Raw genomic sequence first — 70,536 nt, forward strand, 5'->3', positions numbered from 1 at the left:
GTTCCTGGGGGATCTAATACTGGTTGGTCAGGGTGCAAGGTGACTGCCTTATCTACTGTAACATTTCTCAAGTCCCCAAATTTGAGGATTTTGACACTGACATGAGATGTAATGATCAGTACATCTATGTGGACATGTCTCTGAAAGAAAGAGCATGTTTATATCAATACAATGCCTGATTTACCTTAGCTCAGACTTATGATTCATCAGAATCCCCAGCCTCTTCAAATCCAATCTTCTAACTACTATATAACTCATGTTTTCACCCTCATAACTCAAAATTCAGACAAAACTCACCCTGACCCACCATTGATTTTATCTGTTCCTATAAACCCCATAAATACTTCATTTAAGTGGCAAATGATTTATTGAAGTGCAACTTGCAGGAAGTATTTGGGACACATGGATATCTGGGAACAAGAAGGACCTAGGTCAACTATATATCCTGTTCAATAGAGATGAAATTGAAAAAGATACACATCATTTTGTAAATTTGCTTTTTAGATTTTCAGAGTATTTTTTATATTCAAGCATGAAACATAGTAAGGTGGGTGAAAAAATTCTATGTTCCACAGTCCCACAACAGCTGGTTTAAGAACTCTAGGCTTCTTTCTCTACATTCATAGTTGGTTTAGGTTTCTTTAATCCCATAATAAATAAAGGAGCAGGCCTGAATATAAGACAACTTGAATATAAGACATATCTTGTTTCTCAGAGGTACTTTTGTAAGGGAAGTAATATTTTTGGGGCAGGGCAGGGGGCACACCGGGCATTGCTCAGGAGTTACTCTTGGTTCTGCACTCAGAAATCACTTCTGGTGGGCTAAGAGTATCATAGGGAATGCCAGAGATTGAACCCAGGTTGACTTTGTGCAAGGAAGCTCCTTACTAGCTGAACTATCTCTCTGGCCCCAGTCATTTGTTCTTAAGTTATTTCAAATGCTTTTTAATTTATTTTTTTTTCTGATGGTGGTGGTGGGCTGAAATAACATTGTACACCCAAAACTATAATAAATCATACTTTATCATATAGTGATAATATTAAAAACAAAAATGGTAAAAAAGAGGATTTGGTATATTTACTAGAGTATGTATACCTGTGGAGAGTGTTTACTGATGTGTGACTCTCAGTATAGGTATGTTTTTATGTGGTATGTAGATAAATATGTATATGGATTTAAGACATCCTTATGAGAATGTCTCTTTGCTCTGAGATCAGAAACTCCAGAACATTTCCTAAGGAACACACAGTCTTGGGGCCTGTGCTTGTGTGTCTGCGTGTGTGCGTGTGTGTGCATGTGTGTGTGTGTGTGTGCATGTGTGTGTGTGTGTGTGTGTGTGTGTGTGTGTGTGTGCTATTAAGTGCGGGATGAAAGTGTGCTATATTCTGACCTCTCTAGGTGAGTTTTTACAGAACAATATACTCCCATGTCTGTAATCTAGCAGATGGAATGGCACAGTTTCTGCAGGCTGGCTTTTCTACAACTCTGGCTTCACTTGGAGATGCGTGTCCTGGGCTTAGAAATAGGGTCACTCTGGGCCTGGGGGATCTTCCTGAGTAGCTTTGCCCTCTCCACCCTTGGAAGTTCCTTCCTCAGAATTGTCCTCCTCATCAGCCTCTATCGGTCCTTCAGGCATTGGCCACTCCCGTGTCTCCCATTCTAGCTTCTCAATGCGATAAGCGATCTTGAGTGCACTGGACTCCAACTCAGCTAGAAGACGAGCAAACTTGGTCTGTAGATCATCTAGTTGCTGGTCGAGGCCTTGTAGCCGGTTCTCTGTGGCCTCCTGGAGGGCGATCTCAGCTGCCTCAGCATTTACATCCAGTTTGTTCATTTTGAGTAGAATCTCACGACCCTTTTCCTCCATGACAGCCTGGGCCTGTGGATACTCACTCAGCACTTCCCGCAGGTCCTCCTTACTCAGGCAAAAGAGATCCGAATAACCTAGACTCTTGATATTGGCTGTGCGGCGGTTCCCTGACATATTGCCTGTGAGCAATGGGCAAAAAAGGGGAAAGATTAGAAGGGATGGGGGTGGGGCATTTGCACAGCTGAATCATGACCCATACCTTCCATATTCATGCTTCTAAGTCTCTTTACGCCTCATTAACTTCTTTTATTTAGTAACATACTGGAACAAGGCTCCGGGCTGGATGGGTATCAGTAGACTGCTTCCAAAAATTCAAGAGGTAGGGGCTGGAGCGATAGCATGGCAGGTAAGGCATTTGCCTTGCACGTGGCCGACCCGGGTTGGATCCACAGCATCCCATATGGTTCCCCGAGCACTCACCAGGAGTAATTACTGAGTGCAGAGCCAGGAGTATCCCCTGTGCATTGCCGGGTGTGACCCAAAAAGCAATAAATAAATAAATAAATAAATATCAAGAGGTAGACATTTAATTTGATGGTTATTTAACCATTATTTAAGAACTCCACGCCAGGCTGTTTTCACTCAGGGCGCCCCAGAGGGGGGCGGGCGAGAGCCCTCCCTGACCCAAGGGACCCAGTCAACCTCCACTACCCAACCACCACCACGCTCCAGGCTGCTTTTCACACGCTTGCAGGAATGAAGTTCCACGGAACCCAAGTAATGTGGAACCTTGTGACCTTGGACTCTGAACTCAACGGGAACCGGGGCAGAGATCCTTTGCCTGCTTCCCCCAGTTTCCGGTGACCCAGGGTTCACACCCATTAGCTACACCCTGTCTGCACCAGATAATCTCCTCACCCTCCCGAATTCACAGCTGCTCCTCACAGATGGGAGTATAAAATGAGGCCCCCATAGCCATGCCACCAGACTCCGTGTCAGGCTGTTTTTACTCGGGGCACCCCAGAGGTGGACAGGCGAGAGCCCTCCCTGCCCCAAGGGACCCAGCTGACCTCCACCACCCAACTGCCGCCACGCTTCAGGCTGCTTTCTGGACTGTGTGACACATCAAGAGACACTTTCTACCCATTTTCCATAACTACCACACCATGTTTGATGGAGTTCAGACAGTCGGCAACAAATCACAGAAAGAAACACAGAAATCACAGAGAGCCTGGCAAGCTACCAAGAGTATCCTGCCTGCACAGGCAGAACCTGGCAAGCACCCCGCGGCATATTCGATATTCCAAAACCAGTATCTATAACAGGTCCCATTTCCATGACCCTGAAAGAGCCTCCAATCATTGGGAAGGAAGAGTAAGGAGAGGCTGCTAAAATATCAGGGCTGGGATGATTAGAGATGTTACTGGCGCCCACTTGAGTACATTTCCGAACAACGGGATGACAGTGATACAGTGACAGTGATTTAAGAACAGAATCTGCATCGCATTGTGCAACTTGCTCTGCCCCTCTCCCTGGAGGCCGGAGGTGTGTGTCTGATGGGGCTCATGGAGACTTGGCCCTCCTGGGAAGTGGGCTCTTTTGACTTGACCTTATGACCTGCACCCTCTCTCCCTCCCCTGCAGGATGTGTGGCTTATAGGTACTTAGCTGAATAACCATTAGAAGATTTTGCAGTATAGGCAAATAATATGGTGTTATGGGAAGGCAGGTAAATAACACTAGTAATCTGTGAGGCAGATAAATCAAAGAAGCTAGAGGAAGTGATCGTTGGACTGAATATGAGGTACTAGGGGAGGTGGGAGAGGGCTGTTAGGCAGAGGGAGGAGTATGAGCAGGGGAACGAAGGTGAGGAGGCTTACGTGGGTATAGAAAATAGTAAGCAGCATAGAGAGACTGAAGAGCAGAGTGAGGAGAGTGTCTAGAGGAGAAGACCAAGCTCCAGTCTTTAAGCCATCACAAGGAAAGACAACATTTCAGGTTGTGCTGAGTGTGGTGAAAATGATGGAAATCTTTTTTTTCTCTTTTTTTGGGTCACACCCGGCAGTGCACAGAGGTTACTCCTGACTCTGAACTCAGGAATTACTCCTGGTTGTGCTCAGGGGACCATATGGGATGCTGGGAATCAAACCCGGGTTTGTGCAAGGCAAATGCCCTACCTGCTGTGCTATTGCTCCAGCCCCAATGATGGAAATCTTTTAAGCAAGGGAGCTACATGGAAACATTTGAATTTTTAGGAGGACACTTGTTGGGGAGATGGGTGGGAAAATATGTTAGACCAACTGATGCAAATTATCTGAGACAGAAAGACTATAGAAAGGGGAGCAAATCACTGTTGATCACTTGCTGTGTGCCAGGCACTGTGCTGGGTTCCTCACCTGTGGAGTTTACTAAATCCTCAAAAAGAACTCTTTTGGGTTATAATATCATCTTTGTTTGGGAAATTGGGGTCTAGAAATGCAAGTGACTAGGGTTGGAGAGATAGTACAAAGATTAAAGCACTTGCTTTGCATGAAGCTGATCTGGGTTTGAATCCCGGCAACACATAGGAGTCCCTGAGTACAGAGCCAGAGAAAGCCCTGAGTGCTACCAGGTGTGGTTAACACCCCCCACCCTCCAATAAATAAAGAAATAAATTAAAATATATTTAAAAAAAAAACCTAAGCAAGTGATGTGTCCAAAGTCAACTACATACTGACCAATTGGACATAGTGAAGCTTGAGGGATCCTCAAGGGACATACGTGAGGCCTTTAGAATAACTGGACAGTGGGGCTTCCAGAGCAGGAGCACAACCAAGTCAGTTGGCATACTTATACTTTCATTTCCTGTGGCCTCAGTATTTTTACCTTTACTTAGGCATACAAATTGCAACATTCTCACCCAGGGCAGATAGGAGGAATAAATTAGTTCGTGTATAGTACCTGCCTAGTTTGGAGTTGATTTTTTGTAAACAGGAATTCCTTCTAACTTCTTTTCTAGCTTCAGTTTTGGTGCTATACACCAAAGTAGGTGCTCAGGACTTACTCTTGACTCTGTTCAAGAATCTCTACTGGCAGTGCTCAGGGAACCATATGGGGTACCAGGGATTTGAATTGGGGTCAGCTGTGTTTAATGCAGGAACCTTAACTTCTGTATTATCTCTCTGACCCTCTACCTTCTTTTCTATCTGGCTGTAAGCTATTGCTTTTAGTGAGTATGTGTACTTGTTACCTGTCTACCTTGCTCAAATCTCTCTGTGCTCCAATTTCCTTTTAAAATGTGGATACCAGGGCTGGAGTTATAGTTCATCGGGTAGGACATTTGTCTTGCATGCAGCTGACCCGGGTTTGATTGCCAGCATCCCACATGGTCGCCTGAGCACCGCCAGGAGTGATTCCTGAGTACAAATCCAGGAATAACCCCTGAGCATTGCCAGGTGTGACCCCCCAAAAAATAAATAAAATGTGGTACCAGTATTACCTTAAGAATTGCTGTGAGACCTTAATAAGCAGGTACTTACAGAGCACTCTGAGAAGGGCATGTAGTAAGCATTCAATAAATGCTGACACTATCATTGTTATTATTTTGTTTTTACTGTATTTTATTATTATTACTATTGTATTATTGTTATTAAAACAGTAAAAACAAGGCTCACAATTTGTTGTGAGACGTTACTGGTGCTAGCTCAAGCAAATCGATGAACAACGGGAGGACAGTGCTACAGTGCACTGTAACACTTCACTGTAGTACTGTCCTCCCGTTGCTCATTGATTTTTTCTCCAGCGGGCCCAGTAAGGTCTCCTTCGTGAGACTTGTTGTTACTGTGTTTGGTTATTATTATTACAAAGTATCTTTGACGCTTTTCTCTGCTCAATTGGTCCCGGGAGTTAATATCACAGAGTAGTTCTACTCTCTCTTCCAAAGACCTTTCCACAGTCTCACTGAACTTGACTTAAGTTTTTGGGGTGGGATAAGTTCTGGGCCATACCCAGTAGTTCTCAGTGACTCTGTTCAGCAGTGATCTCTGGTGGTGCTAGGGGTATTCCAACTTAGTTTGGGTGTATGCAAGACAAGCACCTTAACTTCTGTAGTAGCTCTCTAGTACTGGCTTAGTTCTGTTTTAGAGAACAGACCCTCCAGGTCCTGTTTCTCTTCTAAACCCTTCAAAGACTCATCCAAAAACCAGTTTTCATTAATTTGGAGGCCTTGAAGTACATTCAAGTTCTGATACTGAGTAATACTGTCCTTAGTTTCCTCCCCTAGGGTCCTGTCCCAAGAACAGAAAGATACTGGGATTCTCACCTTTGATGTTGATGATGCTGATCTCACCGAAGTAAAGCCCTGCACCAAGCACAGCATACTGTGTCACACCATCATCTGCCACCACAGCCAGTTGACCCTCGCGGATAATGTACATCTCTCGGCCAATGTCCCCCTTGCGGCAGACATATTCGCCTGGTGAATAGGTCTGGGGCTGTAACTTTAGCACCAACTCCTCTAGCAGGCTGGCCTCACAGTTCTGGAAGATCTGCACCCGGCTCAGAGTAGGCATATGTACAGATACAGCCACTTCTGCTCGCAGTCGTTCAGGCAAATGCTGTAAAATGGCTACTTCATTGGTCATCTTCTTGTTGATCTGCAGATGCTGGTACCTAAGACAAGGGAAACCCCAGTTCCTTATCAGTCAGCTACATGCCTTCTTTCCTCAGGACTCAGCTCACCTTCACCCAAGGACCCAACCATAGTGAGATTTCATGGGGTTGTGGGATTATCTGACAGTTGGCTGATGAATATTTTCAATTCACTGTTGCTCATAGATACATTTTGACCTTTTTATTCCTCATCTAATGTGTGAGACTGCCCATCTTTTGTCTGTCAGGTTCTATCCCATTCACCAATCAGTGATGCCATATGTCATCTCACTGATGGCATCAGACCCATCTTTTCCAGAGACCCTGAGCTCTAGCTCCTCAACTTGGTGACATTCCTTTTGTGACAGTATGAATTACGATGAGAAGTCAACCATCTTGTTGTTGACCATCCCCTGGGTAAACTCTTCTCCCTTTACCTTTCAAGGACTTCTAAGCCTGACCAGGCAATGGAAGTTTCTATTCCCTGTTCTTCAGGTTGTCTTTGCTTCTTCATGATCTCACTCTTTAGTCTCTTACTGCTCCCTCTCACCTCCACCCCCTGCCCTACATCTGGATCAAATTAATGGAGTCCGTGTTTTTCCAAGTCACACCCATGGGCTCTCCATCCTCCCACCCACTTCCTGGTATGTGACTGGTATGTGAATATCACATGCTCATTGCTCTCCTGGTTTATCAGGCCATAAGAATACTTTCACCTCTATTAGATTCTATCTAGCACACCTTTCTCTGTCCCAGTCTAAACCCCCCCAAACACTTACCAATCAATAACTCTCCGCTCCAGCCGACGGTTGATGTGCTGCAGTTTCATGTACTTCTTCACAAGAGCATGGTCAGGGTAGAAAGCTGCATCAGCAGTGTTCATGTTGTAGATGACAGAGCTCATGCTACCCATGATGGTGGCGAACCCCATGACAGCTAGTAGGAAGTCGCCCACCATGAAGAGGTATTCCTCCTCACAGTCTGGCAGTGGTGTGTCGCCCACGGTGGTCAGGATCAAGGTGGAGAAGTAAAAGCTGTAAAGGTACTGGCGCCGTAGACGCTCAAAGCCAGGCCGCGAAGGGTCTGGGTACACCCATGCATCACGCCCAAAACCCAAGTACCGCGACAGGGCAAAGTAGAGGCAGCTGTTCCAATGGATGACAACAAAAATGTAAAGCATCAGTTTGGCTATACGAAATGCATTTGGGTATGTCGTGCGGGTCTCTGTGCGGTCAAAGGCCTCAAAAAGGCGGGGAGCACGCAGAAAGCGGTTCAGTCTTAGTGTGGGTGTATCTGTGCCTAGTCGCACATAGGCCACGTCAGTGGGCACCAGAGAAGCCAGGTCCAAGATGAAACTCCATGAGCGAACATAGCGACTCGAGATTTGACTCTTATTCACCACCAGAATGCCTTGTTCTAGGAATCCTGGAGAATCGGGGGTATAGTGGGAAGGAGGAAAGGTTGGAATCAACTATGGAATGGGGTCAGGTTATGGAGCCAAGCCAGGGTGCATGATTATTACAAAAATGAGTGAAGATAGGGGTGGGGCAGGGCTGGAGCAATAGTGCAGGCTTGATCATGGCCAACCCAGATTTGATACCTAATACTCCATATGGCCCCCTGAGCCCCACTAGGAGTTATTCCCGAACCCTGAGCTTCACCAGATATGTGAGCTCGCCACCCTTGCCCCTCTCCCCTCAACCCCCCACCCCACACCACGTACAAAGATGACAGGGAGATACTCATGGGTTGGGGACAGTTTAGCAATTTGTAAGCAATATGCACCAAGGTTTCTGGAATCAATAAAGGAACATAGGGGGGTTGTCAAACATCACTGGCCTGTTTCAAAGGGGCTCTCTTTCTAGGATGGGAATAAGAAACAAATGGTCACTGGCCCTATAGGAGCAGACTGACCTGTGTGGAAGCGCACCACAATGTCCAGTAGGTAGAGCAGATCACTTATGTAGTCCAGCACTAACCAGGCCACCAGATAACTATGTTGCAAGTCAGGAAAACAGGCTCTGTGTGACAGGAATAGAAGGGACTGATTTAAGTGCCCCCTCTGTGTAGGAGATAAGCTTTAAATCTTAGGCCTTAGGTCCTCACCTAGGCCCTCACTCAGGTGCCTGCCTCCCTCTTTGGCCCTGCCTCTCCTCCTCCCGCCCCTCCCCTGGGTCTTACTCTTTAGCCCTTTCTCCATTTAAGGACCTTCCCATAGCACTCCCCATCAAACCTGCACACGATGATGATGAGGTTATACATGACTGGGAAGACCATTGTGTTTAGCCACCAGTAGTAGTATTCCCCAGAAGGGTCCAGGACAGGCAGTGACTTCCTGCGGGCAAAAAGGGAAGTCCTGTTTCATTGATTCATCAGACATTAAATGTTGAAATTGTTATTGAAGGCTATAAGAGTAATTAAGCTCCATCTCATGCAGCCGAGAGATCTGACACAGCGTACCAGTATTACGTACCTGGCCTTGGATGGAGCCGGAGGATTGGATTCTGTCGTCTTCACTTTGCTGTCCTGGCTCATGGTTCTGTGGCCTGATGCCTGGATGAGAGATATTCAGTATATCTTCCTGTAGGTGGCTTCAGAAGTTGGGGGCTAGTGCCTACCTGAATCTTCAGCTTCAACTCCTCTGTCTTTGGCTTCTGAAGCTCTTAGCAACACAACCAGTGGTTGCAGCTGCTGACAGGGTGGAGGCTGTGTGACTGCAGTGCTCTGCTGTCTCCCAGGGCCTGGGCTTACACCTGCCCAGCTAAACATCTTTAATGAGGTCCCTGGGGGAGGTTGGGGTGCATATCTTTGAAGTATGATAGGTCTTATTTCCCTCTTGTTCCTCACAAAATCTGAATTATGTAGGGACCATCTCTAGAACAGGACACCTAAGTGCTAGTGTGTTAGAGTGGGCCCAGGTCTTTATTCTATTTGACTTTCTTTAAGTTGCTTTCTCTTCATTTAACAACTACTTACTGAATAGCTCATTTGTGCCAGGTGTTAAACTAGTCTCCAGGGACAAAGCATGCCTGTCATATCAGATGTGAACTGTTTCATTTCTGCAACTTTATCAACATCCACATCTATCTTACCTCCTATTCCTGTTGGATAAGTGATGGCAGCCATCCCCCCATGTTTTTGCCTGATATCCTTTCTGTCACCTTTCCTGTCTAATGTGTGTGTGTGTTTGTATGTTTAAGATCTTTAACTGCTTTCAATCCTTTCTGTGACATGCTTAAATATGCTCCATAGTAAAACAAACACAATTATAAAAATTCTCTCTGAACTGGATGTCTTTTTTCTAACTATAATATTTTGGAGTTATAATCAGAACATTTACTATATTCCAACCTGAATGGTGTTAATCAATGAGGGTAAAATATAGATGAAACTGTATTTTCATCCTCCCCTGCAGAAATTCACAGACTGGTAGGGAAAACAGTTAGGTATCTATCTAGACAACTACACATCATTCTTATGTCCACTCTATTAGGTGGATTACACAGGAAGGGTCATAGCTGAGCCTGTTTCTGTAAGATGAATAGGAGTTATTCAGAAGGGAGAAGGAAAATAGAGACAAAGTGCTTAGTGTGTGCAAAGGCATAGGAACATAAAAATCATGGATGGTGGGAGGAGTATCATTTGGTTTTGGTAGAGAATCTGAGGTACTAGTAATAGATGAGGCTGAACAGCAGAGTACAGCTCAGGAAAGAGTTTTGTCAATCATGTTATAAAACCTGGATTTTTCAAAAAAGGCAAAACAGAAGCAATGAAGTATTTCATACAGGGAAGGTTTGTACTTTTGAAGTTTCTTGGCTGAAACATCAAGCATCCATAGTCCTCAATATTTATTACTATTGAAATTATCTTTACCATTAGTTTCTGTGACACTATAAATAATTTCTTAATGTGTTTCCCTTTTATAAGCCACTCTGCCTATACCTTCTGTGTGTCTACGGCCATACCACCCTGAACGCGCCCGATCTGTGTTGATGAACAGTACTAAATCCTTCTCTCCATTTTTCTTTTAGAAAGAGGTTGTATTTGGCAGTGCTCAGGGCTTACTCCTGGCTCTGTGCTCAGGGATCATTCCTGGAAGGGCTCACGGGACTGTGTGGGGTGCTGGGAATTGAACCGCGGTCAGTTATGTACAAGGCAAGCACCTTACCAGCTTTACTATCTTGCCAGTCCCTCTTTTCATCTCTAACTTTCTCTAAAGAATGGTGGTCATACACAGAAATGAGTTCCAAGAATCTCTTTGAGTTGTGAATTATGCCGCTAATTATTCAGTGGATGCCTCATTTGAATATTCCACAGTCATCCATCATCAGCCCTATCGGTTTATAATGGAGCCAATTATTTCCCCTTATCTGCTTTATCTCTTTTAATTCCTATTCCTGACCTTCTAGTCCAAACACCTATCATTTATTATCATTGTATATATTAATATGGCACTGTGTGTGTGTGCCTGTGTGTGTGTTACTTTCTTTTTTGTAGTGCTAAGGACTGAAACCAGGGTTGCACATATGTGTTGAGGCATTATTAAAAACAATGAGCACAAGGGTTAGGTGGGTTCCCCTCCCTGCCCCAACAGAGCCCCGGCAGCCAAAACTCTCAGAATTCAATCACCGCCATGCTCATGGCCCATCTCCACAGGCTTGACGAACCTTTTTTTTTTTTTAAATGTTTATTAGTGAAACACCATGAGGTACAGTTGTAGACTTACAAATTTTTGTGCTTGGGTTTCAGTTATACAATGATTGAGTACCCATCCCTCCACTAGTGCCCATTTCCCACCTCTAATGTTCCCAGCATCCCATCCCTCCCAACCCCCCAAGTCCCCATCCCACCCCACCCCTGTGGAAGGGCATTCATTCCCTTTTGTTCTCTCTTTCCTTTTGGGTGCTGTGGTTTGCAAAAGAGGCATTGAGTGGCAATCATGTTCGGTCTATAGTCTATTTTCAGCATGCATCTCTTACCCGGGAGGATCCTCCCAACACCCTCTACTTGGTGCTCCCCTCTCTATCTGAGCTGCCTTCTCCCCCAGCATGTGCGACTCGCTTCCAAGCCATGGAGTGAACCTCCTGGTACTTATCTTGGCTATTCTTGGGTGTTATTCTCCCATTTTGTTACTTTATATTCCCCAGATGAACGCAATCTTTCTATGTCTGTCCCTCTCTTTCTGACTCATTTCACTTAGCAATTCTTGAGAAAAAGACATGGGGAGGGATTACCCTCTCCAACCTCAAACTCTACTACAAAGTGGTAATAATAGTGTTCTCGACGAGTCTTTTCCTCGAGTGAATCTGCTGAAAAATAGAGGTATGTGGGACTTATGACTGAAATCTCTAGGCTCACAGGGTTGAGAATGGGCGACCTCCCGTCATTTCCCTGTGCTTCAGGTAGTCTGGCAGTCATGACCATGAGCTGCCTCTGGTGCCATCTAAGCTCATTAACAGCCATGATTCAGAGACTCACAAATAAATCTCTCAGAGGAGAGCAACACAGAACGATATGCCATAGATATGCTTCTGAACTCCAAAGTCCCCATCAAAGTTTAAAAAATTAAGTTCGCCTCAGCTGTGTAACCCCCCTCTCGGAGAGCCCGGCAAGCTACCGAGAGTATTCGATATGCCAGACACAGTAACAACAAAAGTCTCCATTGGAGACGTTACTGGGCCCGCTCGAGCAAATCGACGATCAACGGGAGGGCCTTTACCTTTACCTTTACCAGCTGTGTAATTGTATTAAAAATTTTAGAATTCCTGGAGTGATATCTCATACTCTACACCACTGATGTACCAGGAGTAACACACCACATTTGATGGGGTGTAAAGTAGAAGAGAACCAATCTTGGGGAGAAAAAATATGTATATTATATGTAAGTATATAATATATGAGCACACAAAGCTCAAACTTTAACAATATTTTAGTAATCTCTTATACAAGGGCTTAATGGCTCCAGGGTAAAATACAACAAGCCTCGCATACTTTTTTTTTAAATTTACACCCGGCGATGCATAGGGCTTACTCCTGATTCTGCACTCAGGAATTACTCCTGGAGGTGCTCCGGGGGACCATATGGGATGCTGGAAATCGAACCCAGGTTGGCTGCAGGCAAGGCAAATGCCCTACTCGCTGTGCTATAGCTGCAGCCCTAAGTCTCACATACTTTAAGGAAACATTTTTGGACCTCCTTTAGTGGATTAGTCATAACAAGCAATACAAAATAATTTATTTTGGGTCAGGGTTTTGGGGTCTGGGGAGACATTCAAAATCTGGAGGTGGGAAGGTGTAATGGAGGTGAGACTGGTGTTGGAATATTAAATGTAATAAATTATTCTGAACAGCTTTATAAAAAAATGAACACGAATTATTTGACACTCTTTTCTTATGGTGCTTCCTCTTTCCCCTTTGTAGTGGTTTCAAATAACAGTGGAGTTAATGGTGCTTGTCTTCTGAGGCTACTTCAATGAGAGGTCATGCAGTTTCCTTCCAGTCCTCTCAACATATTTCTTTCACTGTGGTTGTTTTGGAACCAAACCTCCACATTTTCAATAAGGAAAGCTACAAAAAGCTGTTATATCTTCTGACACTGAAATGGACATGAAACTGACATAACACATCCATGTAACTGGCACTTATATGAAGACTCCTACTTCCACTGTCAAATAATCCTTATCTCATTTGGGTTGTCCCAGTCCAGGAAGCAGGCATGTGAGTTAAAAAGCTGGCAGATGATTTCCAGCCATCAGTCTTATTACTGCCAGGTATTTGAGCTTTCCATATGAGGTGCCAGATATTACGAGAGACATGCCATTTCTGCAGTCTCTGCCCCCGCGCCTGGGTGTTCCTTCCCGGAGTCCCTTGGAGGGGAGCGGGTTGAGCTTTCCTCCCCGCCCCGACCAGGGCTACGGCAGCCGAAGACCTCCAGGACCAGCCACCACCATGCTGAGACCACTCTCCGCACACATGAAGGTACTGGCAGAGGGACACAGCCACGCGGGTTCCGGGGCCGAGACCTCCACGCCTACTCGAATTGGAGTCGAGCATCTTCCACCCAGCTCCTCCAAATTCCAGTAGGCGGGGGTCACACCCACCACCTGGCCCCCTGGCGCCGTGTAATCCCATCAGCGGCCAAGACTCAGAGACTATAAAATCCAGATCCCGGACGAGAGCAGTGCAGTCTCTGCCCCCGCGCCTGGGTGTTCCTTCCCGGAGTCCCTTGGAGGAGATTCGCGGCCGCGCGACATCTTATTATCTCATTCCTACTTTGGACAAACTTGCAGGCTATCGAATGTAGCCTGCCCACAGGGCAGAGTCTGGCAAACTCCCCGTGGCCTACCAAATATGCCAAATACCAGTAACAATGATGGGTCTCATTCTCCTAAAGAGCCGTGAATATAATCTCAGGGCTAGGATGAAAGAGACGTTACTGGGGCCTGCTCGAGGCAATCGACGATTAACAGGATGATGAAATGAAATGAAAAAATGCCATTTCTGCAGTGTTAGACTTTGCAGAATTCGTGATCACAATAAAATAATCATTGCTTTAAACCTCCAAGTTTGGGATGGTTTGTTACCCATGTAGTAATCAGAACAAACACAGATATGGAAAAAGAAAACCAAAACCAAAACCAAACCCAAACACCTTATAGGAAATCCAGAGGTTATATTTACATTATATTTAACGTATATTCACAGAAATCTGAACCTATACAATAATAATAATTTTAAAAAAGCAGTGCCGTAGCCTATGTCACCTCGTCAAAAAAAAACGAGCAAAGTGTTCATTTCCTATTTAGACATCTTTTATGTCACCTCAAATAAAAATGTCACCTCAAATACAAGAAAAATCAGATGCGCAGACAGATCAAGATCGCAAGCAGGGGCCAATCAGTCAAATAGTCCTTCCCCGAGTTGCGCACTTTTACAAGGTTCGGTCCACCTGCTCACTCCTCCCCTCAGAGCAGCCCGAGCGCGTTAACTCCGCCCCGTCCACGCCTGCGGCTCCTCGGCGAGCGCCACTCCGAAGCCGCAACCCCGCCCTCTCCCTTCCGGGCGGGCCTTTCGGGCGCAGTTCGCTCTCAAGCTCCGCCCTCCATGTGGCGCTGCCCCTTTAAGTCGCGTCCCGCCTTCGGGCCCGCCTTCTGCCCTCTGGTTCGACCTTCCCTCCCCAGGCTCGGCCTCCTCCCCGCCGGCCCCCTCCTCCCTAGAGGTCTGCCCCTATGACACGCCGGAGTCGTCCTGAGGGGGCGGGGCTTGCGCGGCGGAGGGGCGGGGCCGGAGGAGAGGCGGGTCTCCCCGCTTGGAATGCCACCGGCGGCCCCGCCCCTGCGTTCTGCCGTTGCTAGGAAACGAGCATCGACGCTCAGGTTTTGGTCGGGCTCAGCCAATGAGCTGGCACGCCACTGCTCAGTCGTGCGTCGCTGGGCGGTTACGTGAGGGGCGCGGGGGCGCGGGTTGCGTGTGGCGCGGGGCGGGGCGCGGCTGGTGCGCCCGAGGAGCGATGGCGGCGGCCTGAACTCACCTAGCACCGCCGTGGCGCACGGGCCTGGTCAGGGTCGGGGTTCTCTGAGTGAACAGTACGTACGGGCCGGAGGGCCCAGAGAGGCTGTGAGCGGCTGACGGGCTGACGGGCTGGGGAGTGACGGCACCGGGGTGGCCGACGGCCGGGGTTGTGAGGGGGAAAGGTTGAGGGGGCTGGCATGTGGTGAGGGGCCGGCGGGGTGTCTAAGGTGGGCGAGCAAGGTGAAGCCGAGAGGGTCGTGCACGGGTCAGGCGCTGCTTGCATGCGGGCCTCGGGTGCTTCCGGAGGTGCTGAGTGGAAGGGACCCGGGGACCCGGTTTAGGAGTGCTGGGGCTCTGGAGCGCAGGGACGCGGGGCACCTCTGGGACCCGAGTGAGCAGGGAGAGGCCTGCGCTGGGAGAGAGAGGGGCAGAGTCTGGGGCGAAGGCGTACCGGCGGCTGTGGATTTGCTGAGGGAGTTGAGGGCAGGCAGCCGCGGGGAAGGAAGGGAGTCACTGAGGCTTGGGCAGGAGGCAGAGGTCGGTTCTGCAGCCGCCTCCTGTGGATAGTGCTGCGCTGTGTTCGCCCTTAGGACAGTTGGGGTGCAAGTGTTGCGAACTTGTCTCCTGTGCGCCTGAGGACCAGATGGTACTTTGGGGGACCAAAATAAGACAAAACACCGAAGGCGTCGCGGGCGACCTGAGAATCTTTTCTTGGGTTTAGTCTTGCACAGGATGACCCCGGGAACCCCATTTATCCTATGGCCTTCCTCAGGACTGCAGACTTGCAGAGGGTGCACCGGGGGTGGGGTGGAGGAGTGGGGGGGGTGGGGTGGTGGTGGTGGTGGTGGTTCTCCCCCAACTGTCGTGCTTTTCTTATCTGGGCAGCTGGAAACGTGCTGCCGTCCTGCATCCAGGCGGAGAGGTGGGGGTGGTAGGTGTCACCTTATTGGACCGACCACTTGCCCTTGGTCATTCTTGCTATCTTGGAAGTCACATCACGAGTTACTGTCAGCAGTTTATCTAGGCTCCCGGACTGAACTTTGCCCTAGTTTTCTTATGTCAAGTTAAAACCGACAACAATTGAGGTAAATTTGTGTACAATAAACTGCTCATAGTTAACAAGGGTGTTTGGTGAGTTTTGACATGCTTATGTCTCAAAGCAGGCACCATTTTCAAGAGACTGAATAATTTGACTGCCCTGAAAAGTTTCCTGTTATAGCAATTTGGCCCTCCTTCCATCACCTGCGACTGGGTTCCCATTATTTCTAATTTACTGGTCCGCATCTGCCTGCTATCCCACAGGAGGAAGCTGAGTTAACATTCTGTGATCTTGACCCGTCCCATCACGAGTTTTCCTCTCCACCTGCTGGTCTGCCTCGGATCTAGGTCTTCCTCATCCTCAGGAGCAGTTAGGCCTTCTTATTCAAACTACCCACTGAATTAGTGGTAATACAGTGTCCCTACCTGTTCTGAAATCTTAGCTTCAGAACTAAAGATTCTGTCTTATGGTATGTTTTCATTGCTTCTTTTTGTGGATCAAACAGGTTTTCATGCTGCTTGCAGTTGGCTTAGGTGGTCAGAACACTAAAGCCTGCACATACTAATAGTATGGTCTAGAAACTGATTCCTAGAATGGGCCAAGGATGGCACCAGCTGTGGAGTTTTTAATTCATCCAAGGTAAAAGAAAAAGACAACATATGTAACATGAGTTTTCCACGATGAAAGATTATTGTTGCTATTCTTTGGTATTAAACTATTCTCATTGAGATGGTAACAATAGATGGTGGGTTTATTGATTTGGTTTTGGGCCACATCCAACTGTGCTTAGGGTTTACTTCTGTCTCTGTGTACAGAGATCACTCTTGGTGGGCTCAGGAGATCATCTGGGGGGCCAGGGATCAAGCTGCATGCGAAGCAAACACCTTAGCAATTCTATCTCTGCAACCCCCTTGATTGTGGGTTTAATAAAACTGTTATTTGTTAAAATGAGTAACAACCATTTTTAAATGTTAAAAAATAATTTCTGTAATTGAAAAGAGCACAGTAATCAAGGTACTTGTCTTGCATGTGATGGGCCCCAATTTGAACCTTAGTACCACGTTGTCCCCCGAGCATCATAGAGTGTAGCTGGAAGCCTTTGAGCCACCCCCTGAATGGCTGATGATCCCTGATACTGCAGAGCCTGAGCAGTTTCACATCCTTAACCCTTGCATGAATGTGTGATCCAGGTTGGATGACAGAGTCTCTGCAAGCCCTCTCCCCCATTTCCTGAGCATATCTGGGGTTCCCTGCCCCACTCCGTGCTCTTCCCCCATTTTTTCTGACTGGTTCATGAAATTCAGAAATTTAATGTGCTTATTTTGAGCAGAAATTCCCAAAGTTATTTGATCTGCCACCTTTTTTTTTTTCAGCAAAGAAAATTATTCTGCCCCCATCCCTCCAAAAAAGTCTACCTTCTTGAAGCGAACAAACATCGACACATGGTTGTACCCTAGGATTCTACAGGCATCCCCTCATTACCCCCCACCCCCCACCTCCATCTTTTCCAATCCTTTGTCCCCCTCCTCTGATAAGGACAGTACTGCCCACTTTGGGAAACACAAGTGAGGAAATGTTCATATACTAAATCTAGGGCGGAGCGATAGCACAGCGGTATGGCATTTGCCTTGCACGCGGCCGGTCCGGCCAAGCTGGGTTCTATTCCTCTGCCCCTCTCGGAGAGCCTAGCAAGCTACCGATAGTATCTCATCCACATGGCCTGGCAAGCTATCCGTGACATATTCAATATGCCAGACACAGTAACAACAAGTCTCGCAATAGAGATGTTACTGGGCTCGCTTGAGCAAATCGAAGAACAACGGGAGGACAGTGACAGTGACTAAATCTGTATAACCTATGATACCTGAATAGCATTTGAACTTTACATATGAATCACATTTTTACTGGATTTACATAGGTACCTTTGTCACAGGCATGGGAGGAATTTTTATTTAGATGAGTTGTTCAAAAGTTAGAGGTCACATAGTGATAATGCTGTGAAGTTAAACCCAAAATTTGTTTTTCTATGCCTGAGTAACTTAGAGAAGATTTTAAACAGAGAATGAAGGTGATGTCTAAAAGATACAATGTATACGAAGGGTTGTGATAGCATGGAGAACATTATACTGGTAGCATGTGTATTTTATGATTTGTTGCGGAGGGCATACTGAAAATGCATTTTTTAATAATTTGTAGTGCTGCTTTCAAAATAAATGAGACTTGGGGCTGGAGTGATAGCACAGCAGGTAAGGGTGTTTGCCTTGCACGTGGCTGACCCAAGTTTGATTCCCAGCATCCCATATGGCCCCCCGAGCACTGCGAGGAGTTATTCCTGAGTGCATGAACCAGGAGTATCCCCTGTGCATCTCCAGGTGTGACCCAAAAAGCAATTAAGAAATAAGACTGATGACAAAGCAAGGAAAGTTCTGTTTAGTATTTTTGCAGTGACATAGAAGTAGGATCACTTTGTAGCAGTGATAGGATTAGTCAAGTTACCTATCTAGAAACAGATATCAAGGTTTCTTTAGAACTGTCCAAGTTCTTTAATCTGAAGAAAGCACTGGTTTTGATAAACTTAATTGTTGTACTGAACTCTGTTGAATGGTAGTGCATAAGAATTTTGGGTTTGGCATATAGCTGTGTGGTAAATCTCAAGATAAAACAAAAATGGTGAAACATACAGAGGTGCTTTTAGGGTGTGACAGTTAAGTGCTGGGAGAACAGATTCACTTATGTATTCATTCAATCATCTTTTGTTCATTTTATAGTCTGCTCTTACCATGCTCCTTTTATGAATTAATTAGATAATTAACACATGGTTTTATTAGATCTCCAGGATTTTTCAGTCTGGTTGAGAAAGAGATGCTAGTAAAGATCATTTCAACTTAATGAGAGAATGTGGGGCTGGAGCAATAGCACAGCGGTAGGGCGTTTGCCTTGCACGCAGGCAATATGGCCGCCCTGAGTTCGATTCCTCCGCCCCTCTCAGAGAGCCAGCAAGCTACCGAGAGTATCTCGCCTGCACAGCAGAGCCTGGCAAGCTACCTGTGATGTATTCGATATGCCAAACACAGTAACAACAAAATCTCCAGTGGAGACATTACTGGGCCCGCTCGAGCAATTCGATGAACAATGAGAGGACAGTGACAGTGAGAGAATGTGAAAAAAATAATAAGATGATTCCTTCTCTAGTATCTGTCTGTTCTTATGTTCTAATCATATGTAGTTGGGAATCTACTTTGTCTTCACAGTTCTCTTTAAATCAACATATCCGAAGTAGAACTTATGCACAGTCCTTCCCTTGTGCCATATACTGTATCAGTCCAGGAAAGGACTTCAGTGTTATCCTCCATTTTTTCCCCTTGAGTTTCACCCCCTACTTTGCTCAGTTAACTAAACTTTTTAACATTTTCCTGTTATCTCATCATCATCCCTGCTACATCTCCACTTTAAGTTTTACATTTACATCTTCCTCATCTTGCATCTGGACTTTTCTTTTATTCCCGGCCAGTTTCTGCTTTCAAACTGGCTTTTTTCCTAGTCCATTCCTAGAATGATTTTCCTGAAAATACAAATCTGATCACGAAATTCCTTTGCCTAAAAAACTTTTGGCTCTTTGTGTTCTGTCAGACTATATCCAGACTCCTTAATGTGGCATTGTTTGTCCTCAACTCACCTCTCCAGCCTGGTCTCCTGCTATTCTCTAACTCTTTGTTCTAGTTGTTCTAGCTTGAATAAATTGTTCATAGTTCCCTAACAGACATGTTACTTTTTTGAGCCTTGAAATCTTTGTGGTAGCAGATTCCTGTACTAGGAATGCCTTTTCTTCTCTGCCCAGTGAACTTTCTCATCCTTTCAGATCTAGTTCAAACTGGCCTATTCTTTGACATCTTTGTCATTGTCACTCCACAGGGGTAGAGATAACCATGTGTGACATGGGGACACACTATTGTAAAGGGAATTCATCTTGTGCTAGAGGTTTGCATTGTAAATTACAATGCCAGTGTTAAGTGAGGAGATTCCTTGTAAGAAGCAGAGGTAGGTAGTACTGGGGAAAGGAAAGGGGATAAATTGAGATTATAAACTGATATCCCATTTGTCTTATACACATAGGTCCGTGGGATAGAAAAGCCCAGAGGATGTGTGTAAACTGAGCTCTAGATTGGTAGACTCCTGTGAGGTTTCTCTTTATGCTAATCAGGTTTTAATCAGGTCTTCTGCTTTTGGGTATTTAGAATAACATCCCAACCATACCTCTTATGTTAGTGATCATTCTTCTAGCTAGGAAGAGCCATTGTAGGGAGAGAAGAGCCTCAGCACTTTACTGACCTATTCTTGGGAGGCCATTTTGATCCTCTTCCTGCCTGCTGTAGTAGTTACAGTTGTATTCCTTCCCCCGGCTCCCGCCTTGTTATTGCCTCTCCCAGGGCAAAGGTTCTTAAGTGAGACTGAGCCCTTCCTGTTAGAAATCTTTGTGGAGTGGACCTGTAATGAGGAGGCTGTATTTCCTGTCCTAAGGTGAGTGCTGGTCCTCAGCCATTTGTGGGTCTGAAAGATCAGTTCCTTTCCCTTTTTTTCCCCTGTGGCTAAGCCTGAAGGTAACTATGAGAAGAGTGGTCTTCTTTTACTTCTTCTCTCCCCCACTTCCCCTATTATTCTCTAGGCTAAAGAGCAGAATATTAAGGTAGTGATTCCATTCTCTTGTTTTGAAATTTGCAGGTTAACAGGGTGTGGGAGACTCAGACAGCATTAAACTAATTTTTTTTTAAATGTATGTGAACAGGTTTTAGTTTAGTTTTTTGATTCTGAAACATTGATTTCCAGTATGATTCTTCAGGGTTTTTGGAAAGAGTTGTACCAGGGTGGTGGTGGTGGTGAGGAAAAGCCCTGAAGGTCTGCTCAGTGCAGTTTTCTGAGTAGTGCAATTTGTTGGTCAACCACTGGAGTGGAAGTGGACCTCCAGGTGGAGTACAGGTAGAAAATCTGTTAATCTTTTTTTTTTTTTATTGTTTTGGGGCCAATCCCTGGCAGTGCCTAAGGCTTCTGTCGCTGTACTCAGGAGTCACCCCAGGTGGACTTAGAGGATCATATGGGATGCCAGGGATTAAACCTGGGTTGGCCGTGTACAAGGCAAATGCCTTATGTACTGTACTTTTGCTCTGGCCCTAGGTCTTAATTTTTGGAATTGAGTTCTAGAAGCTGAAGGTAGTTTAACTTTGCATGTTGTTACTTAATCACTGTCAGCTATACTCTGGACAATATTCACTTTCCTGAAGCTTTCCTAGATTTCTAGATTATAGTTTTTTTAAATTTATTTTTCCATTTTTCTTTTTAAATTTAATTTTATTTTTTTAAGTTGTTCACAGTATTTTTTCCATTTTTCACTCTTCATTGTTTCCTTTAAAGATACTTTCTCCTTTGCTTTTCTGTTTTCTCCACGATGCCACTTGGGTTCCTTTATAAATCTCGTGGCTTCCATGATTATTTCTATTTCCTTAGCTTTATTTACCACCTTTGTTTGACACCTATTTAGCTATAACAAAGTTTGATATTTATACTATACTCCTGGACTTATATTTCTTGTCCTAAATTTACTTTTGAGCTCAAGAATGGTATTTCTACTTGCTTTGTGGACATCACAGATATCCTTTTATGTTTCAGAGTCCCAAACTGTATTCATTCTCTTTCTAAAACACAAACCTTTCTTGTGGGTTTTTAGTTTCTTAATGGTGTTATCCTTTATGGACTCCTATATATCATATTAGGGTCTTCTTTTATCCATCCTTCATTTGCATTTGTTTTTGTTTCTACTTTGCCATTAAATATAAAAGTACATTGTATAAGTTTGCATCTTGGTCTTTCCGCTAGCTTTAGCAGTTTAATTTTTTCTGGACTTTGGTTTCTTCTTGTGTAAAAATGATGATAATAGTTATTGCAGATTCTTTAAGAGATTTGAATGAGTTACTGCAATTAGTGCTTCGAATAGTGTCTGGTACATAGTAAATCTAAAATATATTTTTGTTGTCATAATGGTTTTTAATTCAGTATTCAGTTCCACAAGCATTTTTGAATGCCAGGCACTATGTTGGCCCTGGAATTTCAAGGAAGAATAAATAATATGGTTCCTTTTGTTAAAGCTTGATGTAATTGGCAGAGATATCACAAGTATTAATAATTTTAGTATCACATGGCATAGACTCAGACGATTTTAATGTTTGTCACTTAAAATCTGCTCTTACCATCATAATTTCTGCCATTCTTAAAAAAAAGTAGATTATTGAAACATGTATCTTATAAAATTTCCACTGCTTTCTAGCTTACTCTATATTGCTAGCATATTCTTTTATTGTTTTTTTTTTTTTTCCTTTTTGAGTCACACCCAGCAGTGCTCAGGGGTTACTCCTGGCTTTGCACTCAGGAATTAACTTCTGGCAGTGCTCAGGGGACCATATGGGATGCTGGGGATTGAACCTGGTTCAGCTGTGTGCAAGGCAAATGCCCTACCTGTTGTGCTATTGCTCCGGCCCTGTTCTTTTTTTTTTTTTTTTTGCTTTTTGGGTCACACCTGGCAATGCACAAGGGTTACTCCTGGCTCTGCACTCAGGAGTTACTCCTGGCAGTGCTCAGGGGACCATATGGGATGCTGGGAATCGAACCTGGGTCTGCCGCGTGCAAGGCAAATGCCCTACCTGCTGTGCTATCGCTCCAGCCCCATCCGGCCCTATTCTTTTAGTGTTAACTCTTTGGGGGGTCACACCTGACTGCTCTGGTACTATTTGCAGCTTGTTGGTTGGGTTACTTCCAGTAATGTTCAGAACAGTATTGGTGATAAAAAATCCTGACATTCTGCTTGTAAATTGTTTGCTCCAGCCATTTTGAGTGAGACCTGAGGACCTTCTCTCCTGGAAATTCTGTAGCCCAGTTGGCTGGAGGTACAATATGAAGGCCTGGTTTGCATTACTGCTTGGACCCAGTGGTGCTGTGCTGGGGAGGGGTTCCTAACCATACCCGGTGGTGCCATGGGGGCCTCTGAGGCATGTTTCTTCACCTCTGTATTATTTCTCCATCTCCTACCGATGTATTTTTTTTTCTAGGGATGTATTTTTAAAGGCAAATCTAACCTCGCCTTTTTATTGCTTATAAATATCCTTTGTCTCTAGGGTGTCAATAGATAAAATCCACTCCTTAACGTGATATTCAGTGACATTGGTATCATCATCTGTATTTGCCCTTCAAATTAATAGTCTAATTTGTGACCAAGACACTGCGTTTGTAACTTTTCTTCATATTTGACATGTGTTTTTTACAGTGCCATATTTATGTTGGTCGAGCATAGCTGGAAGGAACCCTAAACCCTTCCTAACCTCCCTCTTCCCTGAATACCACTAGGATTCACTCCTATTTAAAAGAACCAAAAACATTGACACTGGAAATAAAGGAGGTTTGCACACAAGGAAAGACAAGATTAGATTTGCCTTTAATGGTCTGTCAGATAGCAGTATAAAGTGAAGTGGAACCTGGTAGTATTTACTTGAAGTTGAATTTAGGGTATGCACAAGTATAGCCAGCATGGTGTTGTACACTTGACTCTCTCTCCCGCACATCTTATTTATTTTTATTTATTTTAATTTAATTTAATTTTAATTTAATTTTAATTTAATTTTTTTTATTGGATCACTGTGAGAACAGTTATAAAGCTTTCAGGTTTAAGTCTCGGTCATACAATGATCAAATACCCATCCCTTCACCAGTGCACATGCTCCCCCACCAAGAACCCCAGTATAACTCCCTTCCCACCCCTCCCCCTGCCTATGTGGCAGATGATTTTCATTTTATTCTCTTTACTTTGATTATATTCAATTTTTTGACAGAAGACCAGCTATTATTATTTGGAATTTCCTCCAACTACCAGACTTGCCGAAAAGACATTCGTAGATTAATTTGTTTTCTATTGCTGATAATGAAGAGCATATGATGTTGCGGGGTCACTGTTGTGATTTTGGATTTCTGGTATTTTAGTAATTAAGTCCAGAGGCATTTCTGCCAGAAGCTGCTGGGTTCTGAGATTGGTTTGTGTGTCTCTGGGATCATGGCCTTTCGGGAATGGAGGAGTCCTTCGTGGGCGGCAACTTGGGGTCTGATCTGGGTGGGGGCAAGGGCCAGTTCCGCCCCCCCCCCCCCATCTTGAGAGGCCCCATGTGCTCTGTCACTGTAAGCCCGTACTTCTCTGTCCGATAGGCTCTGAAAGATGGCGGTCACCATGCTGCCGCTGAGGAGGAAAAGGGGAAGGGACAAACACCGTTCCTCTCCCGGGTGGCACGGGTCCATAGCTTAGTTCACAGTCCAGAGGCATTTCTGCCAGAAGCTGCTGGGTTTTGAGATTTTTTTTGTGTGTCTCTGGGATCAGGGCCATTTGGGAGCCACATCCTGTTTTTAATAGGAAGACCTCTGCTCTCCTCTTTTCTGGAACTGCCTTTGAGACTCCTATATAAGTTGCTTTCTTAAATGCCCTGTGACATTTTTGTAAATACCTATTTATTTATTAAAATTTTTACTTAAGTTTTCACTCACCCAGTACTTTGTACCCATCTTCTTATTTTCACTGTTTATTTCATACTGTGTCCAATACTTTTTTAGTGTCCATGTATATTATGTAATCCCTGAGCCTACTGAGTCTTTTTAAGATTTTATAAAATTGTCTCCTATTCTGCCGATTTTCTATAAGCATAGTTTCTATTTATCTTTAGCTGCGAGTTTGTAATGGTGAGAGAGAATATCTGGGTGAAAGGGGTCAATGGTTAATATGACCCAAGGGCAAAAAGGAATCCTTTAGTCCTTGTTGTGTGTGAAAGAGGAAGAACAACTGAACCACACCTTTCCTCAGTTTTTCACACTTGGCCAGAGACAATACTGATGAGGGGGTGGTAGTTGTAATGAAGAAGAAATTGTTAGCCACAGCGTATGCCAGCAGCTATTTTGGTACTTTTCCCTTCCCATTGAGGGTGTCATGTCATGTCCCATCCCCTCCCCTAGGTGAATATTGGATGTCTATGGGAGTTCTGTCCATGTGTCCCATGCTAAGATGAAAACTGCTCTTTCATTATGTTTGGATTACCACCTCTTAAGAGTATTCAGCCAGGATCTCTCTGCCTTTGGAGAAGCTCGTCTTCTCTCTTGAGTGCATACTCTCTCTCTCACTTTCTCTTTCCCCTTCCTCAAAATTTCTAAATAAAAACTGTTTTTACTTAAAAAAAATGTTCAGAACTGGGGATCCTGATTGAACAGTTTATAATTATTCTCTTATGTTCATACATTAGCAACTGAGTCTCTCGGTATTGCTCTGAATACTGGGAACAGAGTAACAGATTAGATAAATAAACTCTGCCCTTGCTTACATTTGGTGGTGAAAGTGAACAAATAAATAAGCAAATAATTTCACATAATGGAAAATGGTAAGAAAGTAGGATTAGGAAATTAAAGATTAAAAATGGGTAGATGTGCTATTTAGATGATATTTTAAAAAGGACTGAGTGGATGGAAGAAATAAAAGACAAGAAGAGTGTTGTAGGAAGAGGAAGTAGTACGTATTTAAGAAGGCTTATATGAAAGAAGTATGAGAAGGATGGTAAGAGGTTATAGTTGATTCGATTATACGGGGTTAAACTGAGTGATTTGGATTATTATTAGTGTGATAGGAAATAATTGAAGGGCATTTAATAGAAAAGCATTGATGTTTGCATATGTCCATGGGTTAAAAAATGGTACATTGGTTGCCTTGAATGACTCGCAGGGAAGACTGAAAGCATAAAGACAAATTGGAAGCTATTGTAGTAATAGACCTGTTTTAAGAATGGCAATGATAAAGTTTATTGATGAATTGAACATTGAAAGTAAAAAGATACAGCTGAAGTTTGGCTTGTGAATGTAAGTATCATGTATTAAAAGAGGCTGGGGGAGTAACAGGTTTGATGGTAGAAATGAGTTTTGTGTTAGATATAATTGAGTTTATATTGAGTGCTGAATTTTCAGTGGAGTGGTGGTTTTAAATTCTTCCTCTTGGAGAACACAGACTGTTAATCCTTTCTCTCTCTGTTAATCTCTTCTCTCTCTCCAAATTAGATCTGAAAGTCTGGACTGTGCAGTGGCCTCTGGGCTCATCACTCTAGCCTATTCTATCTTCTTGTTCCATGGCTAGCTACTGGCTACAGACCGGATGAAGCAGGTTGGAGACAGAAGTGGAGAAGGCCTCCAGCTGGTGGATTCTCCAAGTGTGGTGGTCTGGCTGCTGGCCTTGCCCAGCCTGCCTCATGGAGAGGATGAACTGGCTGAGCAGACTGGCCTCCAGGGGACAGGGGCCCCGTGCCCCTCAAGGGACCAGTCCGCAGGCCCCTGTCATGGCTGACCCTGAGACATGCCTCATGGTCTTTAAGAATCACTGGTCCCAGGTAAGAAGCTGTATGCCAAGGGACCTAAACTAGTGACTGTTCCAGGCTTTCTAAATAGTGTTCTCCTGTCATACATGTAAGATTCCTTTTGTGTTCCATCTCGTGTCCCCAGGTGGTACGGATCCTGGAGCGACAAGGCCCTCGGGCAGCGGATGATCTCAGTGCTGTTCGCAACCACACTTACCAGATGTTAACATTGCTGGCAGAGGACCGCGCTGTCTCCTCGGTGAACCCAGCCCCTGGGCCCCTGCTGGAATTTGCTCTACGTGAGGATCTGCTAACTCGAGTGTTAACGTGGCAGCTTCAGTGGGATGAGCTTGGGGATGGGGTCGAGGAACGGCGTGCTGAGCAACTGAAACTGTTTGAGATACTAGTGAGTGAAGCGCGCCAGCCACTGTTGCGGCATGGTCCAGTTCGTGAAGCTCTGCTGACCTTGCTGGATGCCTGTGGCCGCCCGGTGCCCAGTAGCCCAGCACTGGATGAAGGCCTGGTGCTACTTCTCAGCCAGCTGTGTGTGTGTCTGGCCCGGGAACCTTCATTACTCGAGTTCTTCCTGCAGCCGCCACCAGAACCTGGAGCTGCCCCTCGTCTTCTCCTTTTTTCTCGCCTTGTCCCCTTTGTCCATCGAGAGGGCACCCTGGGTCAGCAGGCCCGAGATGCTCTACTCCTGCTCATGGCACTGTCAGCTGGGAGCCCCACTGTGGGCCGCTACATCGCAGATCACTCTTACTTCTGCCCGGTTAGCACCTCCTGGGATGCGGGGTGGGTGGTTATGGGAGAGACATGGGTATGGTTTGGACACTCAGTAGTATCTACTGAGGATCCTAATATGGAGATGTGGAAGGTTGTGTACCAGGAAGCGGCCCCCTCATTTTGAAAGTAGTATGTGGAGTAGGGTAGGGTTGAAACATGGGATTAACTGGGCAACAATTGAAAGTCTTTATGGGAGTGTTCCTAAGCGATTTCCTGACACTTTGGGTAATGAAAGACCAGCTCTGGTAATAGTTCTTCCTCCTCTTGCCATAAAAATGCTAGGTTAAATGCTAGGTCATTTTTAATGTTTTTATTTATTTTTATTAATTTTAAAATTCCTCTATGCCTTTGGTAACCTATTGTTGGCGATGGCCCCTTAGGTGCTGGCCACAGGGCTGAGTGCCCTGTACTCCTCACTGCCTCGAAAGATTGAGGTTCCAGGGGATGATTGGCACTGTCTACGACGGGAGGACTGGCTGGGAGTGCCAGCCCTTGCACTCTTCATGAGTTCCCTTGAGTTCTGCAATGCAGTCATTCAGGTGGGATTGGGGTTTCCAGGTCTGGTCCTTGATCATTCTGGGAAGATGGGGGAGGAGAGGTTACATTTGGCCAAGTTTTCCTCTTCTGCCATTTTGGGCATAGGGTTTCTACTTGGACTATTATATTCCTTTCCCTCTAGTAGATTTCCTCACAATCCTCCTTTCTCTCTTATACCTCTTTAGGTGGCCCATCCGCTGGTGCAGAAGCAGCTGGTGGATTATATTCATAATGGATTCCTGGTGCCTGTCATGGGTCCTGCCCTGCACAAGGTGAGTGTCATGTGTGATGAGGTAGATCAGAACGCTAAGCTTGAGTGGTGGTAACCTCAAGGCCAGAACAGTGGAAGGCAATGGACTGGTTGGTGCTCCCTTCTATCTTTTCTATCTTTTCCTGGTTCCTCCTTAAAATTCAGGACAAATGGTTTGATATATGTTCAGGAGAACTCCTAAATTTTCATACTTCTCCTTTCTTTTATATAGACCTCTGTGGAGGAGATGATTGCCAGTACTGCATATCTGGAACTTTTTCTACGGAGCATCTCTGAGCCTGCCTTGCTCCGTACTTTCCTGCGATTCCTGTTGTTACATCGGCATGACACCCACACCATCCTTGACACCCTTGTTGCACGTATTGGCAGCAACTCCCGGGTATGGCCCCTACCTCTGTCCTGGCTTACCTGGGTGAGCCATCTTTTCTCTGACCTTTGTCTGAGAGGGTGTTCCTGCCCTCCTTTGTCTTCAGTAATCACTTCAAAATTAGGTGGTATTTATTTTATTTATTTTAGTTTTTATTTTAGTGAAACACCATGAGATACAGTTGTAGACTTACAAATGTTATTTATTTTTTAATTGAGGCACAGTAATTTATAAAATTACTCATGATTGAGTTTCAGGCATACAGTGTCCCAACACCAATCCCTCCACCAGTGTCCCCAATTTTTCCTCTCATTCTTCATCCTTCTTTTATGACAGGCACCTTGGTGTTTACTTGTTCGCATGAAAATTTAACCATTTTGGGTACAGATTTTCAGCTGTTCTACTTTTAAATAACATTACTCAGTATGTATTAATGAAGTGGTCCAATAATAGGTTCCTTGTGCAGTATATCACACAGTACCTTTTTTGGATGACTTTGGATGTTCATCATGACTTAAAGTTTTGCTGTTGTGCTGAACTTGTAATGTAGCATTGATTTAAGTTTTGTTTCAGCTGTCCATGTAACTCTGTGGCCTGCTATGGCTTATTTGAGATTGGCTCTGTACGTTTCGTGTTGCTTTGATACTTGCCAGAGATTACTGTTCTGCTTATCTTTATTCCCTTTGGATTTGCTGCATTTGAATTGCTAAAATTTGTGGAGCCCATCTACTTTTTTACCTACTTACATTCCTTCTAAGCATTTTATTAAACGACAACTCTTATACCATACTGTTTACTGGTAATCGTAAGCATAGAAGACACAGATGATTTTCTAGAGCTTCCTTAAAGGTAGCAAGCAGACACATGAATTAAATATTTGAAAAGTGTGGTCTTTGTTATACAAAATTAAACAGGGGGCTTAGAAAACAAGAGGATTCATAAAACTTGTCTGTGTAGGTAACACTGAACTGAGTCTTAAGGGTTATGGGAGAGCCTAAAGAACAACCAGGGGAACATTTGAGGCATGGGAGAAGCATGCAAAGGACATCGAAAGGGCAAAAACAATGTATTTGGGGAAATGAAAGACTAGTGTGACTGACATTGTGACATTTTTTTGATTCTTCTTCATTGTTTTAAGTCTTTAGAATTTATTTCCATTAGTCTCTCATTTTGTTCTCTGACATCAGGTGCCTTTTATATTTTGGTGGTATTTTTTTCTCCTTTCCATTCTTGATTCTTAGATGTATTGAATCTCTTCTGATTTCAGGATGCTGAGGTTAAACAGAGCTATTTTCCTTTCCATTGTTTCATCCTATTATTCTTGATTTTGTCACTTGACTTTGTAATATTGTAACCTTGTTTTTGTGTCTTAATGTGAATCTTGTAGCCAGTTTACTGCCTGATTCTATGTTTCATATTGTTGTGACAGATTACCAGAAGAGTAGTGGTTTAAAACAAAATGGTGTTTTTATTTTACAGTTCTGTAGGCATATGTATGACATAGATTTCACAATTAAATTCAAAATGTTAGCTACACTGTGCATTTCTTTCTAAAGTCCCTAGGAGAAGTTTCATTTCCTTGCTCACTTGGGTGGTTGACATAATTAAATTCATTATAGTTATAGAACTGAGATTCACATTATCTTGCCTATTAGCAGAGAACTATTGTCAGTTTCTAGAGACCAACCAAATTCCTTGGCTTGTGACCGTCATGTTCCATCTTCAAAACTATTGGTGATCTATTGAGCATCTTTGTCCTTCAAATCTTTTTTTTTGATCCATCTGGAAAAGAATCTACTTTTGAGAATTCACTTGAATAATCTAGGCTAATATCCCCATGTTCATTCTATAACCTTAATTGTATCTATAAATTCTCTTCTGCCATGTAAGGTGAAATATTTACAGGTTTGGAGATTGGGACCTGGACATCTTTGGCGGGTGATTTTTGTACCTACCACACAACCTTCCAGTGAGTCTTAATATCATCATTACAGTTAAAACGGTAATTTAGGGTAACCCCTCTGGACCTTAATTCTGTCCAGAATGTGAATTACTATCTCATCTTTTTTTTTTCACTATGGTTGGCTTTTAATTTTGTCATAGTTATTTAGCAAATGATATGCACCTAGACCCTGTTAGACCAAGTTTAAACTAAGGCCCAATAGTTGTATTCAGGGAATTTGGAAGTATCTGATGTGTTTGTCATAAGAGAATTATAGATATGGGGATTCAGAAGGGGAGTTTGCATATCTCTGTTCCCTTAGCCCCTCTGGAGACAACTGTTCTTTTCTAAAACAAAAGGTTTCTGGACCCACCTAGATTTCCTTTTCCTGTCAGCTGCCCTTGAGCTTTTATTTATTTTGCCTTCTAAGAGAGAGATATACTAGTATTGGAGAGGTGACTCAGACTTCCCACTTCCCAGCTGGGATTCTTTAAGGTCCCCTCTGGTTTCTTCTTGTTCACTTATTGTGCTGCTGCAGTTCCTGCTGACAGACATTCACTTAAGCTATGTTGCTCTTGCCTTTTGTTAGTCATTCACTAATTTCCCAGTATTTCCTAGGGCCTCTTTTCTCATGTACTCATTCCATTTAAGTATTGCTTAAGAGGAGACAGGGCTCTCTGGAGATAGGTATTTTACAGCCAGCAGTCTGCTGACATGCACATGGTCTAGAGGAGATACATAGACCTGACACAGGGTCCTTTCTGTGGTCCGCATGCATGGTGAAGTCTTGCTTGCAAAGATAATGTGATCATTTACTTAATACTCGAATGACTTGTATATTAGGTCCTATGTACAGTATCCCTCTAGGAGTAGTGGTTTGGGCCCCGAGCTGGGGGAGTTCCCATTTGTCTTTTGCAGCTAGTTCTCAGGTTCCAGTGGGTGCAGAGCTAAAGGATAGCTTGATCCTGAGCATAGAAAACTTAACAGTGACTCCCTCTATTTCTTCCTTCTCCTTTCCCCCAGCTCTGCATGGTTTCTTTGAGTCTCTTCAGGACCTTACTGAACCTCAGCTGTGAGGATGTTCTGCTGCAGCTGGTTCTCAGGTACCTATGGGGGCAGAGCCAAAGGACAGCTTGATCCTGACCATCAGGGCCCTCAGGGCCTTGTACATTGCTGGGGGTTCTTTGGTTGTATGAAGGTTGCTCATGTGTTCCCTCCTGGAACTTGTGACCTTATAGTTTCAAATACTTTCAGCTTCCTTCCTGATCTCTCACCCACCTTCCTGACCTACTGTTCCCTTTCTTCTGTCTTTTCCAGGTATCTTGTCCCATGTAATCATGTGATGCTAAGCCAGAAGCCAGCAGTGCGTGATGTGGACCTATATGGACGAGCAGCTGACAAATTTCTCTCCCTAATCCCACGCTGTTGTCGGCACCGTGCCCCCAGCCCACCCCATCCAGAGCATGCTTCTTGGGCACGAGGTGGGCCTAGCAGAGAGGAAGGGAGAAGGGAGGACACCACGGGTATGACCTGGGTTCTGGGGGAGTATAGCAGGAAGGTGGGGCTAGGGTGAGGGGAGGAAGGTGACCATAAAAGTAAATCTTTAACTCCACAAAGAAATTTAATTTCTGAACAGAGTTGTCTCTCCTTTTGACTTTTGTCCAAACATTCTTCACTTTCATTATTTCTTTGGTGTTGGGGTATTGTGTTTAGGTGGGGGAGGGGGGTGTGAGGGAGGTGACAAGGGAAAACAGTTTGAAAAATGAATAATTAGTTCTCTAAAGTTGTGTTGCTGCCTCTTGATTGATTTCTCTTAGTCACCTTTGGGCTGGAGCAATAGCACAGCGGGTAGGGCGTTCGCCTTACAAGCGGCCAACATGGCCGACCCGAGTTCGATTCCTCCGCCCCTCTCGGAGAGCCCGGCAAGCTACCGAGAGTATCTCGCCTGCACGGCAGGGCCTGGCAAGCTCCCCGTGATGTATTCGATATGCCAGACACAGTAACAACAAAGTCTCCAATGGAGACGTTACTGGGCCCGCTCGAGCAAATCGACGATCAACAGGAGGGCCTTTACCTTTTACCTTTAGTCACCTTTAGTTTCTTATTCCTCCTCTGGGACCCCTATCTTTTTGATTTCCTGTTTTTAACTGTTTGCAGGCCCTGGCAGCCCAACTGTTGATTCTTCTTCTGTGGTGACAGTACCCCGACCGTCCACACCATCCCGCCTGGCCCTCTTCTTGCGACAACCGAGCTTGAGTGGCTCTGAGTCTCCAGCCGCAGCCCCTCGCTCACCAGGGCTTGCTGGATCTCCAGCCTCCAGCCCTGGCCGACGCCCCAGCCCTGCAGAGGAGCCTGGTGAGCTGGAAGACAATTACCTGGAGTATCTGCGTGAGGCACGCTGTGGTGTGGACCGCTGTGTCCGAGCCTGCCGAACCTGGTCTGCCCCCTATGATGGCGAGCGACCCCCTCCTGAGCCCAGTCCTGTTGGCTTCCGGACTAAGAAACGCAGCCTACTGCCTGAGGGGGAAAGAGACAATGTGGGAGAAGGAGAGGAGGAAGATCTGGGGAGTGGGGGGCTGGTTGGGGTTGCAGGGGAGGGCTCCAGCCACTTACCCCCTCCTCAGCTTAATGGAGTATCAGGACCATGGCTTGAGGGGACCAAGAAGGTTCGGCGGGTGCCACTGGAGGTTGCTGGGGAACTGCTAGAGGGCATCTCTGAGGGCATGGCGGGACTAGAGAGCTTTGGACAGGAGCTCCGGGAGCTGGAGGTGGCATTGAGCAATGGCGGGGCTGGCTCAGAGCTCCCCCTAGAGCCTCCACTACCTCTTGAGGAGGAGGAGGCCTTCGAGAGCTTCACCTCTCCCCCTGAGCCCCCAGCCCCCTTCCTCAGCAGCCCATTGAGGACTCTCAACCAACTGCCAAGCCAGCCCTTTACTGGTAAGCTACTTAGCCTAGGTCTTTTCCTTTGTGTATTCTGCATGTTGTCAACATGTGTTTCTGCGATTTCAGAGACTTCTTGGCTATGTTGTTTTTGTGTACTTGCTTAGCTCATCCATTTTGCTTGGGTCTCCCTTTCAGATCCATTCCATGCTATAACTTGTGCCTGTCTGTCTTTCACATCTTTCATGCTTGTGATGGTTTGGGTATTGACTTCTGAGCTCTGTACATGTGTCCTGCGTGCATGTTCCTCTTCCCTAGTCTGACCATTTTTCTGGGATTTGTTATTGGCATGTGTGTATATATATTTGGTTGTTTCTTGGTAAATCACAGCAATATATCTGAACAGTATGAGTGACAAACTTGCTGTCCTGTATGAGAAACATCTATAAACCATGCTGTTCCAGGTTGTTCCCATTGATATGTTTGTCTGGGTGTTAGGTTGTCTGTCAACTCTCTGTGGCCTGGGATCAGCTCTTCTGATGGATGTTCTTCCTTTACTTAGGCCTGGCTCCTGCTCTAATGGTCTTCTCAGAAAAGGATTAGATTTCAAGTTTCCTCCATTTCACTTCTTATATCTTGTTGATTGCTGTGACTACCTAGTTAATAGTTTTTTAAGGATTTATGAGTAGGGGCTATAAATGTATGTATGTATGTATGTATGTATGCATGCATGCCTAACCATGTATGGAGGATGTGGCTTAGCCGCTCACAAGTGAGATCCTGTTTAATATTTGGTGGAACAAAGCACACACACACACACACACACACACACACACACACACAAGATTTATGATTAGTAGTAGTAAGGATGAAGCAGGTAGAACTAAGTACCTTTTGAGACCAAATGACAGGACTTCCCTAAGCTGAATTCTTTGGGCTCACCAGGGTGCCCCTAGAGTTTTACTTCTTCTGAGCATCTGGGGTCATTCTTTTTTTTTTTCCCTTAATTTTTATTAGTGAGACACCATGAGGTACAATTGTAGATTTACAAGTTTTGTGCTTGGGTTTCAATTATACAACTCTTCTTTGTTTTTATTGAAGAGCCTGTTCTCATATCAGCTCCCAACAGACTTTAGTTCAGATATGGACTTCTTACACAAATACTGACTTGCATCATGGTTGTCCCTTTCTTTCCCAGCCAGAACAAAACAAAACGCATATTTCCTCTGGAGATTAGTACAGTGGCAAAAGCTAAGACTGTAGCCCTTGTATTAAATATACTTTGACTTAGCATTCCTTTGATCAATATGCTTTGACTTAGCATTTGATCTATGTCATTCAACATGTAAATCACTTAATGATTCAGGTACATTTTGAGAACTCAGGAAGTTTTAGCTCTTTATTGGAATATCATCTCTTTGATGCATTGAAGGTTTGAAAGTTCACCAAGATAACCCGCCCATCTATCTTTCAGCTGTTTATAGTCAAGTAGTGATGCTTGAATAATTCATATCTTAATAAATTTTAGGTTTTGCTGCTATCTTGTATGCACAGAATTAGGACTTCTGCTCTGGAGTTTTAGCATTTCTTTTTGCACAAGACAGAAATAATCTGTATTTCTTTAGCTTTTCCGTTATCCTTTACTGCTCAGTACTGTATTCACTGATGGTTCTGTCTTCTTTTCTTCATAAACTCACAAGTTTCTGGATTTTTCTGTTGTAAATAGGTTTGTAGGAAATGAGAGGAAATTTTGTTTTGTGTTTTATTTTAGAGTCAAACTAGTGCTGTTTAGCTATCTAGTCATGTGCATCCAGGGTAGGAAATATTCTAGGATCTTTTTTAGGATTCACTGCCTCTTACCATTCTTGTCTTAATTTGCAATCCTTCAGCACACTCTCCTCCACAAATCCTTGATCAGACAGTGTGTGGTTCTAGAGTTTTTGGTTGAGGACAGTTCTTCCTGCAAAGCATTCTAGTTCCTCTTGTTATCCTCCTCCTTGCCAAAGAATCTCACCTGAAAAATAATTTATTTCTGGCCTTGAATTGTTATTTTCTTTATAGATTCTATCTTTTCATTCTGAGGTAATGAAGAATTTAATTTGACAATTAAAACTACTAACCCCCAAATGACCCATACTCCCCTTTACTGCCTTTGCTACAGTACTCTTTCCTTGCTTGCTTTCTGGCCCAAGTCTATTTCCCTTTGTTCTATGTGTAACCTTATTTTATTTATTTATTTATTTATTTATTTATTATAAATGTTTTGGTCCAGTCATATTGCTGCTTGTTCTTCTGTTGTACTTAAAGAATGTTATGTAGCTTACAGTTATTGAACAGTTTCATGTTGCTAGATCCTAAGGCTAAATGTTTTATATCGATATCTTTTTGATCCTCTTAATAGCCTTGTGAGGTGAGTATATTTGATTATTCTAGGTAACTGATTTTGTGAATTTTGATTTATCCAATAACTTAATTAGTAAAGTTAAATTTGGAAGCCTAGTCTGACTCTAGAAACTACGATCTGGCTCTTTGGCTTGAATGTGTGTAAAGCTGGCATCTGGACTCTTCTAGGTTCATGTGCTGTTTGCTGTGTTATCTTCTCCAGAATTGGTATTCTTGGGATTTTTAGAGACTGATAGACAAGTAATTTCATCTAGTGTGGGGTCTTTTGTTGTGGGGAGGAATGCGTGTGATGTGCATTGTGTTCAGGCCTTGTATCCTTGTGCCTACCCCATCCCCTCAGGCCCCTTCATGGCTGTGCTCTTTGCCAAACTCGAGAACATGCTGCAGAACTCCGTCTATGTCAACTTCCTGCTGACGGGGCTGGTGGCCCAGCTGGCCTGTCACCCCCAGCCCCTGCTCCGCTCTTTCCTGCTCAACACCAACATGGTCTTCCAGCCCAGTGTCAAGTCCCTGCTGCAGGTGTGCGATGCATGCATGCATGGGTGCGTCCAGTCTCCATGGTGGGCCAGGCCCGCAGTTGGAGTGACCCTGGGGGTGGCTGGCAACATGCTTAGTGGGTCTAGGGAGAGCTGTGACAGTTGAGAGCCACTCAGAAATGTCATGAAGTTGTGTTTTGTAGGTGCTTGGCTCTGTGAAGAATAAGATTGAGAGCTTTGCAGCGTCCCAGGAGGACTTCCCAGCACTGTTATCCAAAGCCAAGAAGTACCTCATTGCCCGTGGCAAGTTGGATTGGGCAGAAGGTCCAGCAGCAGGACCTGCTCTCCGCCGCTCTGATCCCCTAGGTGAGGCCTGCCTAGTCGCTTCTTTGCCTACATTCCCTAAGATAGCTTAACCAGACTATTCTTATTTTGTATGTATTTTGTTCCTGGGCCACAAGTCACTGTGCTTAGGGTTTACTTTTGGCTCTACATTCAATAATCATTCCTGGAGGGTTCAGGGGCTCATATGTGGTGCTGGGAATTGAACCTAAGTCTACCACATGTAAGGCAAGTGCCTTACCTGTTGTACTATCTCTCTGATCCTGTAATTTAATTTTGAATTATCTTTTATTAAGGATAAAGGCTTACGTGGGAATTGGGGAGTTGCAGAGAATTGAATCTTGATGTTTCTCCTCAGATTTCTAGGTCAGAAGAGAAAGCATATTTCTGTCTACTAATATCTTAATCAGCAGTATCAGCAAAAACTGCTTTGGAGTTGGTGACAGAGGCAGGGACCTTGTGATCTCCAGGTTGAGACAATGTTGTAATTTGATAAAGGAGATGACATTTGTCATGGACCTTGAGAAATGGGTAGGCAGAAGTCTCAACAAAAGACTTTTTGTTGAGAAGAGAGCATGTACTATTTAAAGCAAGGTCTTTAGAAGTTGGTAGAATACTTGTTAGTAAGGCTGACAGGATTTGGCTGGAATAGCAGATTGTCAAGAGCAGAAGATGGATGAGGGAGAAGCTGTGGTCTTTTGGGCAGTGAGAAATTGGAGATTCTTAGATATGCTAGTGACTTGAAGTATGTTAATTCATGTGCTGGTTGCATTAGAGCCAAGAGGAGACAGTGTCAGAAAGTATAGTCAGGATATTTAGTCAGGATACTTCTTTCGTAACACAGACATAAGCTGTAGATTTGAAGTAGAATAGAATATGGAAAGGAAGACTTTGGTAAGTTGGAAATGGAAGGGAAGCTTTGGCAGAATTTGGTAGTGATTATGGACTTTTTAGAAAGAGGGAAAAACATGAAGTTTTAAATCTAGATCTTTTATCCCGAGGCTGTTCATATGCATCCAGCATTATCTTTGGTACCAGGAGCAAGGTCTAAAATGTGCTCTCCACTTTCATAGAGATGACAGTCTAGAGAGTGAGGAGAATGTCATTACCGAGATGGAGCAAGGGTCTACAGGTGGTGGAAGTAGCTGTATTCCGTGCCTTAGGAAAGGATTACTTCTGGCTAGGAAACGGTTGTTTTTCCTCCTCCTTTGAGTCAAAGGAGAACGCAGAGAAATAATTTGTATCAGTAGAGTTGTGATGCATGCAAGGGGAGGTTAGAAGGTTGGAGTCATCTTTTATTTGCTAATCAAAGTAGGAGGTAGAATAATATTCTGGGAGTAAGAGTAGAGGGAATATGGGAACTTAAGGAGAAAAGTATATGGATTGAGACAAGAATACTAGGAGGATTATTATTACCTGTGAAGACATAGCTGAAGTTTCTAACATGATTTCTTTGTGGTATAGTATGAGCATTTCTTGCTTCCGCAGGCCTGGTACTATGTTCATGATAGCATACCCAGGGGTAAAGACATATAAGGCACAGTCCATGCCCTTAAGCCCAGAGGTTTGTTATTGGATAGAAGACATGTAAACAAGTCAATATTGAAATATAGTGATAAAGATAATAAAATCGGAGGTCAGTGGAGAAGTCAGAAGTGGTTTCTTAGCTAGGTGGAGATTATGAAACTAAAACTAAATGATGAAAATAATGGGGATAGCAGAACTAAGGTAGGAGAAACTATAAATGAATGAAAAGAGCCTGGAAGGTTCCAGGAATAACAGATAAATTGCAGTGTAGAGCGTTTTGAGAAGAGGTTGAGCTTGATCACAAAGGGATCTTTATGCCATCTTTAACAGATGTCTTGCATTTCTCTAGTCAATATTAGAGGTAGATAATTGGAAAGGAATAGGACCTAGGCCCAAACAGATTTAGAACGATGCATCTAGGGCTAGGTATCCAGGCATAAAGTTAGAGGAGAAAGAGGTTATTTGAAATATCTCATTTGAATTTCAGCAGATAAGAAATTGGCTGTAATGGTGGGGTAGCATTGGTGAATATAGGAGGGGGCCTGGTAGAAAGTGCAGTGATGGTACAGGAGAACAGATTAGAAATGATAAAGTGATTGCGTATGTAGTCCCTGTGGGTGTGGAAGAGCTGAGTATTTCAGGGGTTACTCGGGTGTGTAGTGGTTAGGTGGTAGGTGGGTGACTAGTAGGGTGATGGGAAGCATGAAGTAAGGTTATGTTGTGGATCTAGGAGAAGTAGATTGGTGATGGTAGAATAGTGATTAGAAAAGCAGTTAAAAGAGAGTGCCTCAGAGTGGTGTCATAGAGAAGGAAGAGATCTTTACTGGGAATGAAGCGTGAAAGCTTGGGTTGTTGAAAAGGTTATGGATGATAGCTGATCGGGTGTGGGTAGGCAGAATAGAACAAAGAAGTCAAGACAGGCAGCGTTTGGGTATTAAGAGTGAGAAAGAGCTTTTCTCTGTTTTCATCCTTGGAGTCATCTGGAGGGATGGGACAGGAAATGGTACGAAGAGAAGTTCATTAATCTAGGGGCTAGGGAAATGTCCCAGAGTAGGTTTTTCCAGATACTCGCACCTTTATGATACCCTGTTTCTCCCCAGTGAAGAGCCGGAGGCCATCCTTGGGGGAGCTGCTTCTGAGGCACACACACAGCCCTACCAGGACCCGACCGGCGGCACAGCTGGTACATCAGCCGGGGAGAGATGGAGCAGGACATGGCCTAGGTGGCAACTCCCCTGGGACTTCAACTCCTATTCTTCCTCCCCGGGGAGGTGCCCCTGAGCGCCAAGGTGAGGCTCTGCGAGTCAAGAATGCTGTCTACTGTGCAGTCATTTTCCCTGAGTTTCTCAAGGAGTTGGCTGCCATCTCCCAGGCCCATGCTGTGACCTCGCCTTTCTTGTTGGAAACTTCAGAGGAGGGATCTGGCCCTCCCATCTCAGGATCTGGGCCCCTCAATCCTTAACTTTATTCCATGGACAATCAGGGCCGTGAATGGCCTAGGCAGGGGCCCAGGTACAGGCCCCTTTTTATGTTTGGAGGCAGTGGCAAGAAGACTTTTTAATTTATTTCAGATGAATGTTTTATGGAGAACTTGCAATATGTATAAAAGGGAAATCTCTATTTTGTGCTCATTCTTCTTTTCTACCCTTTTGCTCTTGATTGGGACCCCAAGAACGTTTTACAAAGGTGGGGAGGTAATCTGTGGTATTTTCTCTCTGGTGATGCAACCAGTGTTTCAAGATGTTCATTAAGCCATTAGAGGGTGAGGGTGGGCATTAAACTAGGGGAGAATGTGGGGACTTTCTCCCTTTTCCAGACCCTTGAGGGAAGAAGCATGAATGGGTCCAGAATGCTTTGGGGAGCAGCAGCTGATGTTTATTGGGGACCAGTATCCCTATGCCAGATCTTAGGGGCCTTGCCCCCTGCATTTCTTGCCTCCACTTCAGTCGTCGCTGTCGAACTCCGAGGACAGACCCTGCAGCAGGGGCAGGGACATGGAGTGCCGGTCTGGGTCCCCGGGGCCCCCACCCTGGACTCCTGGTGCGGGGTTGCGGGGGCTGAAGAGCCAGTTCTCTGCCAGGGTTGGGGATAGTCACAGCTTTACTCATGCCCTGGTCTTTCTGCCTCCCTGGTCCCTCCCTCTGGTCCTCCTTTGTGTCCAACCTCTTACCCAGCACCATGCTTTCATCCCAGCCTCCCCAGCACCCTTCTCCTTTGCTCTCACCCACCAGAATCCAGTACGGAGTTCTGGGTGGTCACACATTCCTGGGCTATACTTCCAAGGCCCGCTCCCTCCACCTTATCCCAGGCCTCACATCATCCTTTCCCTTAGCAGTACCTGATAACATCTGGGGCCCCCTTCGGAAAGGATTTCGGCCCTTGTTGGAAACTCTTGTGGGTCTGCCCTCTGGCCCTTCCTGGGGAGGTGGTGTAGGTGGGGCTGGAACAGGTAAGGGCACATCAGCGACTTCAGGACTATCAGGTGTTGGTGCCAGGGATGGCACGTTGCTGAGGTTGGGTCTGACCCATTTGGCTCCTTGGGGCAAGGGATCTTTGGCCAGGGATTTCTGTGGTCCCAGTACTCCTTTAGGCTGCAGTGAAAACTTGAAGCAGGAGAAGGCAATAGGCAGTGACCTTTGTACCCTGAGCAGCTGGGGCTCACGGGCTGTCGTCAATAGGCCCAGCTGTAGCCAGGAACATGAGAAAACCTGGTAGATGACATAGATGCTGTGGGAGCTTCGGAGCCAGGGAAGAGTCTGCCGTAGGCTCACCTGCCCAGGCGGCAGCAGCAGGAAGGCCACCTTCTTTCGCAGGCCACCCATGTGCAGGTGGATTCTGCAAGGCTGCCCATCTAACAGTCGTGTTTCTTCATAGGCTACCTCTGTTCGGCCGTTTGGTGAGTATTCCCGAGTGCAGTGGGCAAAGGCCCCCTCAGACCCAGCCTGCTCCAGGAGACTCGGTAGCGGCCCCACTGGTTGTAGTGTCCGCCGGGCCTGCCGACCTGGCAAAACCAGGCGGGTGTGGGCTGGGCGGGACTGCTTCACTAGTACACCAAGTAGGTCATAGCAGGCTGCATCCGACAGGAAAGGTACTGCTACTACATGGGGCCCAAAGCGCTCCTCGATAACCTGAAGGCAGACAGTTTACAAGGCAAGGACTGAGTTTGGGTTAGAAGTTAACTGGTAGCCTGCTCTAGTCTACTCTCATTTCACCCTCCGCTGTTTATTGTTTGGTTACATCTCCACAATGTGCTTAAAATGTCAATTTCCTGCTTATCTCCCAGTTCTCTCCTGTAGCAAAATCTTGAATGCCTATTTGCCCGACTGCTAGATACTGGGAAAACATAAAAGAATGTTATTGTATCCTTACTCTAGTACAGTTCAGTGTAATGGAGGACACAAAAATACAAGCAATCTAGCACGCTACAAGAAGTCATTTAACAACCTTGGTCATGATAGTAGAAGACAGATTTCTGGATATTATGACTTGCTTTTTGAAGGAATTTGCCAGGTGGGAGAATGGTCAGTCTGGACAAAGGGAAAAATCAAACCTGAATATACAAACTTAAGAGATAGACATTCAGGAACACATACTTTCATATAACTTAAATGGCAGGGCCTGAAAGGGGGGGGGGCATTAGGAACTAGATTATTAAAGGCTTTGTGTGTATGCTGAGAGATGTTTTATCCCAAAGGTTATAGGAATCCCCTTGAAGGACTCTGTTTAGAAGAGATGGGGTCAAATGGGTGTCACACAGTTAATTTTTAATTGGAAGGCATAAAATGAGAGAGATTTGTTAAGTGTTTTCTAATACTACAGGCAAGTTATAGTGAAGTTCTGAAGTTTTGAATAATGAAAGAAAATAATGGTGGAATTAATGAATGATGGGCAGATCTCAGATTTGTACAATTGTCACTTAAGGAATGTGGAGCTAGTAATCCTCAAGCATTATTTGGAGATTGGTTGGTTAGACGGATGATGCCATTAACCAAAATGTGTACACAAATACATTTGGAATGTCCATTTTTATACTGTATCTATAAAACGTTCAGTATACATCTTAATCCCTAAGAGTTTGTAGAGAATAGTTATTTTAGGGATTTGAGGGATTTCATTTTTGTAATGCTTGTTCCTGTATGTATTTAGAACATTAGGATTCTAATGCTTCTTATGACTTAAGCATAATGGTACCTTCTTGGCCATTGGGAATTAGTAACCTAGTTTCAGAAAAAGTTACTTTCATGACCAACTAGGAAAATTTAGTGGATTTTTCTAGTAACTCTGCCTAAATATGATCTTGACATATCCTAGATTGAGATTTCTGGCTATGGATTCTGCTAGGGAAGCATGCAGAATTTTTTCTTGGACCTCCTTTTATGTTTAAGCTGTATCTCAGACTTCTGCGTGCTTTGCTTCTTTCCCTCGAACCCAAAATCAGATGCCTCAACCTTACACAGACATAGCCTGTTTTGCTAGCCTATTGATTTGCCATTGGTCTCCTAAGCACAATTTAATTTTGTGCTCTAGAAAGTTGTTTAGGAAGTTCTACCCTCTAAATTAAGAAGAAAATGGCTTTGTGTGTGTGTTAACTCTTTGGATAAAGTGAGATAAGTACAATGACTACTAGTATCTTTTGTCATCTAGTAAGGAAATGCTTGTTTTGATCTGCACTGAAGATTTCCCATAATTTATTTTCCTTTTCGGATACTTTTTTTTTTTCTCTTTTGTCTGGGAACATCAGGCTAAAGAATAGGGCATTGAGAGGGACCAGTGAGTTGCAGAGGTGAGAGCAGCACTAGGTTTGCATTTTTATGTAGAATGTCTGTCTCCTAACAAAGCTTGGTCACAACACAAAAACTTCAGAATTCTACCCCAGCAACAATTCTTTTGGTGCCTAGGTGCCTGTACAAATGAAACAAGAGGTATTGTCTCTGGAGAAAAATCCCATAAAGAGGAAAATGTTTTTTATGATTTTTATAAAATATAAAATGTTTTTATATTTTATAAATATAAAAATGCCTGTTTTTTATGGTTCAAGTTTCCGCCAAAAGGTTAAATCCTTTTTCCCTTGGAGTCATAGAATATGATATGTTATGGAGACTTAGTAGATTCTTTTTATTGGGGGTGTGGAGGGACATTGGGCATACAGACTTCCCTAACAGTCCTGGGACCTAAGGGCTACTCCAGTATAGTCACCTGGACTGGTCTGGTCAGTGCTGGGGCACAGGGATGTAGAACTCCTCGATCTATGTATTGTCTGGGATTATCTGGTGGTGCTTAGAGGCCTCTAGGGCCATACTAGTAGTGCTGGGGACCTTCATATCTATACCCAGCTCTGCTTGGGGGTGGGGTGTGGGGCAGGGCCTGTGGTGGCATAATTTGAATTTGATTCTATAGCATGTAAAGTATGTGTCCATGTCTCTTGAACTATCTTCCAGGCCCTTCCTTTTTTTTTTTTTTTAAATTATACTCAAGGACTGGAGCGATAGCACAGTGGTAGGGTGTTTGCCGTGCAAGCGGCTGGCCCGGCCAACCTGGGTTCAATTCCTCCATCTCTCTCGGAGAGCCCAGCAAGCTACTGGGAGTATCCCGACCACACAGCAGAGCCTGGCAAGCTCCCCGTGACGTATTCAATATGTCAAAAGCAGTAACAAGTCTCACTGTGGAGATGTTACTGGTGCCCGCTTGAGCAAATCGATGAACAATGGGAGGACAGTGCTACAGTGCTACAATTATTCTCGAGGGCCCAAGTTATCCTAAATTATGCAAATAGATCGTGCAGTTCTAGACTAGAGTGACTGATGGAGTCATCATTTGAGGTTACAGCATTTCCGCCTCCCCCCTGTCCACTTTGACTTCTGGGTAAAAGTCTGAAACTTAAAGGCCTACAAATTTAGATAACAGTGGCAGCATAGGAAAAGTAAAATGGTGTGAGATCTTCTTCTTAGATGTGCCTTGCCAAGTTTGAATTTAAAACGGGGAGCTTTAGGTCCACATTCTGTTTAGCCATATGGTCTGCAAAGTGCCCAAAAAACTGTCAGCAGTACTGGAGAAAGGAAACCAGGTCACTGAAAGATGTCCCCCCACTCCTTGTTTTTACCACAGACTGCCAGCATTTTATCTATGTGCCTTTACGTTGACTTTTCTAACGTTTCCATTTACTAAGAGAGATGTCTAATAGTCAGAGAAGGTATATCTTTCTAATACTTAAAGACCTGTTTACTTTCACCCTAATTCCGGTTAATTCTGATTGCTGTAATCCAAGATCAGTCTCTCACATCACTAAAATCAGTTATCCAACACTTGGGAGAGACCTGTTTCTGCTATTTGGGAAACAGATCTTTGTGGTGTGCTACTGCTGCTATTCAAATGGGAGCTTCACTCTATTAAAGTTGGTAGAATCAGGTAGGCACTACTTTTAGATCTATTAAATCTGGTGGATTGCTTTCTTTGAATTCTTCAAATTCATTTTCCTTTAGGTCACATAACTAGAAATCTGATTCCTAAATTCTTCAACCTTATAAATTTGTGCCCATCTAGATTGGGGTGGTTTTATTAGATAGATACCTATAACTCTGACAAGTGAGATCTTCATGTTCTTTGAAATCCACTTAATACCTAGTCAGAACTCAAATTGTTTGGATTTATACCCTGTGGTGTTCAAGGCTCATTCTTGGCTCTGTGCTCTGGGATCATTCCTGGCACAGAGTAGTGGGGTAGGGGAGGGAGACCATATGTGGTGTCATGGAACGAACCTGGGTCAGTTGTGTGCCAAGCAAGTGCCTTACCTGCTGTACTATCTGTCTAGGCCCAAAGTTTTGGTTCTCTAGAAAGCTTTAATGGCTTTTTATGATAAGACAATGTACCTCTTTGACCTAATTTTTACCGCAATTCTTTTGAAAACTGTACTCTTGAGGAGTATTAGGAGCTTACAATTATTTTTCCTTTTCACTTCCCGACTTCATATGCTCTTAATTAGTTTACTGTTTACTCACCTACCCACTTGATCATTAGCTCATTTGGGTATTTATTCAGTAGCATTTATGATCTATTTGGTATTTCTCATCCCTCTGTATGAATAGTTCTTACTTGTCTATCTAGAATGTCACTATCTCAGAAGCCTTCCAGATCTTCTGAGTCTAACCTCTGTTCATTGCTTCTTTCTGTTCTCATAGTTCCCTGTACAAATAACTTACTTTTGGGGCCTGAACCATAGTACAGTGGGGAGGACTTTTGCCTTGCACACAGCTGATCCTGGTTTGATCCTTGGCATCCCATACAGTCCTCCGAGCACCGTAGCTCTTGAGTTCAGAGCCGGGAGTAACCCCTGAGCATTGCTGGGTGTGACCCCCAAAACCAAAAACAACTCCTGCAAAAAACCATTACTTTTGGGGGGAGAGTTTCATATATGGCACCATACAGCAGCAAGGATCAGGTGGTACCCAGTATTGAGCCTGGGAATTCTGCATACAAAACATGCTGTAGTCCTTTGAGCTATTTCTCTGGTTTTTTGCTCTTTTTCTAATTATTATTACATTGACCAGTTTGCACAAAGCTTTATATGCAGTGTCTGGCATATACATAAGAACTAAGTAAAAGTTTTTTTAATTTATTTTGGTTTTGGAGCCACAATCAGTTGTGCCCAGGTCTTATTCCCAGCTCTGTGCTCAGGGATCACTCCTGGTGGATTCAGGGTACCATGTTGGGTGGGGGGGGGGGGGAGAGGTGTTGGGGTCAAACTTGGGTTGGCCACAGGCAAGGCAAACACCCTACCTTGTACCATCACTCTGCCCCCAAAGTTAGTTATTGTCTTTAGGTTTCCCACCTTTTCCTACTTATAAGCTGCTTATACCAGTTTTATCATTTGTTACTTCTTCTTAAGTTCACTTATTTTACCAACCTTATCCTTGACGAGGGTCCAGATGGCATCAGCTTCATCTAGTGTCAACAGATGGGGGGTACCATCTAACATGGTGGGCTATGGAAGGATGTAGGTAGGACAGTGGCTGCTGCAGGAACCCCAAGCTTTCCAGGGAGGTGAGACTGCAGACCTTTGTCTTTGGTCTAACATGAGGTCATAGAGGACCTGCTTGTGTAGGGAGGAGGTAGTCATATTGCCTTCCTAGCCTCACTATACCCAGTGTTTTCATTCATACTTTTGAGAAACCTATGCATTCTCCTTTATTCCCATAAAATTCGTGTGTGTATCTCTCTCTCTCTTTCTCTCTCTCTCTCTCTCTCTCTCTCTCTCTCTCTCTCTCTCTCTCTCTCTCTCTGTATGTATGTGTGTGTAGGTCCTGGTTAAGAAAAAGGATCAAATCTCTTCTTCCTTCAGTAACTTGCCTCTTTGAAGCAGTTTGCTATGTTATTTCTCATGTTGGTGATTTATGAGATTGAATCATGGGAACAGTATAGATTAGGATTTCAGCTGAGAACCAAGTAGTGGTTTTTAGCCATGGTCACTCCTAGGTGACCAAATTTCTGGTGCTTGAACCTTATACTCTACCTTTCTCCCTCCCCAGTGATTCTGATGGAATTGGTCCTGGGTTGTGCCCGGACATCATACTTTTTACTTATAATGTAAAGCTTAGGTTAAAAACCTTTATTAATGAGTGAGTTACAATTGCAATGAAAACCAGGTATATGTGTAGGAGGATGCCATGGTGAGTGGTGACAATGTGGAGAATATGACTCGAATTGGGATGTTACCTTAGTAACTGGAAAGAACTTTGTACAAGTTAGAATTACCCAGGTAAATGTAAGGAAGTTTCTTTTTATGCTGCTTTCAAAGGCTACTCTGTGTCTAATAGGTTTTCTCTTACTTATCCCCATTCTAAGTGTGATTGCCCTTTGGCTTTCACATAGATCTCAGTCTGGCGTTTTGCTGGAGAAGACTTTTTTTCCCAAGATGAAAATCACTCCAGAAAGCCTTGCTAGTAGCTCCATTCCCCTTCTGCCCTTGTTTTGCCTTTTGAGTTCCTCTGAAGAGTTCTGTGTGCCCAGCCACACCCTGCTCAGGCCTTACTTCTGTCTGTGCTCAGGGTTCTCTAGTGGTGGGCTCGAGGGAGCATATGGGATGCTAGGGAACAAATCCAGATCAGCTACCTATAAGGCAAGCAGCCCTTCCTGCTATACTACTTGCTCTGCCTCTTAGGTACCTTTTTAAAACTCCTGCCCCAGTATGTATGTAGCATGTCCCACAAAGTTAATTTGGATTGCTTGCGGTAGAATGAGTGGAGCTCACAGAATGTTCTTGGTGGAAAGAATATTGCCAAGAAAAGTTTCTTAAAGGAAATGTAACTAGCTTTAGGGAAGTCAGGTCTCTGTTGACAGGTCTCTCTTTAGGTGTTAGTGCTGAGTTTTGGACCAGAGGTTTGACAATTGGCATGGTTGTGTCTGCCAGGAGAGATATTATTATCAACTATTTGAAACAGTTGATATTATTATCAACTATTAGGCTGTTTCTCGTATATTAGGGGCTATGCCAAACATTTTTATTTTTTTAATTGTTTTTAAATTTTATTAGTGAATCACCGTGAGGTACAGTTTCAGGTTTACAAATTTTTGTGCTTGTGCTTCAGTCATACATACAATGATCGAGTTCCCATCCCTCCACCTGTGCCTATCTCCCACCACCAATGGTTCCAGCATCCCTCCCACAACCCCCAAGCCGTCCTCTCCACCCTACCCTGCCTCTGTGGCAGGGCATTTCCTTTTGCTCTTTCTCTCTTTTGGGTGTTGTGGTTTTATGCCAAACATTTTTGATTCACTGTCTTAATAATCCTTTCAGTAAGCTCTTAAAGTGGATCTATTCTCCATTTTATGAGTGAAGATATAGACTCAAAGAAACTAAATAAACTAAAGCACAGAGTGAGTTAGTGGAGGATTTGGGATTCAAATCCAGGTCTGCTGGATTTCAGTTTTATTAACTTTTAGTGGAGAAACTGCTCACCTGACAGTGTCGGGATGGTCATGAGTATATGCTAGATAGGCGATGTGGAGTGCAGTTGTGAAAAGGAAATGGATATGAGACCAAATCAGAAGCCCCAGTTTTCTTAAGACAAGTAAGACCAAGTCTCTTACTCTAATACTTTAACACTTTCTTTTTGTTTGTTTTTTTGCTTATAGTTCACATGAGATGTCAACTTGTACAGTATAGTTGGGTGATCTATTCCCTGCAGACAGAAATTTTGAGATAGGCAGAGGTAGAGAGACAGCGATAAGTATGACAGAGATAGATATGGAGCAAACCGACAGTGGAGGGAGACAAAGGTACAGAGTAAATGTGAGGAAGAGAGTGTAGCAGATTCGTTTCCCTAGGGGATCCAGGATGAGGTAGGTCTGGGATGAAGGACTGATTCGGGTTTTCTGGATGAGAAAGATCTCTGGAAGTTTTGTTATACTATATGGATGGAGCGATAGCACAGCAGTAGGGTGTTTGCTTTGCACACAGCTGGCCTGGCCAAGCCGGGTTTGATTTCTCCACCCCTCTTGGAGAGCCTAGCAAGCTCCCGAGAGTATCTCGCCCGCATGGCAAAGCCTGGCAAGCTTCCCGTGATGTATTCGATATGCCAAGCACAGTAACAAGTCTCACAATGTTACTGGGCACGCTCGAGCAAATCGATGAACAACAGGCAGACAGTGACAGTATAAAGAGGGTCTCAGAGTAAGAGATGGGGTCCAAATCAAGAAGCCCATACCCCTATCTTCTCTCTTTTGTTGTTTAAATTTCACTGGTCTTTAGCATCCTTATGTTCTTCACTCCCTCCACTCCCTCAGCCTGATGTTAAGCAAGACTGTCTCTTCTTTGTACTCAATTTTTTTTTTAATGTAGGAGTACTGCTATTTATTCAGCCACAGATTAGATGATTCAATTGAGCACGAACTCCACCTTACTTTTTTTTTTTTTCATTTTTTATAATTTTGGGTCGGCCATGTTGACTGCGTGCAAGGCTGTACTATCGCTCCAGCCTAGCACAGCGGTAGGGCGTTCGCCTTACAAGCGGCCAACATGGCCAACCCGAGTTCGATTCCTCCGCCCCTCTCGGAGAGCCCGGCAAGCTACCAAGAGTATTCGATATGCCAAACACAGTAACCACAAAGTCTCCAATGGAGATGTTACTGGGCCCGCTCGAGCAAATCGACGATCAACGGGAGGGCCTTTACCTTTTATAATTTTATTTATTGAATCACCGTGAGAGCAGCTACAAAGCTTTCGGGTTGAAGTCTCGGTCATACAATGAAACAACTGTCCCTTCACCAGTGCCCATTCTCCACCACCAAAAGCCCCAGTATGCCCCCATCCCATGCCCTCCCCCTACCTGTGGGGCAGATGATTTCCACATTACTCTCTACTTTGATCACATTCAATATTTTGACACCAGACCCACCATTATTATTTCAGATTTTACCCCAACACTCAGATCTGCTGAAAAGGCAACAGTAGACAATTTGTTTTCTATTGCTGGTTATGAATAGCATATGATGTCACGTGGCTGCAGTAGTGGCCATGCGATTTTGAAATTCCGAAATGTTAACACTTAAATCTGGAAGTATTTCTGCCAAAACTTGCTGGGTTTCGAGATTTGTTTCTGAATCTCTGGGATCATGGCCGTTAAGCAGTTCGATCAGGAAACAGAGAGGCCATGCCTCCAATTATATAGGTGAGCCCGAGGTGGTTTGTGGGTGTGTCTCCCACATACCTAACTTTTGGCTGTTTACTTTCTTGGTAAACTTGGCCCCAAGTTTTTGGGGTCTGGCCAAAGACATAGCAGCAATTTTGGGGTATCTGGAAGTCTGAAGGTGCCATCAAGATGCTGATGCACTCGCCTCACAGGTACAGATTGACCTGCTGGCAGCACCATACTCCCATGTACTCAGTGTTTGAGACTTAAAGTTGCTGAAAGAAAACAAGGTAACTGAATGCTTGGTAAAGCTGAGGAGCCCAAGGGTTGGGCTATTTGGACCACCTTCTGTTCAGGGGAACTGCCTCCAATATGACATCACTGTGTTTCCCTGGGAAAAAGGCACATACCATCTGTAGTATACCTGAGAGGAGACCATGAGGGAATAGGCAGAGGCTGTTTATCCAGAGAAGTTGAGCTCTCCGCAAGAACCTCCAGAGCAGTATAGAATAATGTTAATAGTAAAGATTTCAGAGTGACAAGAGACCTAACAAACCTCGTCACCTTTCTCAGGAATAATTGTATAGTTCTCTATTCCTTTATTTGAAAGCTTCTGGATAAACATAAATTTAGAACTTTTAGGGTTCTAGGAAGGAAATAAGGTGCTTTTATAATATGTTGAGATAGGGTAGTGCCCTATTATCAAGCACATCAACATTTCTGTGGCTACATATATTAATATTCACACTGGGATAAAGCTATTAATAACATTATGGTAATTTTGATCAGGCCTTGGTTGATCAGTTATATTAAAAAAAAAACCCTACTGTTTCTTTGGTGATATTTTGTAGGGTTTACTCCCAGCAATGAAAATTACCTGACAGTGCTCTGGAGGCTATTTCGGCCAACCCATCTGTGTTCAGGGGTCCAGATGGTGCCAGGAATCAAACTCAGGGCTCTATGAGTATGCTCTACTACATAAACTTAGCTCCCTGGATCCTCTAAGGAAATTTTAATTTTGAAAATGTAACTAAGAGATTAGGGGCTTATAATTGTCCTCAGGTTGGTATGAGAGAAGCAAGAGAGTGCTGGCAAAACCTTCTCAATATGTCACATAGTGTGTATGTAGCTTCAATCGAGAAGAAAATATAGGTGTTCAAGGGGTGAATTTTTGTCTTCAAGGAAGAAAACTCCTATCATAGTATGATGAACATTGTACAGTTTTGGAAGCATCTACCTTGGGGAGTTGTACATATCAGGGAGTGAAGGTGCCTTAGAAGAGGAATTCCTGTGGTGAGAGGGTGACAATGCATTGCTTATTGACATTGACTGCATATGATTGCCCTTTTCAGGAACCAGAAGGGAAAGAAAAAAAAATGGTGTCCATGTGTGTATGTGTAACACAGGACTGTCAGACATATATTTCTTCACAACATATCTCTATGATGTAATAAATATTATACTGTGTACATCTTTGTTCCCATCTCTGTTTTGTCAGGATAGATTTATTGAAGAAGGATCATCAAAAGAAGAACTTGGACATCTTAAAGACATGAGAACCCACTAGGGTTATAATATTGTGATAGTATCTACAAAATTATTGAAATTGTTTCCTGTAGGTTTATTTTATACATACATACATACATACATACATGCGTGCATGCATGCATGCATACATGCATTTTTTTTTTTTAACTCAGAACTTCTGGAACAAAGCTTAGTTTTGAGAATGACTCACGTTTAGATAGAGGAAAAGCAGATTTTCTCCTCATCCAGTTGACTTCAGTGTGACAGCTCTGCTTTCATCAATTCCTTGCTAATGGGGACCTTCCATATGGCCCAGGGGATGGTGTCACCTGCTCTTTCAGGTGTACCAGTGTTCTCTCTGTGTGGTATCTCATGGTACAGGCCAAGCTACCTGCTGAGGGTCATGGGCTGCCCTTCAGGTTTCATGCCTAATCTCTGTTGTTGGGATTGTTTCTCCAGAGAGTTTGTGTAGTCTGCAACTTTCTCTAACCTCATAAGAGTGACAACATTTTGTCTGATTTGATTCATTCTGGACTTACGTTGATATGAAAGATCTTTTATGCAGTGTTTTTTCTAACTTGGAGTCTTAGATAAAAGTGACTCCTTTGTTGGGCGATACCATGCCACTTCCTGTTTAATGTCTCTGTTCTCTAGCAACCTCAACAGTGTGAAACACTCCTATTTCACCATATTGCCCCAACAGCAGGTGTTTCTTCTAGTGATGTTGACCAGGACAAAGGAGGGTAGAATGAACGTGTAGATGAGGATTTTAATTATTAATGCTATAGTTTTGGCTGAAGATACACAAGAGAACAGACTGATAATAGATCATAGTAACTGGACTTCAGGCAAATAGGCTGGAGCGATAGCACAGCGGGTAGGGCGTCCGCCTTACAAGCGGCCAACATGGCCGACCCGAGTTCGATTCCTCCGCCCCTCTTGGAGAGCCCGGCAAGCTACCGAGAGTATTTGATATGCCAGACACAGTAACAACAAAGTCTCCAATGGAGACGTTACTGGGCCCGCTTGAGCAAATCGACGATCAACGGGAGGGCCTTTTATCAAGATTTCTAGGATATAAAAATTCTTTTGGATCAGAATCCCTGAGTTTGGAAGATACAAACTCAGGGAAGATGTTCTACCTGTTAATATTTATTTATTTTGGTTTTGGGGCCACATCCAGCTGTGCTTAGGGTTGGCTCTGTACTCAGGGATCACTACTGTGGTACTTGGGGAGACATGTGGTTATGGAGATTGAACTTGAGTTGACCACATGAAGGCCAGTGCCTTACCCATTGTATCATCTCTCCAACCACTAACGATTAATTTTAAGACTGGCTGGGGCGTGGGGTTGGGAGTATAGTTGCTACAAATGAGAACAGGAGGAATATCAGAACTAGAAATGCCTTAAATTTTAGTCCTGGCTTAATTAGGAACCCCAGGACACTCAGGCCATATTCTCAGAATGTAGGGGATAAGTATACTTCTTTTCGAAGGACAAACCCAAAACAATCCGGCTGCAGGAATAGAGAGGACTGGAGCGATAGCACAGCGGGTAGGGCGTTTGCCCTGCATGCAGCCGAACCCGGTTTGATTCCTCTGTCCCTCTCGGAGAGCCCGGCAAGCTGCAGAGAGTAGCCCACCCACACAGCAGAGCCTGGCAAGCTCCTTGTGGCGTATTCGATATACCAAACACAGTAACAACAAGTCTCACAATAGAAATGTTACTGGTGCCCGCTCAAGCAAATAGATGAACAACGGGGAGGACAGTGCTACAGTGATATGATCTCAAACAAGAACAAAACAAGTACCTTGCCTACAGACAGGAAAGCCACTTTAACAAGACTTCTAATCCTAGAATTGTTGCTCTTTTGGGGCCACACCTGCAAGTGCTTAGGGCTTACTCGCTCTGTGCTCAAGGGTCATTCTTGGAAGGCTTAGGGGACTACAGGGGTGCTGGAGATTGAACCCAGGTGTACTGCATACAGGACAAATGCTCTATCTGGTGTAATATCTTTCCAGCCCCTCTTAGGTAAGCTGTTATGTGAGAGCATGGACAGACAGAATAAAATGATATGTAGTAGTTTGTAGGATAACACTGTTTTGTCCTTCCTCAGGTAGCTTAGGTTTATCAGGTCACACCCATCCCAGTGCTCCCGAGTCACTCCCATTCTTTTTTTTAATTTGTAACTACTACTTTATGTTCTCTTCCCCAAACTGTTAATCAGCTTATTCCCCTAATCAGATTCTGTTAATTTGTAAGGTTAGATCTTTCTAGGACACTGAACTTATATTACAAGTTAATATTGCCTTTCTCCTCTCCTTATGTTTTTTGAAAAGTTTACCTTAAAACAATGTCCTTTCTGTATGGACACAGGAAGATAATATTAAATGCTTTATAACTTGGGAGTTGATTGACTTTGAATAATATTTACTCCTGGGCATCTGCTTTCTTGACTGAGTTGCCCTTAGTTCCTAGCGCCCCAAAAGCAGGGTCCCAACGAAGGACTGAATGGACCCAGGGCAAGCTGTGAGCTACCCTGGCATTGAAATGGGCCAGGCCAAAGCGCCACAGTACTCAACTATAAGTTGAGGGCATGATCATGGACAAATGCTGTCATGATCCAAAAGTAAGTAACAATGAGACTAGGACCCTGCTGGGGCTAGGAAGACTAACCTGGCCTGAAGGACTGCGGAATATATAGTGAGATATATTCTTCTCAGGAAGAACCAAACTGTAAGTTTATATCTCTTACTGTGCTCATACAGAATGACATTGCTAGAAATATTAGAAGTAGATTTACTGCAACTATTTAAATTACTGGCTGAGGAAAGAACACACCCCTGCTGGGATCCCACCCTTGAGTGGATCTCCTAGTAATCTGTAGTAATCTTTTTAGATGATATTTTTCCTTGAGTTAATCTCCTGGAGGAGTGGTCTTACCTCTCTTTGTTGATTTGTTAATGTTCAACCCACTTTTGTGTCACCACCCTACGTGATTGATTGCTATATAAACTAAGACTGTAAGCTTAGACGGGGCTCGGGCTCCAGAGGGCAGAGTCAGAAGTGAGAGGGGCTTAGGCTTGAGAGAGAGAAGCAGAAGGGGAGTGAAGATTGGAATAAGCTACAATTGATACCGACCAGCCAGGCCCTCGTTCCTTCCTTCTCCTGCCCATCACCATCGACCTCCTCCGGGTGGGGGAAGTGGCCTGAGACCACCGAATGCAGGCGGCGAGAGAGATAGAACACCGCCAGAGTTTTGAAAACACAGTAGTTTAAGTCAAATCTAGTATATTTTTAAGAATGAAGCTAGTAATTGCATGTATGAAGTCTGGGTTCAGTCCTGGTACCAATGGTGACTATTGGGTGGGGGAGTCAGGGAGGAAGGCAACAACCAACCAACCATCCATAGCATGTATAATAAACCCATGATAGTGTTCTTGTATGGATCATGAAGCCCCTACCTTCTGCTGTCTCCTAAGAAAGATAAAGAGGTTGATCAGCCAGTGATATTCATAATAGTGACTTCACAGTAGATATCTATTAAGAATTACCATAGTCAGATGTAGATAACAGGAGAAAGATAGCAGTTCATTCCTCCAAACCCAACTCTTCAGAACATTTTCCATTCTTTATCCTCATCTTCCATTTTTTTTTTAATTGCCAACTAGAACTTTTTTTTTCTGAAGATGAAGGTTTCTAGTATCCGTTCTCTGATCTGCTTGGTTCGAGCGCCATAAATGAGAGGGTTGAGTGCTGGTGGCAGCAGCAAATAGATGTTAGAGAGAAGGATGTGTATGAACTTTGGAACAGTGTGTCGACCAAAGCGGTGTGTGAGGTAGGAGAAGAGACCAGGCACATAGAAGGCCAGAATGACACAGATGTGAGAACTACATGTACCAAAGGCCTTGGAACGGGCCTCCCGGGTGGGTAGCTTCAGAACAGCATGGGCAATAAGCCCGTAGGAGGTAGCAATGCCCAGAATATCTACACCTGACACAGCCAGAGAGAGTGCCAGCCCGTACAAGTTGTTGGCTCGTGTGTTACCCACCACCAGCTCCACCACTGCCATGTGTTCACAGTATGCGTGGTTGATGGTCTTTTTTCGGAAGTGCTCAAATCGTGCCACCAGCAAAGGAAAAGGTATGACAATAGCCGCAGCTTTCAGTACCAGTGCTAGGGCTGCATAGCCCACCCGGGCTTTGGTGACTAGGACAGAGTAGTGCAATGGACGCCCCACTGCCACAGCGCGGTCACAGGCCATCGCCAGCAGTACCCCGGATTCCATGGCAGTCAGTGCATGAACAAAGAACATCTGGGCCAGGCAGGCAACATATGGTATGGTCCGGGGGCCCAGACACAGCACAGCCAGTAATCCCGGGGCTATAGATGTGGCTAAGCCCATGTCTGTGGCGGCCAGTGTGGCTAGGAGGAGAAACATGGGCTGGTGCAGTGCAGAGTCTGTCTGTACCACTGTCAGCAGTGCTCCATTGCCCAGTAGGGCCAGCAAATACATGGGCCCAAAGATCAAGGTGAGCCAGACCTGGGTACCTGCCAGTCCTGGAATGCCAGTTAAAATGAAGAAGGTTGGGTTTGACAGGGTGATGTTGAGCAGTGGAACTTCTGCCATATGTTGGTGGTGGTAGAGGTAAAGGATTGGGATTCATGGAGGCACAGCTCCTGATAGAGGAAAGACAAAGGGAGAGGTTGGGAGGGTGTCACAGTGGCACAAACCCATGCATGGAGAAAGTATAGGGGTAATGCTGGTTTGGGGAGGTAAAAGGATTATAGCCGTTAGTTGACTTTTGGATCAGTAGTCAAGGCTGTAGTACTACCTAGGATGAGAGAGTCCGTTGAAGGTCCATAAGAAAGGGAAATAGTGGTCTTGGGCAGAGGTGCTAAGGGTCACTGTTGCAGAGGCTGGTTGCTCTCCAGATGAGGTCAATTGAGAATGGAGTTGAGATGACAGCTTGTTTCTTCTCAGGTCCACATAGGGTCAACCTTAGTCTCTAGATGGGGGAAAAGCCAGTTCTGTGTCAGAGTCAGGCTTCAAGCTGGTCCTGTCTCTATGTATCGTTAGGCAGGACCTCTGGGCTTTTTCAACTCTGCAGCGGGGATGGGCACATGATCTTTATTGTTGCTCGAGGACACAAACCCTCAAAGAAGAAAGGATAGTAGAGAGAAGGAGAAAATAAAGGGCAGGGAGAGGCAGATGGGATCTGGAATAAAGCGGGAAGTCTGATGTCATAGGAAAACTTAACGCTGAAATTGAATGCTGTCTAGAGAGTTGAATTTGGAAAACAATGAAGAAAAAGAGATGGAAGCACCCTCCCTCTGCTTCCTCCCTCCCCCCCCAATAATAAAATGAATAATAAAAAATGACATGTCTTTTCCTTCCTCACAATCCAGAATTGGGTCTAACTAGAGTCTTGTTGGGGGTTTAGTATGAGTACTGTGACAGAGGGGGAGGAAATGGCATGCAATCAGGAGTACCTGCTTATGAGGAAGAAGCATCCCTAATGTTGCAGGAGGCAGGGCAAGTCGAACTGATTCGTCTCAATTAAATATATGGCAGAAACATGATCAACGCTGAGGGAGAAAGCTTGAACGGACTTGAGAAAGTTTCTGTGTACTCTGTTAGCAGCTCCTCTTCAGCTCGATCAGGGCCTGTGGGTCCTCTTAAGTGGCTTTTCTGCCTGCTTCCCTCAGGGCCCTCCCACCTGCGCCACATTTAACTCTTCCCTATTCTGCCTCTGCTCAGTGCTGGCAGGTCCAGTAACTCAGAAAGCCGGGTCAGAAGGCCAAGATGGGGCAACAATGAAAGAGATTGACTAAGGGAGATTTTAGCTGACTGAAGTCTGGGAGAGAAGACCTTGCTTTATTCCTTAGTAGCATCCATCCCCCTCAATTGTGATTACTAGTTTCTCTTCCCTAGATGGGATTATAGACAGCGCTTAATTAGTCACACTACCTCTACTGCTCATCACAATGCCTGCCATGCAGTAATCTAAGAATAAATATTTGATGCTTTTAATTGTGGGGCAGAACTTCTTGCCTCCCAAAGTGGTGATTAGCAGGGACTCCTACAGTTTTAGGAATCTTAGGTTTCCATGGAGATGAATTATTCACCATCAACCATAAGTCCACTGAGTGCAATTTTTTTCCTTAACAGACACATCTTATAAATCACCCCACTTGACAGGAGAATATAAAATATGGGGCTTATAGGGAAAATGGTAAGAGAATTTCAACACTGAATGTGCCGAGCAAATTAGATTATAAATCTTATAAGAATGGTATCTTAAACATTTTATTTTTTTGATCTGACCCACATCTGGTGGTGCTCAAGCTATTCCTGGCTCTGTCAGGGATCACTTCTGGTGGTGCTCAGGGGACTATATGGGATGATGGGGATTAAACCAGGTTGACTGCATGCAAGGCAAGTGCCCTGCCTGCTATACTATCTCCCCAGCCTCCATCTTACATGGTTAGAAGTTATATAAATGTGACACTTCAAAAAGGATCTGGCTTTCATAGTAGAAGTGAGTTTTGGAATCAGTTTATGAATTAATGTGAGACAAATGTGTTCTGGGGTCAAATGTTGTTTAATACCAGGGTGTGGCTTAGAAGGAGTAGTGACCTAATGTAGCTGATCAATGTTTGAGGTATATGTATGTGTGCATACTTCTGTGTTTTTCATACAGGTTTACTGGGTGTGGCTTATTTAATTTGCTACAGGTGGAACCTCCTGTAAGCAAACATGACATTTATATCATGTTCTGTTCCCTAATATAGGAACTGGTTAGAACAAATTTGCATTTAAGAAATCAGTGTTATAGCAGACTAACTGAATTTTTTTTGTGTCTGATTCTTTGCCACATGATGAGACTACTAGGGCAATAACAATACTGCTGCCTTTAAGAAATTCATAGTCTAGTGGACACAGAAATTCATAGTCTAGTGGACATAGTAATGCAAACAGTTGTTGGACTATTAAGTAACTGTGTTAATTCAAGTCAGTATTACATATATAGGGAACACAGAGCTTTTCCTTGTTGAGGAGTCAGAGAAGTCTTTGAATTACTGTAATTTAATTCTCCATAAGCTGACAATCCATATAGAGTTTTTATGTACTGGTTCTGTTCTGAGTTCTATCCTTACAACTTCCATTTATAATAGGTTCATTTTTTTTTGTTTTCCGGACTAAGAGCTAAGGCACAACGAAAATATATAACTTACTCAAGTTGGTACAATTAGTAAATAGTTAAGACACTAAAGTAGTTTGGCTTTAGTATTTCTGATCTTAACTATTTTAAATATTTATACTGAGAGTTAGCATTTTCCAGGATATTTGGGACAGAAGGCACCTGCACCTGAGAAGAAAAGTTTAGGAGACTTTGAGATTGGTAGGTGGTCCTAGGATTACTAAATGGGGAGATGTAGAAGAAGAGTTACTTAGAAGTAAATCGTGATCTCTCACCCACTGATGGAAGCATGGAGCATTGGAAGGTAAGAGAAGTAGATTTAGAGCCATGAAGAAGGTTGAGTGAGCAGAAAGAAACAATGGTACAGAGAGCAAAGCACAAGATAATAATGAAGTCAAAATGAGAAAAATACAACCAACAATGAGAGAAATGAAGAGTATGCTCTGTGATGTAAAGAAAATAGAAGGTCTGAGCAGCAGAATAACAGCAACTGAAGAAAAAAATCAAGGTGTTCCAACATGAGATGCAGTACATCTCTAGAAAACACGGAGAATAGAAAAATGTCTGAAAACAATCTTGGGTCCTTGCACATGAAAAGCATGTATTCCCTGACCAAAGATACCTCTTAAGAAAGTAAAAGCACACCAAATTGTGTATTTGTTATATTTTACCTATTGTTTTCTGATAAATTACTTGTATAATCTTAAAAAAAAGCTTGGGGAAAATTTCTTTGACATAGAGAACATGATAGGAACATTTATCTGCTGTACTGGCCTGGGGTAATAGTACAGAAAGGATTCGTATTATTGTGAATTGACTCAAATTTTTTTCCACTTTTATTAATGCAGCTGCCACCAATACCTCTAAATATGTTTCTCAGAGATTAATTTATACCACCTCTATGGTTTTTTTCATTTACCATGAAATTACAAGAATAGATCACCCTTTATACAATGGATTACAGACTAGAAAATCTTGGGTGCCACTTGAATGCATAGTGATTCCACTCAACTTTAAATCCTCTTCTAGAAACTTCTTAGGACAAAGTCAGTTGTGTAGTTTCATTATGAACATTATGAGACCCCTTTATGACCAATGCATTAGCTTAGGTTTTACCTTCCCTTAGTTTTTGGAGGTGCTGAAGGACCCTCCAATTTCAGAGTAAGATCAGTTGTCACTATCCTGTGGAAATGTGGAAGAAGTTTTGGAACTACTGTATTATACTGTATTCTAGGTCTTCTAACTTCACTTCTTTCCTCTACTTCAGATTCTTTGTCCTTAATATTTATAAAGCTCTGGCCAACAGCCAGTTGCCAGTTCCCAGGCTTTTAGATGTGTTTCCAGTACCCTTGCAGATTTGAGAAAGGAACTTTTGTAACATAATCTAGAAGTCAGGTTCTGGTAGGAGTATGGAATAGGTAAGACCTAAAATAGGTGATTAAAAAGAAAAATTAGCTCTCCTTTTTTTTTTAAAATTTTTTAATAATTTATTTCTTTATTGAATCACTGTGGGAAAAGTTACAGAGCTTTCGGGTTTAGGTCTCAGTCATGTAAATATCAAACACATTTCCCTTTACCAATACTTATTTTTAACCACGAACCCCAATAGAACCCCACCTCCCACCCCTCCCAATTCCTGTGAGGCAGATGAGTTCTAGTTAATACTCTATCTACTTTGACTAGATACATTGTTTCGTAGAAGATGCACAAATATTGTTTAGAGTTTACGACCCCCCCCCCCCCCCCCAATCAGACATGCTGAAACAGCACTGTGAAATGATTTGCTTTCTACAGCTGGGTTTAAGAATAAAATGGTTTTGGATTTCTGCTATTTTACTTATTAACCCTGGAAGTATTTCTATTAAAAGATAGTTAAGAGATTGGTTTCTGTGCTCTGGAGTCGTGGCCAGGCCGGAGAGCCGCTCGTGGGGGGCAGCTGGTGACCTCGGTCGGGCGTGAAGGACAGCCCAGAACGCCCCCCTTCCCATGAGGTCCCTGCCGCCCCCACCCCTGGCTCAAACCTGCTGTCCACAAGGCTCCCGTGCGGCCGCCATCTTTCTTTCCAGAGAGGATTGGGCGAATGACACAACACCCTTTCCCCTCCGGGCAGGCATGCTGGCGCGGTTTAACACATAGTCCATTTGCTTTTCTGCCCCAAGCCGGTGGCTCTCTGTGCTAAGTCCTTGTGCCTCCGGGGCCGTGGCCGTGCCGGAGAGCCGCTCGTGGGGGGCAGCTGGTGATCTCGGTCGGGCATGAAGGACGGCCCAGGACGACCCCCTTCCCATGAGGTCCCTGCCGCCCCCAACCCCGGCTCAAACCTGCTGTCCACAAGGCTCCCGTGCGGCCGCCATCTTTCTTTCCAGAGTAGCTCTCCTTTTTAATCTCCACTCCTCATGAATTTCCCCTTCTTCTGTAACTGGGTCAGATTTAAAATTAACTCAACATCTGACTCTACTGCTCTCCTACATGTTGAACTCACAGTGCCCATCCTTGTCTTCAAGGGCAGCACACAAGTGGACAGTATGATTGGGTCAGGACCCTGGAGCCTTAACTGATCATTCTTTCTGCAATGGAAAGAATGGAGGGATGAAGAGACATTTTTTTTTGCCTAGGGCTCTGTCCAATATGAATGAAAGAGACCAGGGGCTAAGGTCTTCTAAAGACCTTCCTGGCAGAAAACTGAGTTGGTTCTCTAGCATTTTGAAGAGGACTTTAACATGGTGACCACCTTTCAGGAAATGAATTCCCTGATACTCTTTTCTGAATAGGTGGCACTTTTTTTGGTTTGTTTTTGGGTCACGACCAGCAATGCTTAGGACTTGCTCTATAGTGAAGGATCACTCCTAGTATTGTTAGGGAAAGAAATTAGGTGCCAGGAATCAAAACTGGGGCAGCTGCATGTAAGGCAAGTGTCCTGTCTGCTGTAATATCTATCTCTCTAGGTAACTCTTTTATCTTTCCCTATCATTACCTCTCTTTCTGTAACTCTACTTGTGAAGGTGACTCTTAGAACTACTACTTTTACAATCCACTAACTACTAAGGAAAAAACAGTAATGTCATTTACAGAATTCAGTGTAGTAACATTACATGGTAAGCACAGTATGGTCGTTGCAGAAACACGTATCATTACTTTAAACAAGATCCATTTCCTCGAGAAATGTATAATTCCCTTTTTGTCCCCAATCCCAGAAGTATGCCTTTTTATTTCACATCTTAGAATACTGCTGTAGCGTCAGAACTGAGACCCTTGTGTCTAATATGCTTTGTCATAATTTTATTTCTTCCTTCCTTACTTAGAAAAAGATGTGAGAAGAGAGACAGGGAAGAAGTATGTGTTTAAAAGAGAACTTGATGGGGCTGAAGTGATAGTACAGGGAGAAGGCTTTGCACCTGGCTGACCTGACCCTGGCATTTTATATGGTCCCTTGAGCCCACTAGGAATAATCCCTGACTACAGAGCCAGGAGTAAGTCCTACACAATTCTTCCAAATGGTTTTTTTTTTCCCCCTGGAGTTTTGCATACACAAAAGTTAACCTGGAGGACCTGAGAGATGGTACAGGGAATAGGGCGTTTGCCTTGCACACAGATGACACGGATTTGATCTGGCATCCCATATGGTCCCCCAAGCATCGCCAAGATTAATTCCTGAGTGCAAAACCAGGAGTAACTCCTGATCATCACTGGGTGTGATCTGAAAAGAAAAAAATCAAAAAAGGTTAACCTGGGCATTCCAAGAAATCACTATTGAGGGCTTCTTCATAATCACCCTCCTCTCTACAGATGTCTCTTCATAATTTAATCATTGCATTGTTGATGGTCGTTTTATTGTCTTGGTTAATTCTTCTGTAGCTTCTCCTTTTCTGAGGATTTTACCCTATTCTGGGTGGGGGTTTCCTGCATTTGGGTGGTGCCTCAGTTTCTCTTCTCCAGAGAGTTCAGAATTTGTTTGTCAAAGGGATGTGATCTTCATGCCCTCGGGCTACTTCAGGATTAGGAAATCTCTTCTTAAGTTTTTTTTTTTAAATTTCCCAAGAGTACATTGGGAGTGGGTGGGCCCTTCCTATATATCTGCAACAGCTTTTAGTGAAACTTACTAAGACATGAGAGGAGAAAAAAGAGAAAGTACATGTTCAGGAATGATAGTACAGTGGGTACTGAGGTAGGGGTTTGCCTGCAAACTGCTCCGCTAGCTGGTTGATTTTTCGCATCCCATAAAACAGCACCCCCTGACATCCCTCATAGTACTCACCTCCCATACCTCCCAGCCAGAAGTGGTCCTTGAGCTCCTTTGGGTGTGGCTCCAAAATAAAAAAGACAAAAAAAAATTTATTGAAAAGCAGAAGAGAAACTGGTGAGCAGGGGAGGCGGGGACTTAGTGTAGGATTATTAAGTATGGCTGTTACTTGAGTTTTTATACAAAAATGAGTCCTTGTTTTTCTTATTAAACAAAGTATCAGAGGATTTCTATTTTCTTCCCCAGAAATGTCTTGTTAATTTTGGGCCCTTTTGTGTTGCTGAGATAAGATTAATGTTTTGTATCTCCATTTAGGCTTGTTGGGACAATCTGTTTCTTTAAGGTTACTTATTTAACTATTGGCCTAGACAGAGCCTGTTACCTCTGGGATAAGGTTTGGGAAAACTCTGGACTGTCAGTTTTAAGGCGATCCTAGGGAAACTATGGGAATGTTTTGGAATGAAGGATGATAACAGTACTAAGGTTCGAACCCAGCCCTCTTGCATGCAAAATAAGGCACCCTAGTCCATTGAGTTCTCCAGTCCTAGACTCTATTCTTTTTGATTTTTTTCCTCCATGGTTTTTTGGACCACACCCAGATATACTCAGGAGTTACTCCTGGCTCTATACTCAGGAATTATTTCTGGCATTGCTCTGGGGATCCTATGTGATTTCTGGGATGACTAGTGTAAACCGAGCATCTGTTGGTGTTAATCTTTATTGTATTAACCTATCTTCTAGTTTCTTCCAAATGTTAATTACTATAATTGTCTTTTCTACAGGCAAATGCTTTCTTATGCTTTTGGGCCATACCCTGTGAGGGACAGGGATTGAATTTGAGGCTCTCAAATGCAAAGCATGTATTCTAGCTCTTTGAATCATCTGCCTGAGTTTTATCTTTATTCGTGGGGAGGGGCACACCAGCAATGCCCAGGGATTACTCCTGTCTCTGCACTCAGAAACTACTCTAACTGATGTTTAGGGGACCTTATGGAATGGTGGGGATCAAACTCCTGTCAACTGGGAGCAAGGCAAGCTCCTCATCGCTGTACTATCATTCAGGCCCCCTCTTTATCTCCATAAATATTTTGGTTCTTTATATACCTTTGTTCTTCCACAAGATTATTAAAATCACTTTTCTAAATTTCATGAAAAATTCTATGGGGTTTTCCAAAAGGAGAGAGAGAGAACAAAAGGGAATGCCCTGCCACAGAGGCAAGGTGGGATGGGGAGGATGGGGGGTGGGAGGGATACTGGGACCCATGGTGTTGGAAAATGGGCACTGGTGGAGGGATGGGTACTTGATCATTGTATAACTGAAACCCAAGCACAAAAATTTGTAAGTCTACAACTGTACCTCCTGGTGTTTCACTAATAAAAATTAAAAAAAAAAAAAGAAAAATCTATGGGGTTTTAATTGGGAATGAATTTAGTTAACTGGTTGAGGAATATTAATATCCTAATATTAAATCTTTCCATTGATAACAAATGTTACCACTTATTCATGTCTCTTCTTAATTAAATAAAGCTTATTTATGGTAATTTAATGTATATTTTCTAATATTTTCTTTTCCTTGTGGTTTTAAAATCAGCCTTACTGAATTAAACACACCAATATTGAGTGTATAATTTGATGAGTTTAGACCCATATACACAAGTGCATATGAACCATTACAACCAATTTCTAGAAACATTTTTATTATTCCAAAATATTCCCTTGTTACTTTTTGCAGTTAATTTCCTTCATCGCCACACCCAGGAGCATTCCTAGCCTTAGACATCTAATGATCTGGCCCTTTAATTCGTTCTTTCCATAATCTTACAAAAGTTAAATCTTATAGTCTATACTATTTTTCAGAATGTAGTATTTTGGGTATGGTTTCTTTTAACATGTTTTCAGTATATATCCATTTTGAGTTAGGTATTAGTAGCTCATTCCTTTTGATAACTGAGTAGTATTAGTATTACATTATATGAATAGTCCATTATTGCTTATTCATGAGCCTCCTAGATGTTTGAATTATTATTTTTTAAACTATTTTTAACTATTAGGATTAAAGATTTGTTTGCTTTGGGGTTCTGAAGTTTGAGCTTACTCCTGGATTCATAGTTAGGGATCACTCCTAGTGGTGCTTGGAGTAATCAATGGCGTCTTGGGGATCAAAGGTTGAATGTGTGCAAAGCAAATACCCGACCTGCTGTACTATCACTCTGCCCCTATTTTCATATAAACATTTGTGCAGAAAAATTTTTATATTTCTTTGGTAAATAATTAGAATGGGATCATTGTATTACATGGAAAATATATATTTAACTTTATAAGGAAGTTACGATAGCACAGCGGTAGGGCTTTTGCCTTACACGCAGCCAACATGGCCGACCCGAGTTCGATTCCTCCGCCCCCTCGGAGAGCCCAGCAAGCTACCGAGAGTATCTCACCTGCACGGCAGAGCCTGGCAAGCTCCCTGTGACGTATTCAATATGCCAGACACAGTAACAACGAAGTCTCCAATGGAGACGTTACTGGGCCCGCTCGAGCAAATCGACGAACAACGGGAGGGCCTTTACCTCTACCTTACCTTACTTTTCTAAGCTTTACCATACTTTTACAAAGTAGTTGAACTGACTAGGTTACTTTACATAAATCATCACATTCAACATAAAATTTATAAGAGGCAGACATAGATATTATGAATATTTCTGTTTTACAAATGAAATTACTGAGATATAGTAACTGCCTTTTGATCATTCAACTTTTAATATTGGTTGGTTTGAGTCAAAAGTGGATTTTTTTTTTTTTTTTTTGCTTTTTGGGTCACACCCGGCAATGCACAGGGGCTACTCCTGGCTCTGCTCTCAGGAATTACCCCTGGCGGTGCTCAGGGGACCATATGGGATGCTGGGAATTGAACCCGGGTCGACCGTGGGCAAGGCAAATGCCCTACCCGCTGTGCTATTGTTCCAGCCCCAAAAGTGGATTCTTAAAAAAAATTATATGGTACCAGGGTTTTATTGGCTTTATAAAATGAAAATAAAATCAGGTTGGCATCCATATTTTTTTCCAGGGATAATCTCATTTTTCTTTAGTTTGTACTTCTTTTTAAAAAGCTGTTTTTGATTATTATAGTTTAGGTAATGTGTTGATAATATTAATGATTATGATCTTTATGTATACAGTTAGCATATGTCACCACCAACAAAGTGCCCAAGCTCTACCATCAATGAACTAATATAATTTCTTATCTCCTCATCATTCCTCACTTTACCCAACCCCTCTTTTCACTGTTAGATAATCTTAGTTGTATAATCCACAGCTGGCATTTCTGCTTCCTTCATTAGACCAATGCAACCATTCATGATTGAAGTAGTCATAATGCTTTGTCTACATCTTTGGACAAGCAGGATAGTTTTTCCTCCTGACTATCAAATCTACTTGACTATTCTTCCATTCAACAAAATCAATATCTTCTTTGTCTTATCCATTTCTGTTAAAGAATCTGTATGTGATATATCTAGGGTGTGTATGTGTGCACACGCATGTGTGGATGTGTGTGCTCTTAGTAGATGCCATTACGAATTTTATGTCAATGTTATATTTATATAATTTTCTTTTCACTGAAAGGCCTACAACAGTGACTTTCAATTTCCCTAAAGATATTCAATGTTTCATAGTTTCCTAGGCAGTGTTCTTTCTCTCCCTTTCCTTGTGTACTGCAAATAAGGGCTGGAGTGATAGCACAGCGGGTAATGCGTTTGCCTTGCATGCAGCTGACCCCGGTTCAATTCCTCCATCCTTCTCATAGAGCCTGGCAAGCTCCCCGTGGAGTATCCTATATGCCAAAACCAGTAACAACAAGTTTCACGAGATGTTACTGGTGCCCAATCAAGCAAATTGATGAACAACAGGAGGACAGTGCTACAGTGCTACTGCTAGTAAAATAAAATATCCCGTAGAAGTTGCTATAGCATTAAGAATGTCATGGACTTTGAAGAGAACTCATTTCAAATAATAGGTTTGTCTTAGTTTTCTCATTTATCAACTCTATCATCTTTGCAATATAAACAATGTCAATACCCCTTTCTATAGTGACCAATCACTTCTGTGTATGTCATTAGCCCATCCTTCTTTGTCAAGGGAACGCCAGAGGAATTCTAGAAACTTGCTTGATTGTAAAGTAAATTGTCTTTCCTGGATAATATTCTTTCTGATGTTTTTTTTTTTTAATGCACTAATCTATTGTCATTGAACCTCAGGGTTTGTCCTTGGGGCCTTACCACAATAATTTGCAGATAAGAGCTGCATTTGCCTTAGCTTGCAAAACTGTTTGACCATCACTGTGTTAAAATAACCCTCTAGACACATCCATACTATTAGTCTTCTATTACTTACAACTTATTAGTTAGTTACCTTTTCCTAAAGCATCTAAAATACTAAAAAAGGCTTGCTTTTCAAGTAATGTTTTCCCTAGAATTTACATCTCCCTTGTTTGTCTCTGCTTGCTTACTCGTTATTTCAAGCTCTTGTTTCCTCTTGAACACGTATTACTTTCCTTCCCATATTTCTAAATAAATTTTGTTCAATAAAAACTATCTTGCTTCACTTAAAAAATTCTCTTCCAAAAATAGAAATTTTCTACTACTTCCCCATTTGTAAAGATGTAAAATTATCTCCATGATATCTCTTCATTTTATGCTCTTTCCAACTCCTGCTCCACTTCCAAATTAATTTTTGTTGATATCCCCTTTTCCCTTCCCTCTACAGTGCTGGGGATTGAGCCCAGGAAAGCTACTTCCTTGGCCTGATTTTTGTTAATAGCTTACCCTGTACTATTTTCTACTTTCTTCGTGTTTATGTGCACTTACGTATAAAAAGATAAATTTTTGAGTTTAGTTTGTTAATTTTGTGATACAATAGGGTTTATTTTTAAGGTTTTCTTTTATTCACTTGGCAGCTATTTAATGAAGCACCACTTTTATACCAGGTACCCATTTAGGTGTTCTACAATAATGTATGTTCTTCAGGTTAATAAATACTATGTGAGTATATTATTTTTAAAAAACTTCCCAAAATACGGATATGCCATAGCATGCCCACATGCATTAAAAATATAATTTTTAAAGAAAATACACTGTGAAATCTTGTGCAAAGTTTTGCTCCCCTTATTAGAAATATGCTGCAAAACATCACAACTGTGGTGTAACATCACAACTGGGAAGTTGGTATTGAGAAAGTCAAGATCAGAAAGATTCCATCAGCACAGGGTTCCTCTTTGATAGCCACACCCACTTGCTTTCCTTCTTCTATCCCCTTGCTTATAACTTCTATCAAGCAATGACCACATAAATATGTTTAGTTTTGGGGCCACAGCTGACAATGCTCAGGGTGCAGATTCCTGGCTCTGCACTCAGGAATCACTCCTGATGGTGTTCAGGAGACCATATGGGATGCTGGGGATTAAACTGGGGTCACCTGCATGCAGAGGAAGCACCTTACTTGCTGTACTATCTCTCCAGCCCCCTATAACTATATTCTTTTCTTTTCTTTTTTTGTTGTTGCTTTGTTTTTTGTTTTTGCCACAACCAGCAGTGCTCAGGGCTTATTCCTGACCCGGCACTCAGGGATCATGACTGGGGACCATATGGGATGCCAGGGACCCAACCTGGATTAGCCATGTGCAAAAGTAATGTCCTACCTGCTGTACTATATAGCTCCATACCCTCTTTTCTATATTTCTATGCTTTTGTCATCTCAAGAATGTAATATATGGCACTCTCAACTTGGTTCTCAGCCTTAGCACTGCCAGATTATATCCAGCCCTGCCCACCCCTAGCTGTGGGATCACTTCTAGAAGAAGCTCTTATAAATATGTCCATCCAAATAGTGCATATCATAAGGTTTTACTTTTCTATCCATATCTGTTATTTATTATTTTTTTCTTATTTGTTTGTTTTGGGTCATACCCAACAGTACTCGAGGCTTACTCCTGGATGTGCTCAGGGATCACTTCTGATAGTGCTTAGGACCATATGCACTGCCAGGGAATTGAATCTGTGTCTATTGCATGTAGGAAAGTGCCTTAATCTCTGTATTATCTCTCTGGCCCATATTGCTTACAAATATTTTCTCCCATTCCACAAATTTTCTTTTATATTTTGGTCTGAAGTATCCTTGTTAATTTTTATACTTAATTGCCTGTGTTTTTAGTTTGATAGCTGAAAAAAGTCATCATTAGGACAGATATCAAATAGCTTTCTCTGTTATTTTTTTAAAAATATTTTATCATTACAGGTTCTATGTGTAATTCTTTAATTCCAAACTTATTTTATTTATTTATTTTTTGGAATGGGCATATGAGGTTTCCCCTAAGATACTGAAGAGGCTGTCTATTTTTTCAGTTGTCAGTTCTTGGCATCTTAGTTGATTATATATGGGTTTATTTCCGGGGTCCCTATTCTGTAGTTTTGGGGTGTTGAGATATACCTGGCTGTATTCAGAGTTTATTTCTGTTAGTATCACAGATGGGCAGTGCTCAGGAGTTCATAATTTTTAAAAACTCAACAAATTTTGTATGAAAGAAATATAATTCAGCATATTAAAGGTCATATGTGACAAGTCCATAACCAAGATTTTACACTCAACAGTGAAATGCTAAATTCTTTTTCTTTAAGATGAGGGCAAAGACAAAATGTTCACTCTGACTACTTTTAATTAAGAAGTAAAGTATTGGATGATCTCACCAGAGCAATCAGACAACAAATACAAAATACTAACTTAAAGAGATATGTGCCTCTTTCTGTTATTTGTAACATATTCACAAAAGCCAAATCCCCCAAGCCCACCAGGAATGATTCCTGTGCTCAGAAGCTGGAGAGAAAATACAGCAGGTAAGATGCTTGTCTTGCACCTGGCCAACTAGTTTTGATACTCATCACAACATATGGTCCCCCTAGCATCAACAGGAATGATCTCTGAGCACAGATATGGGAGTAAGCCCTGAACACTGTTAGGTGTGCCCCCAAGACCAAAATCAGTAAGAAAAATCAGTGGTCAGTATTACCTCTTGATATTTTGGTAGGCATATTCTTCATTTATATTATAGATATAATATCTTCATTTATATTATAAACAATATATATATAGTCTGTTTTCTATACTATATAGAAACAAACCACTCTTTGTTTTCTGTAAGCATTTGTCCTAGCTCTATCAAGTATACAGATATGATAAATATATAATCATAGTTCTTATTAATATATGTATGTATTATACTTGCATATATATTTATATAATTGTATATATATAACTGTATGTGTTTCTAAAACTAGAACTCATAATATTTGCTAAGTTTTTTTCATGGATAAAAAAAGGTATATCTTAGTAAACTTTCATAGTTTCCTGAAAAAACTATATTTTGCTGCTGTTGTTGGATAGATTCTATATCTGTCAACTCAATTCTTTTTGGTTGCTTGACCCTTGGTCATTTCTCTAAAAGCCATTTTGATATTTTGTCTAGTTGTGCTATCACTTGTGGAGCACATAGAACTTCACTGTACTAAGAGGGCAGTTATTTATTTATTTATTTTAAATTTTGACTTTTTGGAGGTTACTTACTAAAGAGGGCTGTTGAGGTCCTAAATTATAATTTTTGTATTTGAAGGTGCTCATGTTTGGTATGTATATAATCAGTGGATTATTTTTTTTTATCATTATTTAATATGCCCCTTTATTATTGGGAATATTCTTTGTTTATGAAGTTGACTTCAACTGATAGCAACTTAGTTATTCTAAAAATAGTTACTGGATAAATATGTATTTTGTCTTTTTATTTTGAAATGGTCAATACCACTGAATTGAAAGTGACAATTTTAATAAATTATATAATAAGACATAGTTGAATTATGTTATACAATTATAATTAGTGTATTTAGATTGTTTAATTTAAGGCAATTATTTGTTTATCAGGACTTTAACCTGCCTTTTTTTAATAATTTATTTATTTATTGAATCAC

At 43.1% G+C, this 70,536-nt stretch overlaps 4 protein-coding genes across 7 annotated transcripts; 1 reads left to right on the forward strand and 3 right to left on the reverse strand.

The window, feature by feature from the left end:
- Positions 1–1,529: 1,529 nt before the first annotated feature.
- CNGA4 (cyclic nucleotide gated channel subunit alpha 4) lies at positions 1,530–8,974 on the reverse strand. The gene is made up of 6 exons (XM_056116320.1): positions 8,913–8,974; positions 8,673–8,774; positions 8,354–8,460; positions 7,219–7,864; positions 6,111–6,460; positions 1,530–1,990 (listed from the first exon to the last, which is right to left on the reverse strand). Exons 1-6 carry the CDS (start codon positions 8,972–8,974, stop codon positions 1,530–1,532), a joined length of 1,728 nt encoding a protein of 575 aa, XP_055972295.1.
- A 5,934-nt stretch (positions 8,975–14,908) lies between these two features.
- FHIP1B (FHF complex subunit HOOK interacting protein 1B) lies at positions 14,909–39,552 on the forward strand. Of its 4 annotated transcripts, none has more exons than XM_056116027.1 (12): positions 14,909–15,024; positions 26,109–26,434; positions 26,547–27,173; positions 27,568–27,726; positions 27,910–27,996; positions 28,207–28,407; positions 31,328–31,407; positions 31,622–31,827; positions 32,462–33,241; positions 35,928–36,106; positions 36,267–36,429; positions 39,033–39,552. In XM_056116027.1, the coding sequence occupies exons 2-12, from the start codon at positions 26,297–26,299 to the stop codon at positions 39,392–39,394; spliced, it is 2,982 nt and encodes a 993-aa protein (XP_055972002.1). In that variant the 5' UTR covers positions 14,909–15,024; positions 26,109–26,296; the 3' UTR covers positions 39,395–39,552. The 4 variants fall into 4 exon arrangements, with proteins under 4 accessions (XP_055972002.1, XP_055972004.1, XP_055972003.1 ...); XM_056116029.1 differs by having other exon boundaries at positions 31,622–31,785; XM_056116028.1 differs by having other exon boundaries at positions 28,207–28,374.
- Positions 39,553–39,619: 67 nt separating this feature from the next.
- CUNH11orf42 (chromosome unknown C11orf42 homolog) lies at positions 39,620–46,124 on the reverse strand. The gene is made up of 3 exons (XM_056116031.1): positions 45,833–46,124; positions 40,271–41,060; positions 39,620–40,005 (listed from the first exon to the last, which is right to left on the reverse strand). The coding sequence occupies exons 1-3, from the start codon at positions 45,902–45,904 to the stop codon at positions 39,875–39,877; spliced, it is 993 nt and encodes a 330-aa protein (XP_055972006.1). The 5' UTR covers positions 45,905–46,124; the 3' UTR covers positions 39,620–39,874.
- An 8,627-nt stretch (positions 46,125–54,751) lies between these two features.
- LOC130025242 (olfactory receptor 52W1) lies at positions 54,752–56,044 on the reverse strand. The gene has a single exon (XM_056116192.1). It carries the CDS (start codon positions 55,712–55,714, stop codon positions 54,752–54,754), a length of 963 nt encoding a protein of 320 aa, XP_055972167.1. The 5' UTR covers positions 55,715–56,044.
- Between the last annotated feature and the right edge of the window lie 14,492 nt (positions 56,045–70,536).

This window comes from Sorex fumeus, unplaced genomic scaffold (assembly GCF_029834395.1).
Source record: "Sorex fumeus unplaced genomic scaffold, SorFum_2.1 ptg000030l, whole genome shotgun sequence".
NCBI lineage: Eukaryota > Metazoa > Chordata > Mammalia > Eulipotyphla > Soricidae > Sorex > Sorex fumeus.

Bases quoted from the DNA above. Each gene is read 5' to 3' on its own strand.
- LOC130025242 (XM_056116192.1), bottom strand. From the start codon at position 55,714: ATGGCAGAAGTTCCACTGCTCAACATCACCCTGTCAAACCCAACCTTC.
- CNGA4 (XM_056116320.1), bottom strand. From the start codon at position 8,974: ATGAGCCAGGACAGCAAAGTGAAGACGACAGAATCCAATCCTCCGGCT. The intron at 8,775-8,912 runs GTACGTAATACT...TTTTGCCCGCAG, and splicing joins CCGGCTCCATCCAAGGCCAG to GAAGTCACTGCCTGTCCTGG. The intron at 8,461-8,672 runs GTTTGATGGGGA...CCTGTCACACAG, and splicing joins CTCATCATCATCGTGTGCAG to AGCCTGTTTTCCTGACTTGC.
- FHIP1B (XM_056116027.1), top strand. From the start codon at position 26,297: ATGGAGAGGATGAACTGGCTGAGCAGACTGGCCTCCAGGGGACAGGGG. The intron at 28,408-31,327 runs GTGAGCCATCTT...CCTTTCCCCCAG, and splicing joins CTCTGTCCTGGCTTACCTGG to CTCTGCATGGTTTCTTTGAG. The intron at 36,430-39,032 runs GTGAGGCCTGCC...GTTTCTCCCCAG, and splicing joins CCGCCGCTCTGATCCCCTAG to TGAAGAGCCGGAGGCCATCC.
- CUNH11orf42 (XM_056116031.1), bottom strand. From the start codon at position 45,904: ATGTTAGATGGTACCCCCCATCTGTTGACACTAGATGAAGCTGATGCC. The intron at 41,061-45,832 runs GTTGGTAAAATA...GTCTGCCTTCAG, and splicing joins GGACCCTCGTCAAGGATAAG to GTTATCGAGGAGCGCTTTGG. The intron at 40,006-40,270 runs GTACTGCTAAGG...CAACCCTGGCAG, and splicing joins GGGGCCCCAGATGTTATCAG to AGAACTGGCTCTTCAGCCCC.